Here is a 72,089-nt window from a genome sequence, read left to right on the forward strand (position 1 = left end):
ATTTACTACTTAAAATAATTGCATAGTTATTTATGTATCTTAAGTATTCCCTCCCTGGACACCTCAGCAGAAGTATTGCTATACAACCAATAGTTTAAATTCATTATACAAATTGCCATTTTCATTTCTTTTTATTCTCAGTATTTGGGTGGAAATGTTTTCCACAATGCTATTACACTTTACATTCCCACCAACAATATCCAAGGATACTATTTCTTATATCCACTCAGAGATTTTGAAGTTATATCTCATTGTGATAATTTATTTGTTTTTCTGTAATGGCTGTTTGTTTATTGGATGTTTAGGAACATGATTTTTTTTAAATCTTGAGTACCTTCTTTTTAGGCTCCTTTATTGTTTTGCTTTCTGTGACTCTGACCCAAAGACTCACACCTGCATAACATGTCCTCTACTGCTGAGCCAGGTCCCTGACCCAGAGTTGCTGATTATGAGCAGGTATTTTGTTTAATTGATGGCCAGACAAGACAGTGCTTGGTTTCATGCTCAGGGTTGCTCCTGACATGATCTGATCAGGGAACTATGTGGTACCAGGAATCTATAACGCAAAGAATGCACTCGGCTTATTGAGCTGTTTCTCCAGCCCCTTTAGTAGTTCTTTCATCAGAAAGTTAAGACTTTATCGATGAGTGATCTAAAAATGTATTTCTTTATTCTATATATATTTTATCTTTATATTCTCATTAACCCTGGAGCAATAGCATAGCAGGTAAGGCATTTGCCTTGCACGCTGCCAACCCAGGTTCAATTCCTCCGTCCCTCTCGGAGAGCCCGGTAGATCCCACCCACATAAGCAGAGCCTGGCAAACTACCTGTGACGTATTCGATATGCCAAAAATAGTAACAACAAGTCTCACAATAGAGACATTATTGGTGCCTGCTCGAACAAATTTATGAACAATGGGACGACAGTGCTACAGTGCTATTCTTATTAATATGCTCTTATGCACAAAGGCATTTAGTTTTCATAAAACTCACATGATAGCCTACATTTTTGTTGTTGTGAGGAATACCTAGAACACTGGGGACTATCAGAGGGCTTTCTGGAAGTGTTGGGGAAGGAAGGAGAGCATATGGTTCTGGGAGATTTACCCCTCAGCTTGGCACATGGCAAGACATATATGCATTTACATTTGATCTACATTCCAAGATTTATTATTTGCATCTGACTCACCTTAAACTGAATCTATTGCCATTTAAATTCAACTATGAAAATATACCCTTATATTTAATTCTGAGTGTTATTTTTCTGATTGCATTTTCTAATGCACATTGTTTAATTTATGTATATGTAAATGAAGATATAACTTATTTGCATACAGCTACCCAATTGTTTAGCATCACTATATTAAAGAAAACATTTTTTTAATAGGATGGCTTTGGTATCCTAGTCAAATATTAATTAACCATATACATATGGAATTATTTTTTCACTCTCAATTATATTCCATTTTCCTTTAAACTATATTGCCAGTTCTGGGGCTGGAGCGATAGCATAGCAGGTAGGGCATTTGCCTTTCATGCGGCCAACCCGGGTTCAAATCCCAGCATCCCATATGGTCCCCTGAGCACTGCCAGGAGTAATTCCTGAGTGCAAAGCCAGGAGTAACCCCTGTGCAACGCCGGGTGTGAGCCAAAATGCAAAAAAAAAAAAGAAAGAAAGAAAGAAAACTATATTGCCAGTTCCACAGTATTGATTAATTTAGTTTTTTACTGTGCTTTTTAAAATTGGGAGGTATGAGTCCTTTCCTTTTTCCCCTTTTATTTTGTAATTATCTTATCTATCCAGAATCACTTTAAATTTCATATAAATATGATTTTAAAATGAATTTGCAGTGCTAACCTATAAAAATGGCAGGTTTTGAGGGATTTGAACATACTCTTTTAAAATGTATATGTAATAGGTATAATCCTCTGAAGATCCAGAGAAATTCTGAGAAAAATAGAAGATGGCATGCATTGCATTTCCTTATTTTAAATTATACTATAAAGTTATAGTAATAAAAACTGTGTGGTACTGGATAAAGCTAGGCTCACAAGCCATTGGAACATATATGAACCCATAGATAAACCCTAATATAGTTGGACAGTTAATCTATGGAAAAAAAAAAAGAAGGTACATGAAAAAGAGAAACCAAAACCATTTCAACAAATGGTGAAGAGCTGTAGAGCCCTTGCAAAAAACCATGTCTCACACCATACAAAAATAAATTCAAAGTAAATTTTGGGGCCTAGATATTAGGCCAGAATCCAAAAAATGCATTAACAAAACATAGGTAGAAATCTGCATGATATGTACCTGAGAGTTGTCTTCAGTGATTTAACTTCACTGGCAAAGAACAAAAATAATCAAATAAAACAATACCAAATTAAAAGTTTTTGCATAGCAAAACAACCAGGTTAAAATAAATTTACTTTACTGAATGGGAGAAAATATTTGCAGACAATATTTCAGATCAATAGAAATATATAGCAGTCACAAATCTCAAAAACAAATGGGCAAAACACAAGCCTTATGTATCCTTATTGATCCTCTGTTTAGTTCCTTGAAACATTATTTACAATGAGATATTGGAGAACTCTCATTTTCTTACTTACATGTGTTTTGGGATTCTGCTGTTAAGTATATGTATTTAATCATTCTATGAACCATTATGAATAATCATTTCATAAATATTGATATTTTTTCCCTTTTAACTATTTTAGACCTAATGCTTATTTTGTCCAATTTCATCATGTTCATCCCAGCTCTCGTGATTGGCTTCAAAAACAAAAATTTTCTGTACTTGAACTTTTTTATTTTTAGTTATTTTTATTTATTTTTAGTTAAAGTAGACCAACACATAATTGAAACACTTATTTTTGTCGATTTATTAATTAGTATCCATTTTGTCAATCTCTTATTATTAATTTTTTTATTTTTATATAAAGTGTATTACTGATATGAAATACTTTTGCCATTTTCCCAGTTTTTAATGCATTTTCCATCTTCTCCCCAGCTTATTTTATCATATCTAGCTTTGTATTTAACTGCTTGCAGTTTGACATTTTGATCTTTTCCTTATTTTCATTTGTTTGCTTCATGGTTGCCTTTGACCCCTCATACATTATGTAGGCAGGCAGGCAGATAGGGAAGGTCCTCTCCCCAGGCACTGTATACTACTGTAGCACTGTCGTCCCACCCTATTGTTCAACAATTTGCTCGAGTGGGCACCAGTAACATCTCCATTGTGAGACTTGTTGCTACTGTTTTTGGCATATCAAATACGCCACGGGTAGCTTGCCAGGCTCTTCTGTGCGGGCAAGAGACTCTCCGTAGCTTGCCGGGCTCTCTGAGAGGGATGGAGGAATTGAACCTGGGGCTGCCACATGCAAGGCAAACACCCTACCAACTGTGCTATAGCTCCAGTCCTAAGCATAAGCCCTCATACATAAGACAATCTATTTTAAATTAATACCATATTGGTTCCAATAGTAAAATCAATTTCTCTACCTTGGGGCTAGAGCAACAGCACAGCAGATAGGGCGTTTGCCTTGCACGCAGCCAACCCGGGTTCATTTCCCAGCATCCCATATGGTCCCCTGAATTACTACCTGAATTACTACCGCCAGTAGTAATTCCTGAGTGCAGAGCCAGGAATAACCCCTGTGCATCACCGGGTGTGACTTAAAAAGAAAAAATCAATTTCTCTACCCTTTACTTATCCATTTTATATTTTACAGGCATGCACATTGATGTAGTTTTGTGATTTATATGTACTTGTGTTTGGAATTTATGGGAAAAGTGGAAATGAAAACCATAATTACTCTAATAGCTGTTATTTATTTACTTGTCAACTATGGTCATTACCAGGAAAAGTTTTATAACTAGTAAATGTTTGCTCTAGATACAAAAAGAATCATACTAACAATCTGGAGTTCAAAAGTTGGTTTTCTATCTCTAAGTCAAGGAACACATGGACACTGAAAAAAATCAGCTCAGGCATTTTCTCTGGGGTTTCTAAAATGGTTTCCTGTCATCCAGTCTAATATCACTTCTAGCTCAAGTTGGGGCCAGCAGTAACATAAGACCTCACTCTATTTGTCATATGTAATATGTTGAAGGAGACAGCAAAAATCACCAGGGTTTCAAATTTTCCACTTCATTTTTCTACCTTCATCCACAGTGTAGAAAAAAGTAGTGATAAAGAATTTTCAAAGGGCACCTCTTGTTTTTGCATGAGGGAAGAAGCTACATGATAGTAACATGATAGTAACAGAGATAGTGAAAGCAGGGCTTCATGTTGCAAAGTCCAGGTGCAGGGGGAATACTCTCGGTAACTCGCCAGGCTCCCGGAGAGGGATGGAGGAATCAAACCACTTTGGCCACGTGCAAGGCAAACGCCCTACCCACTAGTCATGTAATTACGGTCACTGTCACTGTCATCCCATTGCTCATCGATTCGCTCTAGCGGGCACCAGTAACGTCTCTCATTGAGAGACTTATTGTTACTGTTTTTGGCATATCCAACACATCACAGGTAGCTTGCCAGGCTCTGCCGTGAGGGCTCCATACTCTCAGTAGCTTGCCCGGCTCTCCAAGAGGGGCGGAGGAATCGAATACGGGTTGGCCGCGTGAAAGGCGAAAGCCCAACCGCTGTGCTGTCGCTCCAGCCCGTAGTTACAGTGGTTAGAACAAACATGTGTTTCATTTCAGTCTATAGATAGGGTTACATTATTTCATTATAATTCTAGAGATAGGCTTATATTCTTCCTTTGATCATAATGGATAGGCTATCACCCGCATATCTGCCAGACACATCCTGTCCTAGGGTCCTGTACCATGGCAGCATTGACCTGTGGTCGTAAATATACATTGTAACAGGTTCTGAATGCTGTGGGAACATCCACCCAGGCCAGCCCAAGGACTAGTATGGCACTTCAATGCGACCAAAAGCGGCTTTTCTCCCAACATCTTACAGATTTTCCAGTTTTGTGTTAACACCATATTGGTTTAAGTCTCTAGACAGTCTTCCCTTACACATGTGGTTCTGGAGATAAATTCTGTGTAGAAAATATAAGTGAAATCAATCTAATTTTGTTTCAATGTCACAAACAAAAAGTGTTTCCTGGGACTGAAGAGACAGTGCAGTCGATAAAAATTATGCCTTGCAAAAGGCCAGCCCTGATTCTATTCCCACCACCACCTATAGCTACCTTCTGAGTATCACCAGGAGTGATGCCTGAGCACAGAGCCAAGAGTAAAACCTGAGCACTTCAGGCTGTCATTGACAGTTCATCCCATTGCTCATCAATTTGCTCTAGTGGGCACCAGTAACATCTCCATTGTGAGACTTGTTTGTTACTGTTTTTTGGCCTGTTGAATATGCCACAAATAGCTTGCCAGGCTCTGTCATAGGGGCGAAATACTCTCAGTAGCTTGCTGGGCTCTCCGAGAGGGGCGGAGGAATCGAACCCGGGTTGACTGCATGCAAGGCGAATGCCCTGCCGCTGTGCTATCATGACAGTGAGTCTGTCACTTCAGGCTATGATCCCCAAAAGAAATTGGAAAAAAAAATTACCAGTCAACCGTTCTTGTCTACTACTATTACTTGTCATAATGCAGGTAGGATGGCAATGATTTGGAACCAAGAATAGGAGTAATTACAGGATGAATGCCAAATATAAACAGAACACACATCCCTGTAGTATGGAGATCCTGGCAGCTTAGAACCATAGAGACTTCAAGAAAGAATCTCAGCAAACTGACTTGTATATTTAAATAAATCACTTACTAATTTTATATAAAGGAAAACTTTTAATAGCTGTCCTTTTCTTACTCTACCAATCTGTATTATTATCACTGTCATCCCGTTGCTCATCGATTTGTTCGAGGGGGCACCAATAACGTCTCTTACTGTGAGACTTATTGTTACTGTTTTTGGCACATCCAACACGCCATGAGCCTGTGTGGATGTGATACTCTCGATAGCTTGCTGGGCTCTCCAAGAGGGGCCAAGGAATCGAACACGGGTTGGCCCCGTGAAAGGCGAACGCCCTACCGCCTTGCTATCGCTCCAGCCCTTGTATTATTATCAAGAGATAAAAATGTCTGAACTTTAGTTCTTTATCTGTCACTATCGCATAGATTCTACCTAAGTGACAGAGAACTTTGAATAACTCATTAACGAAGAAAGAGAAAGACCTTTGCATTCTTATCAATCCGTTTCCCATGAATCTGGTGGGAAAGAAGGTTAGTTACTAAATTTGGCTTTTAACCATATCTGTAACTGATGTTTAACCTAGGTTTTGCTAATACCCAGCTTTTACCAAGAGCAGATGCTTGAATCTTACTCAACAGAAGACAGTATTTTTATATGTGGGGTCAGGAAAACAATCTGCCAAGACGATTTGTTCTAAACTGCTCCTCATATGACAGAGCAAAGAACAGCATATATTAATACTAACCCACACCTATATAGATGCTAAATATTTGCATATATGTCTACCTGTGTTCACATTTAATAAAGAGTTCACTTAATATATTAATTTTTAGCCTATTACCAGGCAGATCATTCTAGGGTTGCTTTTTCTTTATAGGTTTTTCTTTTTTTCTTTTTTCTTTTTAATGTATTTTTTCTCTAACATTCAAACTGTGGAGCAGGAAAAACCCCGCATTGCAAATCGCCCTGAAGTAAAACCTCACAAGGGGGAGAGCCTGGACAGAGAATAGCAAAACAGGGCGCCGGCATCTTGGGGCTGGTCTTGAGCCTCACGAGACCCCCTGGTTTACATATGTCTTAAGCAAGACATTCTAACCACATCGTGGAGCCTTGAAGGGCCTTGCACTGGTTCCAAAGCAAAGAGGAAAAGGTGATGTGCCAATCGTGTTAAACTCTAGTGTGATTCGACCTCCTGTAATCCCAGACTCTATAAGAATATATATATTTGGCAATAAAGTTGAGCTGTGATCACTGAATCAGCTCCTGGAGGTTGTTTCTCCAAACCCGCCCTCCTTCAGCCCAGGAACAAGTTCCCGTCCCGACAGTGAACAGCGTGTCTGGGTGTTTTGGGGATAACAGTTCCCCAACATGAAACACTATCTCCACTCTGCCTGTGATTTAATGATTCATTTTCACTATGTGTGGTGACAAACATGTATACAACAAAAAGTAACTTTATTAGGTTGGAGGGATACTATAGTGGATCAGGTGCTTTCTTTTGACACAGAGTGATTCCTGAGTGCGGAGTGAGGAGGCAACTCCTGAACAGTCAGTTGTGGCTCCCAAACAAATATTCAAAAAAAAAAACAACAAAGAAGTAACTTTATTAACTTGATTTTTTGAGCTACATCTATTATGTATCTAATAACAATGCCTACTTGAGCTAGAACTTTGTTCAAAATTGAATGGGCTGCAGTGATAGTATAGTGGGTAGAGCATTGGTCTTGTATAAAGTAGATCCAAATTCAATCCTTGGCATTCCATATGGTTCCCTGAGCACTACCTTGAGTAAATCCTGAGTGCAAAGTCAGAGTAAATCCAAAACACACACACACACTCGCACGCGCGCGCGCGCGCGCACACACACACACACACACACACACACACACACATTGAATGAGTCAGTTGAATAAAATTGAATGTGTAATTTTATCGCATGTAATATATACAAATTGCACATGTATTAACGTAGACATCCTGTATCCTCAACACTTTGGTAACTAGAAATAGGAGTAGTTAAGTTCTTTGATTCCTCCGTGTATTATAATTATCTCTACATAGCATTATGAAAATCTTTAATGAATGTTTGTTATTGATAATGAAGCCAAGAACGTTTTTTGCCTCAGGAGAATATGTGTGTTTTTCATTCTGAAGATTTCATGCCATTTAGTTAAATGGTTGCTTATAAAATTCTTTACCACACATTCATCTTCATTTAGATTGACTAGGAGATTTACTTAAATTATTTTAAGGAGTCATTGTTAACTCAAAGTGTCAAACACATGGCCGGAAGCTTGTCATTAAAGTGTATGAAAGTTTTTCTTTTAATTATCATAGGAAGAAGTAAATTATACTTTTGGATTTATATATTACTTAAGAAGCAACAAACCACATAGAAGACATTGTCCCATCAGAAAAAAAAAATCCCATTTCAATGGTATGTTTTTCTCTTCATCAACTTTTTATGTTAACATCTCTTATTCTGTCTTTTATATTACTTTTATTCTGTCCTTTATTGTCAATGTATCTTTGACCACTTATTAGCTTCTCTTTGCATTTCACTTTATTTTTTACAATTTCTCAGAATCATAAACAGAAAAACCATCGAATCTATTTTGTTCTATTTACCAAGTTTACTATGATTCAGGTAACTCTATATCAATGTAGGAGATTATAAATGAGGAAAAAAAATAACAGCAGATAACAAAGTAGGGAAAGAACTGACTTTATACTCTTTAATATACTTGGTTTTAAAAAGAAGAGAGATGAGACAGTTTTTATAAGCTGAGTAAATGTGATGTCAGAAAAGACCAACATGAAAGAGCTATAGTAATAATACAATAACTTATGTGTAATATTTGTTAAACCTAAAGTTGTATTTCCATTTTAATCATTATAAAAATTTATATCGGGGCCAGAGCGATAGCACAACGGGTAGGGCATTTGCCTTGCACGCGGCCGACCCGGGTTCAATCCCCGGCATCCCATATGGTCCCCCAAGCACCGGCAGGAGTAATTCCTGAGTGCAAAGCCAGGAGTAACCCCTGAGCATTGCTGGGTGTGACCCAAAAAGCAAAAAAAAAAATTATATCATATTGCTGCCCTACATTCATTCAGCTCTTTAAGACAATGGCATTCATGTGGCTATCAATAAGAATAAGTGGAAGTGGGGCTGGAGAGATAGCACAGCAGGTAGGGCGTCTGCCTTGTACACAGCCAACCCAGGTTCGATTCACAGCATCCCATACGGTCCCATGAACACCTCCAGGGGGTAATTCCTGAGTGCAGAGCCAGGAGTGACCCCTGTGCATTGCCAGATGTGACCCAAAAAAGCAAAAAAAAAAAAAAAAGAATAAGTGGAAGCAATATGACCTTTGGCACTTATATACTGAGAAAATAAAAAATAAAATTACTCATTAATGGTATATTTCATATGCCAAAAACAGTAGAAACAATGTGTTCTTCGTGTTCCTGGAGCGAGCAGATGCCGTTGGACTATACTAGCATGGGACAGGGGCAAAGAAGAGATGTTACTGGTACCCGCTCAAGCAAATCGATGAACAATGGGATGACAGTGATACAGTGATTAATGGCATTGCCTTATATGTAAATCAGAATATATATTATAGGAAGCTTTCATATTTGTAAATTAATTCACAAAGTAATATATTTACAATGATTTGTCTTTCATTATTTCAGGGATACAATTATTATGTAAAATAATTGAGATATGACTTCAGATATTTACCAATAGAACTTTTACATAATTTTTCTCTCCATGATTCTTTAACCAGAATGGTAGCAGATCTGGTGGCAGCAATGGAAAACCACACAACAGTAACAGTGTTTATCTTAGTGGGATTGACAGAGGACCCCAAATGGAAGATTGTGCTATTTATCTTCCTTCTGATCACCTATCTGCTCAGTGTCACGGGTAATTTAATTATCATAACTCTCACATTGTTGGATTCTCAGCTCAAGACGCCTATGTATTTCTTTCTTCGAAATTTTTCCTTCTTAGAAATTTCTTACACAACTACCTGCATCCCCAAACTGCTTGCTACCATGGCCACCGGTGACAGAACAATCACCTATAACTGTTGTTTAGCTCAGTTATTTTTTGCCTTCCTCCTGGGTGCGTCTGAATTTTTCCTCCTGTCTGCTATGTCCTATGACCGATACGTTGCCATCTGCAAGCCTCTGCACTATACAACCATCATGAATAGCAAAGTCTGTATCCGGTTGGTGCTAAGCTCTTGGACTGCTGGTTTCCTCATAATTTTTCCAGGGCTCATTATAGGTTTAGGATTGGATTTCTGCGATTCCAATATCATTGATCACTTCTACTGTGATGTTGCTCCTCTCCTACAACTCTCCTGCACAGATACTAGTTTTTTAGAGATGATGAGTTTCATCTTGGCTTTGGTAACTCTCCTGATTACTTTGGTGTTGGTCAGTGTGTCATACACGTATATTGCTCTGACCATTTTAAAATTTCCTTCTGTCAGTCAGAGAAAAAAGGCATTTTCTACGTGTTCTTCTCACATGATTGTCCTTTCTATCTCCTATGGAAGTTGTATCTTCATGTACATTAAAACCTCAGCCAAAGATAGAATAACCTTAATGAAGGGAGTGTCAGTACTCAATACCTCAGTTGCTCCACTTTTGAATCCTTTTATTTACACTCTAAGGAATCAACAGGTGAAGCAAGCGTTTAAGAATGTACTGCAAAGATTTCTGTCTTTATCAAAATAGACTAGCAGTGCAGTATGGAAGGGAAATCAATTATTAAGGACTATTGCAGGTAAGCTTTTTCAATTATAAAATCGTACCAAATTTTCCTTGTACCATGAGAGATATATATGATATATCTTATACACCCTTTCCTTTCCTTTCATTTCTCTGAATGTCACAGTGTCCATATTTTCTCTTTTTCTCTAAAATACCACCATTCAATAAAAATTTAAAACAAATTTTGATTCCCAATTTTGTACTTGGAGCGATAGTACAGCAGGTAGGGTGTTTGCCTTGCATGTGACCAACCCGGGTCGGATTCCTCCATTTCTCTAGGAGAGCCCAGCAAGCTACCAAGAGTATCCCGCCCGTATGGCAAAGCCTGGCAAGCTATCCACGGTGTATTTAATATGCCAAAAACAGTAACAACAAGTCTCATAATGGAGACGTTACTGGTGCCCGCTCGAGCAAATCGATGAACAACAGGACAACAGCAAGGCAGTGCGACTTTTGTACCTGGTGAGAGTGATTGTACAGTGGGTAGAATGCTTGCCTTGAATGTGTCTGTCAATTAAATGAGACATATAAATGTTTCTATATACATGCCATATATTCTGTTCTTGTATTTGATCTTTGTTTCTAATCTTAAATTTATAATTATTTCCTATATGACTTTGGAATTTTTCTTCCCAGTGCTTTGTATAATTTATTCATTTTATGCTGTTTTACTTTCTAAGATATTTTTACAATGTGAAGCTGAGATTTAAATACCACTGTTATTTTTACTCTTGAGTATTTTTTAAAATGGCTCAGCCATGCTGATGTAATACAAATTATAGGACATATTATACTTAATATTTTGCTGTATACAAGTAAATAAAATTTGAATCATATATACACTGCCAACTTTAAGATTAAATGCATCCCACAGAGATCACATTCAGTAATTTACCTGGCATTATTTATTTGTCTATAAATTTTACTTGTTAGATTCCACAACTATAATATTATTGTAGCTAATAATTTTATACCGAGGTCCTTAAAGTTAATTTAAATTATACACTAACTATTGGAGGAAAACAGTAATAGTTATTATTAATCCATTTATATTAGTATATATTCAGCATATTTTATTAGGAAAACATTTTGCCTGAATCCTTTTCTTTAGAAACATGCAAACATCTTATTTATCCATTATTTTATTGAGGCATCAGAGTTTCCAGTAGTAATGGAGTCATTGCTTTACAGTTTTTGTGCTGCTATTTCACCAATCCCTCCACTGGTATTTCCAGATTTTTCCATATTATATAAAGAGCCCTTCTTCTTCCCACCCCTTTAGTGGTCTCAGTTCCCAGGGTTGTGCCCACTGAGATTGTCTCATTTCTTTTTTATTCTTGTATACCCTGCATATAAAACTGGAATTTTTTAAACTAGCATTAGAGACCAGGAAGGGGAAACATACACTCCACTGAGTAGATGACCCCAGATCTGACCATAGTACAGCATGCCCTGCTCCTACAGACATCCGTGTGTACCCAGCAGTCCCTTACCCATCACCAGCGGGCTGGCACAAAGGCAGCTTGGGCCTTTCTTGAATCATTTATTCCAGTTTGCTTAATATCACAGAGAGAGGCTCTGAGCACTGCCAGGGAGCATCTCCTCTCCTGCCCCTTCCTCATGCTCCTTTCAAAAAAGTAATTAAAAGAGAAATAGTAATTAACAGCAATCTGTAGGATAACATAGCCTGGGGTAGTTTAGTTTTATTGGGTTACTCTCATCACAGTGCTCCCATTCCTCTGTATTTATTTGTAACTTCTTCCTTTGTGTTCTGTTGACTTGTAATATTGTTTTCCTCTTCTCCTTGAGTTCTTTGCCTAGTTTATTCAGAGCCATGTCCTTTTGTATGGGTACAGGAAGACTGTAGCGAATGCTATGCTTTGTAATCTGGGAGTCATTTGACTCTACACGATATTTTCCTCCTGAGCATCTGTTCTCTTGATCTAAGCTTCAGCTGCTCTTATTTCCTAGCACCCCCAAAAGCAGGGTCCGAACTAGGGACAGGACGGACCCAGGGCAAGTAGTGAGTTATGTAATACAAGATGGCCAAAGTACCTAATGCTTAACTATAAGTTAAGAGCTTGGTCATGGACAAATGCTGTCAGGATCCAAGAAGTAATAACTAGATTTGGACCCTGCTAGGGTTAGGAATGATTAATCTGGCCTGAGTGCTGTAGTCTGAGTCTGTGGCAAGACCCAGGAGAACTGCCCTACAAGCCTCAAGTATCTCTTACTAAGGGCCCATACAACAATAACTAATATTGAGATGTTAACTAAGATGCTAGGAGGAAGGGAATGCCTCTAGGTGGTGTTTCCTTTGAACCTGGTGAAACCTCAGGAAGGGCTTTCTTGTGTTGATGTTGCTACCAGACTGTGTGTAGCCTAGAGGGCAAGGTGAAGAGAGACAAGTAGGCGGAGTATCCAGAGAGAGGAGGAGAATCTAGAGGGTGGGGATGGAGGAGTGAGGAGCTAGGAAGGATAAATGGGGAGTTCAGAGACTGGAACAGGTGTGTGGAGAGAATGGAATAAAAGGCATCTGATAAATCAACTGGTTTGACCCTAGTTTCCTCTTTTATCTGCCCCATGGCCTGGGCCTCCCCTGCTGGGCCTAGACCAACAACACCACCACCCCCACACACACAAACCCAGTGTTGGCCTACAGGGAGAGCAGCCCCAGGGCTCTCCCCCAGTTTGTCCCCTGGCAGAGGTTTTTTACAGTAATTAAATTTAAAAAAACAGTTCATTTAATTGACTAAGTACAATGAAAAAGAGAATTATCAGAAGTTAATATTTGCTTTTTCAGAGGTGTGTACTGGGCCGGGCCGATAGCACAAGTGCTGGAGCAAGTCTTGCATGTGGGGGACCCATCTAGTTTCCCACTATTGCATGATACTCCTGCACCTCTAAGGTAGGTCTCTTCCCTGAGCTCTGTGCTTGATAGGATCCCAATAATCAGATTAAATTAAAAGTCTGTGGAAAAGATAAACTTGTATATTTTAAAGCAATTTGCAAATTATATGTTTATATGTAATTCAATTTAATCAAAGAGCCAGAAGCATATAAACTATGCCCATGATATTATTCTAGAGTAAAAGAAAATTAAGCGACATGGTCTTGAACAAACCATGTAGAATTCATCACTTGTATCACTTGTTATTTGTCATCCCATTGATCTTCGATTTGCTATGAAGATGAGGGCAGGTTAAGGGTTAAATTTGCCTTTGTAACTGTTTGGCTGCTTTGAAAGATGTTTTCGAGACCTACCGCTGGGCAGGAAACTGTCACCAAATGAGTCAACAAACTGCCCTAGGAACTGTAAGCAAACATTTGCAGGGAAACAGTTAACAGTCAACAAATGATGAGATAAGCAAATTAAGTGACCTATGTGATCCAATATGTGTGATTCCCTTTGATGCTATAATATGTGTGATTTTTCCCTTTTCTCCCCCAAAAGGGTATAAAAACAGCTTGCTTTTTGAGTTTGGGGCCTTAGGCTATGCCGTGTTATTCAGCTGGCACAGTTGAAGGTCCCAATATAGCTATATTGGCTTGAATAAACCCCCGTGCATTTGCAGAAAGAGTTGTCTTGGTTTTGTTCTTTTGTTTCTCCGAGCCTCCCCCAGGCAGATATCTGCCACCCCTAACAGCTAGAGCGGGCACCAGTAATGTCTCCCTTTGTCCCTGTCATGTGCTAATGTAGCCCAAAAATATCTGCTCGCTCCAGGATTAGGAAGAGCCTCAAATCGTTCATTCAGGGTTTTGATCAAGAAGTCTAACCATCTCATTGGTGGGCGGCTATGCAGTCTTCTGATGCCCCATGGAATCTAGTCAGTAACAGCTTTAGTCCAGCGGTCATCTCTGAATTGAGTTACGTGTCCAGCCCATCTGATTTTTGATGCTTTGGCATAGAATTCATATTGATACTAATTCAACTGAAGAATCAGAAAAGTAGTAATTTTACATAATCGAATAAATTATAAATGTGTAGTGTTATAATTTTGTTATAGTTATTTTTAAATTTCTGAGAAGTTATTTAGGGAATTGAGTATTAGTAGGTGAAATGACACTGTTGTTTAAAATTATTCTTCATAATATCTATAAAATTGGAGCTGAAATAAAATATATATTAGTAGTGTTTTTATTATTCTCTATAGGAAATTATTATTTATAAAATAGATATTTTAACTAAAACTAGATTATAAAAGCTATATATGTGTGAATACATGATAATTATAATTCACATGATTTTCCTCTCATTTACATATGACATATTTTATTAAGTTATTCATGCCTTTTTCCTATATTACTAATTATTGTGGTAATAAATAGATTGTCACTTTAGAATATGAGAAGCAGAGGAAAATCAAAAATTTTATTAATGTCATGAAAGTGTTCAATTTTATTATTTGATGTTAGTTGGAGCCAGAATTATGAATTCTAAGCCTTGGTCATACCAACTCCTACTATTAAATGTGATATACCAAGGAAAATTATACAGGAATAATAATCATAAAAAACTTAATTTTCGGAGCTAGAGCGATAGTACAGTGGGTAGGGTACTTGCCTTACATGCGACTGACTCCTGTTTGACCCTGGCATCCCATATGGTCCCCTGAGGCTGGCAGGAGTGATCACGAGTGCAGAACCAGGGTGAATCCCCAAGCACCATTGGGTGTAGCCCAAACAAACCAAAACAGAATCTTAACTTTCATGAGTGTTTTTTATTTAAAATCTGTAACTCCAGCCTGTAATATTGAGTTAACTCAAATAACATTAAATAATACTGGTATTCAGAGTTATCAATAAGACATTAATTAAAGCTAATGAAATTTTCCCTTATAGAGCAAGTAGAGAAGCATTGAAATTTTTGCATTTTTGTTCTTTGTGGTCAATATTGTTTGTCTCTCAAGTACTTCGCAATCCCAAGTATGTTTTATGATTTTTGTTCTATTACTATAAAGCATGTCATTGAACTATTAATAGGAGTTGAATTGAATCTGTATAGACAGAATATGGCCTTTAGGTGGGATGGCCATTTTAACAACACTAATTCTTCTATTAATGCGACTGGTATAGCTTTTCCTCTATTGTATGTTTTTCAGTGTCTATTTTAGCAGTACCTAACAGCTTTAAATGCATAGATACCTCATCTCCTTGGTTAGATTTATTCCTAAGTATTTTGGTATAATTGTTACATATATTTTTTCTAGAGTTAATTTTTTAGAATTTTTTATTAAGGAACCTTTAAAATAACATTTACAAAGTTATTAACAGATGAGTTTCAGGCACACAACGTCCCAATGACAATCACAACAACAGTATCCACTTCCCTCTACCCAGTGTTCCCAATTTTTATCCTACTGCACTGCCAGAATCCTAAACTGGTATTTTTAAGTTTAGTTGTTATAGTTTGTAATGTGTATGTTTTTAAGGTCCCTTAATAATGGTTCATTGTGTGCATATAGAAACAACTTACTTTAGTGTGTTAGCATTATAGCCTATAACTTTGCTGTATTTATTATTTTAGTTTTAAATTGGAGTAATAGCACAGCAGGTAGGGTGTTTGCCTTGCACACAGCCAACATGGGTTCGATTCCTCCATCCTTCTCGTAAAGTCCTGCAAGCTACCGAGAATATCCCTCCCGCATGGTAGAGCCTGGCAAGCTACCCGTGGTGTATTCAATGTGCCAAAAACAATAACAAGTCTCAAATTGGAGACATTACTGGTGCCTGTAACTCATAAAATCGAGCAAATCGATGAACAATGGGATGACAGTGCTACAACAGTGCTACAGTGCTACAGAATCTTTGGTAGGGTTTTATATCTAAAAGCATATAATTTAAAATAGCTAAGCTTTATTCTTTATTTTCTATTTAGTTGTCTTTAATGTTGTTTCTTGCTCTAACTAGGTCACATAATAAAGGACATTTAAAAATTTTTCATTATTATCACTTTAGGCCTGAGAAACGCAACATGGACAAGCAGAGCAGAAATACCTCTGATTTATTACGTGTTTGATTTTAAATTAATTCAGAAAACTAACTTTTTTTTTTAGTTTGGAGGTCACAGTTGGCTGCTCAAGGTTTACTGTTGATTCTGTGCTCAAGTATCACTTCTGGTTTTGCTTAAGAGATCATATGTGATATTGATGAATGAACATGGGTTTGCCATGTACAAGAAAACTATCTTAAATGTATGATCTATTTAGTCGTAGAAAACTTGTACTTTTGCCTGGTTTTGCCAAGTGGAAGACAAGTGCCCTACCCACTGTACAATCTCTCAGGTTCCCACTAAAAGTAATCTTAAAAACACCAATCCCCATGATCTTGGGTTCTAGACAATAAATTCTATATATTATGGAAACCATACCATACCTTATTTAATGGTCATTGGTTTGAGTATTTTCACCATTGCTTTCAGTAGTCATTGCACTTTACTGGATTAGCTCACTTGCTTGTGGATCACTACGTACAAAGAAAAAGCATGTTCTTTGGTCAAATATCTCATAACATATTCCTGATCATTTTTCTCCAGTCCAAAACAGAATTTCTTTTATTTCTATGTGACTAGATAAGGCTCTCAATAAGACTTGAAATAATGGTGATAGTCATGATAGTTTGATGAGATAGACTAAGAAGGCAAACTAATGTTTAGAATATTTGATATAAACTTAATAAAGTTTTTTGTGGTTAATTTAAGCTAGAAACAGCCTATTAGCAATTGATTGAGTGAATACTTAGTTTCATAAGGATTAAGCTATCTTAGGGAGTAGAGCATTTGTCATTCAGGATTATTCTTTGTTTCTTCTTTATCAGAAACCTGGACAATAGCAATATCTATGATAATGTTGATGAGTGAGTTCTACTCTATTAGGGTCTCACATAATCATCAGAAGGCCAAAATAAATAGTTCCTACATGGGGAAATTATTTCAGATATCATGTGCCATGGAATCAGAGCTGTGAGTCAGAGTCATCAGTGCAACAACAATGTGTAACAGCAGGTGGTCCAGGCCACCTATTTGTCCTCCCAAGTAAATGTGCCTTCTCACATAGCTCATTCTTATCACAATGTATAATATTTACATTTTTGATAATTCCTAGACCAGAATTATTCTTCCTGCTGCTGATCAAGTGCTACTATGCACAACAAATAACTCTTTTTTGGTTTAGAAAACATCTCTATGCTGTGAGACTAAAGTTAGCCACCTTACTTAGTTATGCATTCACTCTTTATCCAACCACTGTAAGACAAAAGTTTTATTTATTCATTTACTCTACCATATTTTTAATAGGGAAAAAGTGGTTTATACCTCATATTTTTAAGAGCAAATCGCTTTTATAGAAAGAGAGTACTATTTAAGATGACAAGATTCTTCTCAAAATCCTACATTTCTTCACTATTAGTCATCTTAAAGAGATTGGCAAAGTCTATCTCTATCTACCAAAGAGACTGCAACTGTACTGGGACAAATGAGCAACTTGTAAATTTTCATAATAGACTAATCCAGCTGTTGTCTTCTATGGACACCACTGAAAATCATCCTAGACCTCACTGAAAATTTGCATTTTAATGAATAAAAGAAGCATCAGGTATATAATGTATCAAAAATAAAAGAAACTTTTATCACTGCTAGCCTAGGATAGAGAGGAAGAGTTCAGAGTATAAGTGAACATAACACTCCTTAGCTCAGAGAGACCTAGATGAAGCTTCAAGGACCTGTGCATTGCCACTGGCCAAAGGCAGAGAAAAGGAGCCATTAGAGTGAGTGCCCCCTCACAGCGGCCTCCTCATCCAAAGAGAACCAGAGAGATCCTCTACAACATCTGCAACATTATTGCTGGCCCTGCATCTAGAACAGGAATATGGAGAATAATTGAGCATCTTCTAGCACAACTGTCTCCTGCAGAGACCCTGAGAAGTGAAGTCTAAATATTAGGGAACAGTGGTACCTGTTCGCTCAGGTATCTGTTCACTAAGGTAGCTCAGACAACAGAGTTCTAGAAACAGTGAATAATTGATGGAATTCAGCTATGTGACCAGAGAGTGACAGAAGTTTAGAGAGAAGTCCCTCAAAATAGGCCTTTCTATAATCCACCAGTATAATAATAATCATATATTTATGGATCTAAAAGAGAGATTTGAACAGAAAATCAGATAACTTCAAGAGAGTCTGACAGTAAAACTGAAAGATCCCTTTCAAATATAAATGAAGGAGCTAAATAATATAGTAGAAAGTTTTAAAAACTTTTAAAACATTTAAAACTTTTTCAACATTTTAAAAACTGAAATTTGAATCTGTAAACTTTGAAATATGATAGTCAGCCTCCAATATAGCAGAAGCAATAGGAGAGAGAATGAGAAAAGAAAAAAATCTACAACATAGAGAACGTGAGAAATATTATTGGCAATACCTGGAGAAACAACCTCAAAATGACAGGAATTCTGGAGGAAGAGAAATGAGGAGAGGGGAAAAGGCTGTTGAAGTAATAATGTGTGAGAACTTTCTCAATATGAAGAGAGATATGGGAGCACTGATACGGGAGGCTCAATGAATGCCAATCAAAGTAAACTCAAATAGAATAACAAGTTACATTGCAATCAAAATGAAAAGAATCAATGACAAAGATTCCAGAAAGCTGTAAAAGAGAGGCAAAATCTCATATACAAGTAAAACACATAAGACTTACAGAAGATTCATCATATGAAGCTCTATAAGCAAAAAAAAAAAAAAAAGTAATGAAAAGCACACTATTGAATGAGAACTCCCAATTATAAATCCTCTATCCAGCAAGGTTATGAAAATTTTAAGGAGTGATATAAATATTCTCAGACAAAGAGAATCTGAAGACATGTATACTCTTCACCGGCTTTGATAGGGATAATGAATGGTCTCAAAAGCAAGGATCAGGTAACATATATAACCAAACTCTCCTAAATACATTTCAACAAAGTCCATTGAAACAATCATTTACCCAAACTCAATGGACTAAATTCTCCCATAAAATAGTAGAGTAGCTGAATGGATCTGGAAATCATTTATCACTGTCATCCCATTGCTCATCAATTTGCTTGAGCGGGCACCAGTAACATTTCCATTGTAAGAATTGTTGTTACTGCTTTTAGCATATTGAATATGCCACGGGTAACTTGCCAGGATCTGCCATGCGGGCTAGATACTCTTGGTAGCTTGCTGGGCTCTCTGAGAGGGGCAGAGGAATCAAACCCCGGTCGGCCCCATGCAAGGCCCTACCCATTGTGCTATTGCTCCATCCCAGATGGAAGTAGGATACAGCAATCTATTATTATAAATGTTACTCTTAAAATCTTACAGTAACTAAAGGCCTAGAGAAAAAGGAAAGAACCAATATTTTGAGACTAACCAACATACTGTTACAGAATAATTGAATCGAAGAGAAAATCAAAGAAGAAAATTTCAAAATTTACAAAGCAAAAAGTTAAGGGCCGGGGGCTGGAGCCATAGCACAGTGGGTAGGGCTTTTGCCTTGCACGCGGCCGACCTGGGTTCAATTCCCAGCATCCCATATGGTCCCCTGAGCACCGCCAGGGGGATTCCTGAGTGCAGAGCCAGAAGCAACCCCTGTGCATCGATCGCCAGTTGAGACCCTAAAAGCAAAAAAAAAAAAAAAAAAAAATTAAGGGCCGGAGTGTTAGTAAAGCCAAAAGGGTGCTGACATTGTGCATAGTGAGTGATAGAGGTTCAATCAGGCATCATATAGAGGTCCCTGAGCACTCCAGGAGCGATCTCTGAGCTCATAGCAAGCAACAAGACAAGAGCAAGACTGGGTGTGGCAGAGAGAGAGGGAAAGGAAGAGAGAAAGAGAAAGAGAGAGAGAGAATATAAGGTTTCAAACTCTCATAACCAATAGGACACAGCAAAAGTAGTCCTAAGATGGAAATTCATAACAATACAGGCTTATTGATTATGTGTTCCTTTATATTTGCCACCTCCCCTCCCGTATTTATTTTATCTGGAATTTTCATATAGAACATTCTCCCTAGTGTAATATGATATCTACTACTCAATATATATTCTTCTCAAGTGTTCATTGATCATTCTTAAGGATAAAACACATGCTGAGACATAAAACCCTATAAAGTGTGTAAAATTGCATTTTTATAAAGTTTCTCTCATTGTACTATATTCAACTTCTGTTGGAAATAAATCATAAAGATATTCAGAAATACTCACACACTTGGAAGCTGAACAATACAGTACTAAATGACCATCGAGTCAAGTTAAGCAGATAATATGGGTGAAATATTCCTGTATAGAAACAAGAATGAAGATGCAAGTTACCAGAATTTCATAGGGCATAGCAAAATCTGTATTAAGGGGGTAAATCATCTACTAGAGGAATTCATCAAAAAATAAGAACAAGTGGAGAAAAACTACCTAACCTCACAGGCCAAGAAACCAGAAGATAAACAACAAAGAGAACTTTATCAAAGAACTTACACAACATAAGTTCAAGGAACGAAATAATAAAACTTTATGCAGAAATCAATAACATGGAAGTGAGAAACACAATACAAAATGATCAATTAAAAAAATAGTTATTTCTTAAAGAATCAACGATATACAAGCTACTAGATAGACTCACAAAGAAAAGAAAAAAATCCTAATAAGTAGAATCATAAATGAAAGGCAAGAAACTACAATAGATAGATCAGAAATACAAAAGGTAATGGACAACTTATAGCTCAGAAATACAAAAAGTAAACCAAGACAAGTATGGATGGAAAATTTATAATCTCTAAAGATTGAGTCTCTTGCCCCCGAGCCTGGCTGTCTTCACCGGGGCCCCTCAAGCAGGTGGGTTGAGTTTCCTTCCCTGCCCCAAGCAGAACCCCAGCAGCTGAAGACCTCTGGAACCCAGCCACAGTCATGCTCAAGGCCACCCTCCACATGTTCGGATGGGCCTCACGCATGAAGAAACCGGCAGAGGAACCCAGGTGTGTGGGACCCGGGGCTGAGATCTCCAAGTCTGCTCAGATCGGGACTGGGCCTCTTCCACCCAGATCCCCCATTTTCCAGTAACTAGGTGGTCACACTCAGGGACTACCCCCGGCGCTATGTAATCCTATTAACGGCCAACATCCAGAGACTATAAAACCAAGCTCCCAGAGTACGACATCCTATAGACTAGTTTTCCCTCTTGGAAAACCTGGCAAGCTACCAAGAGTTTTCCTGCCCGCACGGGAGAGTCTGGCAAGCTCTCCGTGGCGTATTCATATGCCAAATACAGTAACAAATGATGTGTCTCATCTCCTGACCCTTAAAGAGCCTCTAATGTGACACCACTGAGAAGGACGAGTAAAGAGAAGCTGCTAAAATCTCAGGGCTAAGATGAATGGAGACATTACTGAGCCTGCTCGAGCAAATCGAGGATCAACGGGGGATGATAGTGATAATGATAATGAAAGATTGAGTCAAGAGGAAGAAGAAATTTGCATAGACATATCATTATCAAGGAAATCAAGACAGTTACCGAAAACTTTCTCAATAATAAAAGTCACAGGGGTGTATAGGCTGTCCTAGTCCATGTGCTGCTTGTGCCCACAATGACCAAGCACATGTGTCACCTGAACACATCACTCGCATCTCCCCTCTTGAAATGTGTACTTTCCTATCTAATGCTGGGGTGTGTGTTGGGGCTTTCTCTATTCTTGGAGAAGCCTGTAGTCTCTCTTGAGCATGTTACTCTCTCTCCCTTTCCCTGCCTCCTCATCTTCAAAACCTCCAAATAAAATCTGCTCTACTTAAAAAAAAAAAAATGAAAAAAAAAATGTCACAGAGGTATGGATATATAATAAAGCAGGAATTTGCCTTGCATGTGACTAACCCTGGATTCAATAACTTGCTATAAGACAACATATAAGGCACCTGAATCTCACCAGTCGTGAGCCTGAGCACAGAGCCAGGAGTATGTCCTGAACAAAGTTGGTATAGCCACTCTCTCTCAATTAAAATGTAACAAAATACAGAACATTCATAAAATTTCACCAGTAAATGACTGGATAAAGAATCTGTAATATACCAACAGAATACTTTCATAATGTGTCATTAAAAATAAGAAATAGAGGACTAAGAGAGATAATTTAGTGGGTATCTCACTTGTCTTCCACACTGCAAATTTGGATTCAAGTCCAGGCATAATGTTTCATTTTTAAAACAAAATGTATACAAGCTGAGGTGATTAATTCATGTAAAATAATTAAGGAAGTAAAAGACAAAATAAGATTATTTGCTTTGTGAACAAAGCAAACCAGCAAGCAAAAATCTCTTAGACTCCATGAAAACGAAAGTAATTACTAGAAATTAAGAAAAGACGGGGTGGGGGAGCCGGTGGTAATGACTCTAAGAGTTGTTTTGGTGATAAGATGGAACTTTTATGGTGGAATTAGTTTGTATAGTTGTGTTAAGTTATGCTTACATCAGTATATAAACAAATAATAAATTGTTTACAGTGTGCTTCAGGGAGTGAATCCAAAATCTAATGAGTAGATAATGTATTCTTTTTTTCTAAGTAAAGGATAAAAGATCCATATAGTATAAATCCATGCATTTAAAAGAAAGCATTTCAGAATTAAAATATGTAGTTTTAAATAAAATTAAGGCCTCATTTAAAACAGCATTAAATGGTGCCGCCTGCACACCTTCTCCAGATGGAACCCTGGCGACACTGAGCAACTAACACGGCTCCAGGATTCGGGAGTGGGACAGATCCGAGCCGCGGGGGCCACTGGAGTGGGGCAGCGCCAGCCCAAAACTCTGAGTGGTCCCGTCCACCGGAAGTCACGCCCTCGACCCACCCTCGGCACCATCTTGATGCCACAATCCACAGAAGTGGCAGGCATTCTGGTGAGCAACGCGTCCCGGACAATGCTCCGGACCCGAATCGGGGCCAGCAACACTGGGGGGCCGGAGGGAGGAGGTGCCGCCTGCACACCTTCTCCAGATGGAACCCTGGTGACACTGAGCAACTAACACGGCTCCAGGATTCGGGAGTGGGACAGATCCGAGCCGCACGACCTTTCCTAAAACCTGAAAACATACAATCTTTGAATGGAAAACTAATTATCAAATGCCTCCTTATTAGGGTTATCTTGTTTGGGGATATAACTCCCACAACAATAGTGAGTTTTGTGTTGAAATATGGAACGTAATCAAGGTGAAGAGAAAATAAAGTGAGGTTCATCAGTTATACAGTTGGGGTGGGGGGCAGGGGGTATACCGGGGATTTTGGTGGTGGAATATGGGCACTGGTGAAGGGATGGTGTTTGAATACAGTATAACTGAGACATAAACCTGAAAACTCTGTAACTTTCCACTTGGTGATAAAATATTTTAAAAAATTAAAAAAATAAAAGATACAAAAAAACAGCATTAAATGGGTAAATTTATGAATTGTTCATATAGAGATATAACTCCCAATACAGTCCTTAAATTTTAGAAAGTAAAAGAACAACAAATTATTCTTGCTTATCAAGCCTTATGTATCCTTATTGATCCTCTGTTTAGTTCCTTGAAACATTATTTACAATGAGATATTGGAGAACTCTCATTTTCTTACTTACATGTGTTTTGGGATTCTGCTGTTAAGTATATGTATTTAATCATTCTATGAATCATTATGAATCATCATTTCATAAATATTGATATTTTTTCCCTTTTAACTATTTTAGACCTAATGCTTATTTTGTCCAATTTCATCATGTTCATCCCAGCTCTCGTGATTGGCTTCAAAAACAAAAATTTTCTGTACTTGAACTTTTTTATTTTTAGTTATTTTTATTTATTTTTAGTTAAAGTAGACCAACACATAACTGAAACACTTATTTTTGTCGATTTATTAATTAGTATCCATTTTGTCAATCTCTTATTATTAATTTTTTTATTTTTATATAGAGTATTACTGATATGAAATACTTTTGCCATTTTTCCACTTTTTAATGCATTTTCCGTCTTCTCCCCAGCTTATTTTATCATATCTACTTTTGTATTTAACTGCTTGCAGTTTGACATTTTGATCTTTTCCTGATTTTCATTTGTTTGCTTCATGGTTGCCTTTGACCCCGCATACATTATGTAGGCAGGCAGGCAGATAGGGAAGGTCCTCTCCCCAGGCACTGTACTACTGTAGCACTGTCGTCCCACCCTATTGTTCAACAATTTGCTCGAGTGGGCACCAGTAACATCTCCATTGTGAGACTTGTTGCTACTGTTTTTGGCATATCAAATACGCCACGGGTAGCTTGCCAGGCTCTTCTGTGTGGGCAAGAGACTCTCCGTAGCTTGCCGGGCTCTCCGAGAGGGATGGAGAAATTGAACCTGGGTCTGCCACATGCAGGGCAAACGCCCTACCCACTGTGCTATAGCTCCAGTCCTAAGCATAAGCCCTCATACATAAGACAATCTATTTTAAATTAATACCATATTGGTTCCAATAGTAAAATCAATTTCTCTACCTTGGGGCTGGAGCAATAGCACAGCAGGTAGGGCGTTTGCCTTGCATGCAGCCAACCCGGGTTCGATTCCCAGCATCCCATATGGTCCCCTGAATTACTACCTGAATTACTACCGCCAGTAGTGATTCCTGAGTGCAGAGCCAGGAATAACCCCTGTGCATCACCAGGTGTGACTTAAAAAGAAAAAATCAATTTCTCTACCCTTTACTTATCCATTTTATATTTTACAGGCATGCACATTGATGTAGTTTTGTGATTTATATGTACTTGTGTTTGGAATTTATGGGAAAAGTGGAAATGAAAACCATAATTACTCTAATAGCTGTTATTTATTTGCTTGTCAACTATGGTCATTACCAGGAAAAGTTTTATAACTAGTAAATGTTTGCTCTAGATACAAAAAGAATCATACTAACAATCTGGAGTTCAAAAGTTGGTTTTCTATCTCTAAGTCAAGGAACACATGGACACTGAAAAAAATAAGCTCAGGCATTTTCTCTGGGGTTTCTAAAAAGGTTTCCTGTCATCCAGTCTAATATCACTTCTAGCTCAAGTTGGGGCCAGCAGTAACATAAGACCTCACTCTATTTGTCATGTAATATGTTGAAGGAGACAGCAAAAATCACCAGGGTTTCGAAAGATCAATGAAACAAAGAGCTGGTTCTTCGAGAAAATAAACAAGATTGATAAACCGCTAGCAAGACTTACAAAGAAAGAAAGAGAAAGAACCCTAATAAATCGAATCAGAAATGAAAAGGGGGACATCATAACAGAAACCAGTGAGATTCAAAAGATCATTAGAGACTACTTCGAAAGTCTATATGCCACAAAACAGGAGAACCTAAAAGAAATGGATAGATTCCTCGATTCTTACAATCTCCCAAGACTGAACAAAGAAGACTTGGAATACCTGAATAGACCCATCAATGTTAAGGAAATTGAAGCTGTGATCAAAAACCTCCCCAAAAACAAAAGCCCAGGCCCAGATGGCTTCACTGGCGAATTCTTCCGAACATTTAAAGAAGACCTGCTGCCTGTTTTCCTCAAACTTTTCCAGGAAATTGAAAAAACAGGAAATCTCCCAAACAGTTTCTATGAAGCACACATCTCCCTAATACCAAAAGCAAACAAAGACATCACTAAGAAAGAAAATTACAGACCAATATTCCTGATGAACACCGATGCGAAGTTCCTCAACAAAATACTGGCAAATAGGATCCAACAACTCATCAAAAAGATTATACATCACGACCAAGTGGGATTCATCCCAGGGATGCAAGGATGGTTTAACATTCGGAAATCAATCAACATAATCCAGCATATCAACAAAAGTAAAGATAAAAACCATATGATCATATCAATAGATGCAGAGAAAGCATTTGACAAGATCCAACATCCTTTCATGATGAAAACCCTCGCCAAAATGGGGTTTGGAGGAACTTTCCTCAAGATAGTCGAAGCCATTTATCACAAGCCTACGGCAAGCATTATCCTCAACGGGGAAAAACTAAGGGCCTTTCCTCTGAGATCAGGCACAAGACAAGGATGCCCACTCTCACCACTCCTCTTCAATATAGTACTGGAAGTACTTGCGATAGCTATTAGACAAGAAAAAGAGATTAAGGGCATCCAGATAGGAAGGGAAGAAATCAAACTCTCACTATTTGCAGACGACATGATACTATATCTAGAGAAGCCTAAAACCTCTACTAAGAAACTCTTAGAAACAATAGACTTATACAGTAAAGTTGCAGGCTACAAAATCAATACCCAAAAATCCATGGCCTTCATATATGCAAACAATGAGGCAGAGGAAAGGGACATGAAAAAAGCAATCCCATTCACAATCGTGCCCCAGAAAATCAGGTACCTCGGAATCAGCTTAACCAAGGAAGTAAAAGACCTTTACAAAGAAAACTACATAACGCTACTCCATGAAATCAAAGAGGACATGAGGAAATGTAAACATATACCCTGCTCGTGGATAGGGAGAATCAATGTTGTCAAAATGGCAATACTCCCTAAAGCATTATACAGATTCAATGCGATCCCTATAAATATACCCATGACACTCTTCAAAGAAATGGATCAAGCAATCCTAAAATTCATATGGAATAACAAACGTCCAAGGATAGCTAAAACAATTCTTGGGAAAAAGATGATGGGAGGCATCACCATCCCCAACCTCAAACTTTACTACAAAGCAGTAACAATTAAAACAGCATGGTACTGGAACAAAGGCAGAGCCGTAGACCAATGGAACAGGGTGGAATATCCCTACACACAACCCCAAATGTATGACCATCTAATCTTTGATAAGGGAGCAAGAGATGTGAAGTGGAGCAAGGAAAGCCTCTTTAACAAATGGTGCTGGCACAACTGGACAACCACATGCAAAAAAATGGGTTTAGACCTTGACCTGACACCATGCACAAAAGTCAGATCAAAATGGATTAAAGACCTCAACATTAGACCACAAACCATAAGGTACATTGAAGACAAGGTCGGCGAAACCCTCCACGATATTGAAGATAAACGTATCTTCAAAGGTGACACGGAACTAAGCAATCTAGTAAAAACAGAGATCAACAAATGGGACTACATTAAACTAAAAAGCTTCTGCACCGCAAGAGATACATTGACCAGAATCCAAAGACTATCCACAGAATGGGAAAGGATATTTACACAATAACCATCAGATAAGGGGTTGATATCAAGGGTATATAAAGCACTGGTTGAACTCTACAAGAAGAAAACATCCAACCCCATCAAAAAATGGGGCAAAGAAATGAACAGAAACTTTACCAAGGAAGAAATACGAATGGCCAAAAGGCACATGAAAAAGTGCTCTGCATCACTAATCATCAGAGAGATGCAGATCAAAACAACCATGAGATACCACCTCACACCACAGAGACTAGCACACATCCAAAAGAACAAAAGCAACCGCTGTTGGAGAGGATGTGGGGAGAAAGGGACCCTTCTTCACTGCTGGTGGGAATGCCGACTGGTTCAGCCCTTCTGGAAAACAATTTGGACGATTCTCAAAAAATTAGATATTGAATTCCCATTTGACCCAGCAATACCACTGCTGGGAATATATCCCAGAGAGGCAAAAAAGTATAATCGAAACAACATCTACACATGTATGTTTATCGCAGCACTGTTTACAATAGCCAGAATCTGGAAAAAACCCGAATGCCCCAGAACGGATGACTGGTTGAGGAAACTTTGGTACATCTATACAATGGAATACTATGCAGCTGTTAGAAAAAAGGAGGTCAAGTATTTTGTAGTTAAGTGGATGGGCATGAAAAGTTTCATGCTGAGTGAAATGAGTCAGGAAGAGAGAGACAGACATAGAAAGATTGCACTCATCTATGGTATATAGAATAACAGAGTGGGAGACTATCACCCAAGAACTGTAGAAATAAGTACCAGGAGGTTGACTCCATGGCTTCGAGGCTGGCCTCACGTTCCGGGGAAAGGTCAACTCAGAGAAGCGATCACCAACTACATTGTAGTTGAAGGCCATGTGGGGGAAGGGAGTTGCGGGCTGAATGAGGGCTAGAGACTGAGCACAGCGGCCACTGAACACCTTTATTGCAAACCACAACAGCTAATTAGAGAGAGAGAACAGAAGGGAATGCCTTGCCACAGTGGCAGGGTGGGGTGGGGGGGAGATGGGATTGGGGAGGGTGGGAGGGACGCTGGGTTTACGGGTGGTGGAGAATGGGCACTGGTGAAGGGATGGGTTCCCGAACTTTGTATGAGGGAAGTATAAGCACAAAAGTGTATAAATCTGTAACTGTACCCTCACGGTGATTCTCTAATTAAAAATAAATAAAATTAAAAAAAAAATCACCAGGGTTTCAAATTTTCCACTTCATTTTTCTACCTTCATCCACAGTGTAGAAAGAAGTAGTGATAAAGAATTTTCAAAGGGCACCTCTTATTTTTGCATGAGGGAAGCAGCTACATGATAGTAACATGATAGTAACAGAGATAGTGAAAGCAGGGCTTCATGTTGCAAAGTCTAGGTGCTAACCATCGATAAACGATATGGGAAATTAAAAATATATTAGCAACTTTAAAATAAATAATATGATAAACTTTTAATAACAGTAACATGCTGAGAATATTGCATACCACCTGTGAGTGCATTCCATTTGCATACTAAACACAAAACTCTTAAAAATACCCATGTCATAACAACATCTTCAGATAACATTTGTACAGATTTTATTTCAGTGAGTTTAAATGAGATGCAAATAACAAACTTGAAAAAAAATTTTGTCACAATTTCAGGTAGATTTTTTTCAGAGAGCACTGAAACTTCTTGGTAGCCATTTTATCTTTGAAGGCTCATGGAAACTTAAATGTAAAGTTAAGTGCTACAAATCATCTGAACATTTGCAAAAGAGATATACAATAGATGATAGATGATAGATAGATAGATAGATAGATAGATAGATAGATAGATACATAGATACATAGATACATAGATACATAGATAGATACATAGATAGATACATAGATACATAGATACATAGATAGATACATAGATACATAGATGGATTAGATACTTTGGGGCGACTGGAGCAATAGCACAGCAGGTATAGAGTCTGCCTTGCACGTGGTCCACCCAGGTTCAATTCCTCTGTCCCTCTCAGAGAACCCAGCAAGCTACCGAGAGTATCCCGCCCGCATGGCAGAGCCTAGCAAGCTACCTATGGCGTATTCAATATGCCAAAATCAGTAACAAGTCTCGCAGTGAAGACGTTACTGGTTCCTGCTCAAGCTAATCGATGAACAAACGAATGACAGTGATATAGATACCATGATACAGATACTTTGGGGCAACACCCATTGATAATCAGAACTTACTCCTGGCTCTGTGCTCAGGAATCATTCCTGGCATGCTCAGAAGACCATATGGAGAGCGGGAGACTGAACCTGGATTAGCAGTGTGCAAAGAAAATGCCATACAATTTGTGCTATCTTTCTTGTCCCAGAATATATAGTTCGTTGATATATAGAGTTGGTTATATTTAAAAAATTATGTTTTATATTTATATTTATATATTTATATAAATATTTAATATATTTATATTTGTGTTTATGTTCTTATAATTATATTTATATAGAGAGAATATATATGCATATGCATATATATATATTCTTGTCCCAGAATATATAGTTGGTTGATCTGGGGCATTACATATGGTCACATAGCTGAGATACTTTGGGAAACAATATGAAGCCATCTCAAAAAAAATTAAAGAAGAACCTCCATATGACCAAGTATTTCTATTCCTTGGCACATATACCAAAAATACAAAAAAATGAATCTAAACAAGATATGTTTCTTTCTGTTTTTTTTTTCATTTTCTTATAATGATTATCCAGGAATTGGGAGAGGAAACAAAGTAAATATCATTTGAAAAACATCTGACTTAGGAGACAAGAAGTTTGTTTTTAAAATGTCACTGTCACTGTCATCCCGTTGCTCATCAATTTGTTCGAGTGGGCACCAGTAGCATCTCTCATTGTGAGACTTGTTACTGGTTTTGGCATATCAAATAGACCACGGGTAGCTTGCCAGGCTCTGCCATTTGGGTGCGATACTCTCGGTAGCTTGCCGGGCTTTCTGAGGGGGTCAGAGGAATCGAACACGGGTTGGCTGTGTGAAAGGCAAACGCCCTACCGCTGTGCTCAAAACACAATAAAATGTAGTCTATGACTTTAATAATGTAATTAGTTTCCTCAAAAATAATCTCAAATGTACTTATCCTAGAAAGATGTTTGGGAAAAATAAGCTATAATATTCACAGCCTTAAATATTCAGTAGCAAAAACCTTTTAAAAAATTAATTTGACTTCTAACTTAAGAAAAAAGAACTCATTCCTAGCTTTTTTTCCCACACTTTATCCTACCAAAATATCACTATTTGCAATATTTCTCTTATACCTTGGGGATGAACCAGCCACTCATAAAATCTCTTACAAATTTTCCCCAACTGACACAATCTCTAGAGAATAATTTCTCCTAGTCTCTTATGCTACAAAACAAAAACAAGCCCCTTAACTTTATAGCTATTGCATTCACAGAACTTTATTTATTCCTGCATCCTGTGTCCTCATTAAAAGTGAAAATTGAACTTTTATTTTTCTTCAATTCCTTGGTGCTTTATAAACAGTTCTATATCCGCCCATAAAAACTATTTAATGATGCTTGTTGTTGGTAGTAAGGCATAGAAGGAGTATATATGATAATGAACCCATTGAAAGAAGAAAATTCCCCTCAGGAACAAGTAGTTTACTCCCAAGATTTTCGTGCCATTTGGTTCAAGGACAGTCTGTGATTCTTTTTCATTACACGGCTGAACTATGTCTTTGACCTTGAAGTTCTAAAATTCTTAACCACAAAATCACTTCATTTAGAAAAGGGGCTTCACTATTTTTTTTTCCAATTCTCAAAAGAAGGAGCATGTTACAGTTCTGCTATAAATAGGCTTGTATATGTTAAGAGGTAACAAATCAAATAGTAGATACTGTATCATCTGAAAAAACATCTGAAAAATGGTATGTTTTTCTTTTCATCGACTTCTCTATGACCTGTGCTTTTCATTCCATTGTACTCCTCTGTTTTTTCTCTCTCATTTGTCTTCTCTTTGACCTCTTCTCCATTTTATTATTTTCTGGTTTCGAGAATCCTATTAGCAGAAACACTGATCTATTGAATTCTTTCAATTTTCCTATGTAAGCACAGCATGATACTGGAATAGATTATAAATGTGGAAAAAAAACAGAGAAATAACATAGAAGTAGGGGGAAAAATATTGAACTAATTTACAGAGACATTAAAAGAGCTTTGCTTATGAAAAAATACATTACTCCTATATCTTGTTTTTGTTACATTTAGACTCATTTATTTATTGAGATAGTAGTGACTATTTAGTCATAAAAAGTAAATAAAACAAGTAAACATAAGTAAAAAGTATGTATTTTAGACATTGCATACTAATAAAAGAAGAAAGAAAAAAATCAAATGCATATCCATTGTTAATGGCACAAGTGTATATATAACTGAACCATAATATAATGTGATTTATAAGATCAGATTTTTTAACTATATTTATATTGCATAATATAAAATATTTCTAGATGTGCATATACAAAATGACATTTACTAGTTTGGCTTTAATTAATAATTTCAGAAGTCCACTTCAATGTATAAAAGAGCAATCATAAAAATGTTACAATCACATATTATCACTATAAAATTTAAATAATTTTCTTCCATATTTTTCCCACAGCAGAAACAGATCAAGGCGGCAATGGAAAACCGCACAACAGTAACAGTGTTTATCTTAGTGGGATTGACAGAGGACCCCAAATGGAAGATTGTGCTATTTATCTTCCTGCTTATGACCTATTTGCTCAGTATCTCAGGTAATTTTATTATCATAATTCTCACATTGTTGGATTCTCAGCTCAAGACGCCTATGTATTTCTTTCTTCGAAATTTTTCCTTCTTAGAAATTTCTTACACAACTACCTGCATCCCCAAACTGCTTGCTACCATGGCCACCGGTGACAGAACAATCACCTATAACTGTTGTGCAGCTCAACTATTTTTTGCCTTCCTCCTGGGTGTGTCTGAATTTTTCCTCCTGTCTGCTATGTCCTATGACCGATACGTTGCCATCTGCAAGCCTCTGCACTATACAACCATCATGAATAGCAAAGTCTGTATCCGGTTGGTGCTAAGCTCTTGGACTGCTGGTTTCCTCATAATTTTTCCAGGACTCATTATAGGTTTAGGATTGGATTTCTGCGATTCCAATATCATTGATCACTTTTTCTGTGATGTTGCTCCTCTCCTACAAATCTCCTGCACAGATACAAGTCTTTTAGAGATGATGAGTTTCATCTTGGCTTTGGTGACTCTCCTGATTACTTTGGTGTTGGTCATTATATCTTACACATATATTGTTCTGACCATTTTAAAATTTCCTTCTGTCAATCAGAGAAAAAAGGCATTTTCTACGTGTTCTTCTCACATGATTGTCCTTTCTATCTCCTATGGAAGTTGTATCTTCATGTACATTAAAACTTCAGCCAAACAGAGAATATCCTTAATGAAGGGAGTGGCAGTACTCAATACCTCAGTTGCTCCACTTTTGAATCCTTTTATTTATACTCTGAGAAATCAACAGGTGAAGCAAGCGTTTAAGAACTTACTACAAAGAATTCGGTCTTTATCCATATAGATTACCTGTGCAGTTGGAAGGGAAATTACTTATTAAGGAAAATGAGAAATTAGTCTCTTATTTGTAATTTCCTATTGCTATTTTTTTTGTTATACTATGTGAGATACAGAGTATCTGATCTCTAACTTACACATCTTTAATTTTCTTCTCTCTTAACTATCATGGTCTCTGTGGTGCTATTTCTTTCTAAAATACCCCCATTTTAAGTATCAAAATTAATTATTTTCATTCTAAAGTTTGATCTCTCACTTTGATCTTTCTTCAAAGATCTAGTGGTAAAGGATTGTTTTAATCCACATTATGCATAAATTAAATTATACTGCTGATTATTTTTGTATATATGCCATATATTTTGTTCTTGTATTTGTTTTCTCTATTCCTAATGTTATACTGATTCCATTATGTGACTATTTGAGATCTTATTTTCACTTGCTTTTTAATACATACTATTTTTTATTCTGTGTTGTTTTTATTTCTGAGATATTTTAAAATATGAACATGGGTTTAGATGCTGATAGAAAAAGCTCAATCATGATGATGCAATAAACATTATATAGTATTTGGTTGCATAGATAATACAGTTAACAATGTATTTTCCTTGTGTGTAGCCTAACTAGGTCAGATCTGTCACCTCACATAGGGTCCCTACCAGTCACTGGGCCCTGCCAGGAGAGAGCACTGCACACAGACCCAGATCTGAGCATTGAACATCATAGAATGTAGCCCCCCCATACAAAAAGTTACATGCCATTTATGTAATATATTTTTGTACACAAATAAAATTTGAATCCTGTGTGCACTGAATCTAAGTAAGTTTGACCAAGAACAAAATGCATCCTTGAAGAGATTACATTTGATAATTTTTTGAGCTTTTTTTTTACTTGCTTACTTGTATTTAAACTGTAAAATTATAATATCTATTCTCTTCTGTGCCAGTTAAAGCTACTTTTGAAAGTATAGAATGACTATTGGATAAAAGTAGTAGTACCAATTATTAAGTCACTTCTATTATTATATAGTGATCATATCTTATTAGGAAATCAACATACTTCATGAGTCTTTTTTTATAAGCTAGCAAATTAATTATCTTGTTCAAGATTTTTTTGGTTTGGGGGCCACATTCACCCATGCTCCAAATTACTCCTGGATCTATGATCAGGGTCTAAATCTGGCAGAACTCAGGGGACTATAGTGGTACCAGGATCTAAGGATCAAACCTGGGTTGGCTGTTAACAATGCAATCACCATGTCTCTCTGGTGTCTCGATAATTTTTATTGAGTCATCATAGTTTACATAGTACTGAAGTCATGGTTTAAAAGTCACAGTGCTGTTTTCTACACCAACTTATCCACCAGTATTTCAAAATCCCTAAACCATTGTACCATGATTACTATCCCTCTCACTCTCTTAGCCTCAATCCGAAGGTCTACTGATTAAGTCTCTGGTTTGTTTCCATTGAGGTTTGTCTAATCTCAGTTCTTTACATTCTATTTGTCAAACTCTTCCTAAAAAGTAATCACAGGGGCCGATAGCTAAGACGATACTCTACTAGGTATCACTGTATCACTGTCATCCCATTGATCATCAATTTGCTCTAGTGGCCCAGTAACATCTCAAGTCATCCTAGCCCTGAGATTTTAGCAGCATCTCTCTACTCATCCTTCCCAATAGTGCTACATTAGAGGCTCTTCAGAGTCAGGGGAATGAGACCCATCATTGTTACTGTATTTGGCATATGAATATATCCTGGGGAGCTTGCCAGGCTCTCCCCCGTGCCGGCAGTAAACTCTGGGTAGCTTGCCAGGTATCTTACTCTACTAGGTAGATGGCACCAAATCAAACCCCAGTAGCTTATGACACTTCCCATCTTTGCCCTTGATCCCAGGCCCTCCCAAATTCCTCTTGCAGTAGTCTGGAGGCCCCTGAGTTCTGTAAAATGTTGCTGGCTGTCTCTGCACAGAAGACAGCTCAGACCTGTCCATTGAATTATCTAGTCCTAGAGCCCCTGAACTCTGCTGGGGAGCATTGCACAACCCTCACTTTCTCCCACTCTCCAGGAAAGGAGTCAATAGCAACAACAAAATTAAATCCATTAATTTAGTTGACTAAGTACTAAGAGGATGATCAGAAGTTATTCAACATTTACTTTTATAAAAGTACTCTCATAGGCCAGGAAGATAACTCAGAAGGGTAGAGGATGTTTTTCACGTGGAAAATAAAGTTAGTTTCCAAGCACTACAGGGTAGAACTGTTTTATTGAGGTATGTCAGGTATGTCATGCTCTATGACAGGTCTGGCCCCAATAATAAAGTTAAATAGATGAGCTTGTGTATCCCAAAACAATTTAAAAATAGATATTTTATATGAATTAGTTTATTCAATAAACCAGGAGCACAAAAGCAATATGCTAAGAGCATTATTCTATATTTTTTAAAAAGGAAATTAAAGATTTATTCTTTAATCAGACATGTGGAGTTCAAACCAATACCAACTGAAGCAGAGGATCTTCAATAGCATTTTTATATGACTCAGTAAGTCATATAAAAATAAATATTAGTGTTATAGTGTCCTTGAAGTGCTTTGGGTTTTAACATTTTTCCCACACCATTGATGTAAGAAAAATAAATTGAAGTAATAACAATTAGAAAAGAAAAATTGAAACTGTGAATACTTACAGATGACATGATAATATACATAGAATCCCTAAAAATTACTCTTAAAAAAACCTTTGAAGGAATAAGGCAATACAATAAGGAAGCAGTCTACAACACATTAAAAATCATCACTAGATGACCTGCTACATTTCTGTATGCAAGTAGTGCACTAGAAGGAAAAGAATGGAAAAGATAACCCTATTTATTTTTTCTTTCTTTATTTATTTTTTTTGCTTTTTGTGTCATAAACCAGCGATACTCAGGAGTTACTCCTGGCTTTACACTCAGGAATTACTCCTGGCGGTGCTTGGGGGACCATATGGGATGCCGGGGATCAAACCCGGGTTGGCCGCGTGCAAGGCAAACGCCCTACCCGCTATGCTATCACTCCGGCCCAGATAACCCTATTCAAAAGTGTCCCAAAACATCAAACACCTAGGTATCAACTTAGCAAATTTTGTGAAATGTTTATGTAGTTTGAAATATAATTCAGTAAGAAAGAAATAGAACAGGACAACAAGAAATGAAAAAATATTTCAGGTTTACAGATGAGATAAAATCGTTAAAATGATGCTGTATTGCAAGTGTTATTCATAGTTTATACAAATAATGATGTCATTCTTCAAAGAAATAGAATTAACTCTACCAAAATTTCTGTGGAATCATAAAATTCCCAAAATGACCAAAACACTTAGAAATAAATAAGTATTATAGTTTCTGGCTTTAAATGACACTATAAAACTATAGTAATCAAAACTGCATGGTATTGGAATCAAGAGAGACTCACAGACCAATGAAACATCTACCAAGATCTAAATACATCTACCAAGATCCAATCTTTAAGTTAGAAGCATACTGATTGTTCTCAAATTTGAGTCCTGTGTCCATATACAAAACACTGAAAAACTCAGACTGAACAAGAAGATAAAGTGCATGGTGATTTACTCAAAAAGTTTTCAAGTTGAATGATAACACTCTGTCAACACCATGGTGATCTTGGCAAGATGAATATCTATTCTTCTCTAAATGGATAGCACAGTCCCCAAAATTTAATTATTTTTATCTATAAAGGAAAAATGTTATAAGTTATTTTACTCATTATTTGCAGGATTTTTACAAGTATGTTAAAATTTTTCATTACTATAATTTACATATTTATATGTTTAACATTTTATAAATACTACCACACTAACACTTGATCCCATGAACTTAAGTTAAAAAGTGCCATTCCCAAGAGATCACAAATTTGTACTATGGACAAATTTTCCCCATATACTATATAATTGAACAATTATAGATTTTTAAAAAACACTTTTAATAAGGTCTCTGGAGAGTTTAGTACAGATCTCTATAATATGTTTTTTTCCTCCAAACACTCTAGTTCAAAATCCCATTTATATGGGTAACGATTTAAAAGCAGGCCAAGAAAATACTATTGTAATTGACAGAAACAGTGGCAGTATAAGGTAGCTAACCTTGTCATAGTATACCTTGCATCTTAGTGGGGCTGGAGCGATAGCACAGTGAATAGGGCGTTTGCCTTGCACATGGCCGACCTGGGTTTGATTCCCAGCATCCCATATGGTCCTCTGAGCACCACGAAGAGTGATTTCTGAGTGCAGAGCCAGGAGTAACCCCTGTGCATCGCCAGGTGTGACGCAGAAAGAAAAAAAAAACTTGCATCTTACTGTTGGGGTCTTCTCCTGGGCTCTATTCAGCATGTTCCCTTGTCCAGCAAAGGGCTGCCCCTCAGAGTCCTGAGGACAGGACTTATCTTTCCTGCAGCTAAGGGAAGGGGTCTGAGAGAAAAGAGCAAACCCATGCCACCACCTCCACAACAACCGAGAAATGAGCACATGAGCACGATGGGGGTCCAGTCAAGAGGTTCCAATTTATTGAGCAAACAACAAAGTTTATATAGCACAGTTGCACTATCGTCCCGTTGTTCATCGATTTGCTTGAGTGGGCACCAGTAATGTCTCCATTGTGAGACTTGTTGTTACTGTTTTTGGCGTATCAAATAAGCCACAGGTAGCTTGCCAGGCTCTGCCCTGCAGGAGGGATACTCTCGGTAACTTGCCAGGCTCCCGGAGAGGGATGGAGGAATCGAACCCCGTTGGCCATGTGCAAGGCAAAAGCCCTACCCACTAGTCATGTAATTACGGTCACTGTCACTGTCATCCCATTGCTCATCGATTCGCTCTAGCGGGCACCAGTAACGTCTCTCATTGAGAGACTTATTGTTACTGTTTTTGGCATATCCAACACATCACAGGTAGCTTGCCAGGCTCTGCCGTGGGGCTCCATACTCTCAATAGCTTGCCCGGCTCTCCAAGAGGGGCGGAGGAATCGAATACGGGTTGGCCGCGTGAAAGGCGAAAGCCCAACCGCTGTGCTGTCGCTCCAGCCCGTAGTTACAGTGGTTAGAACAAACATGTGTTTCATTTCAGTCTATAGATAGGGTTACATTATTTCATTATAATTCTAGAGATAGGCTTATATTCTTCCTTTGATCATAATGGATAGGCTATCACCCGCATATCTGCCAGACACATCCTGTCCTCGGGTCCTGTACCATGGCAGCATTGACCTGTGGTCGTAAATATACATTGTAACAGGTTCTGAATGCTGTGGGAACATCCACCCAGGCCAGCCCAAGGACTAGTATGGCACTTCAATGCGACCAAAAGGGGCTTTTCTCCCAACATCTTACAGATTTTTCAGTTTTGTGTTAACACCATATTGGTTTAAGTCTCTAGACAGTCTTCCCTTACACATGTGGTTCTGGAGGTAAATTCTTTGTAGAAAATATAAGTGAAATCAATCTAATTTTCTTTCAATGTCACAAACAAAAAGTATTTCCTGGGACTGAAGAGACAGTGCAGTCGATAAAAATTATGCCTTGCAAAAGGCCAGCCCTGATTCTATTCCCACCACCACCTGTAGTTATCTTCTGAGTATCACCAGGAGTGATGCCTGAGCACAGAGCCAAGAGTAAAACCTGAGCACTTCAGGCTGTCATTGACAGTTCATCCCATTGCTCATCAATTTGCTCTAGTGGGCACCAGTAACATCTCCATTGTGAGACTTGTTTGTTACTGTTTTTTGGCCTGTTGAATATGCCACAAATAGCTTGCCAGGCTCTGCCATAGGGGCGAAATACTCTCAGTAGCTTGCCGGGCTCTCCGAGAGGGGCGGAGGAATCGAACCCGGGTTGACTGCATGCAAGGCGAATGCCCTGCCGCTGTGCTATCATGACAGTGAGTCTGTCACTTCAGGCTATGATCCCCAAAAGAAATTGGAAAAAAAAATTACCAGTCAACCGTTCTTGTCTACTACTATTACTTGTCATAATGCAGGTAGGATGGCAATGATTTGGAACCAAGAATAGGAGTAATTACAGGATGAATGCCAAATGTAAACAGAACACACATCCCTGTAGTATGGAGATCCTGGCAGCTTAGAACCATAGAGACTTCAAGAATCTCAGCAAACTGACTTGTATATTTAAATAAATCACTTACTAATTTTACATGAAGGAAAACTTTTAATAGCTGTCCTTTTCTTACTCTACCAATCTGTATTATTATCACTGTCATCCCGTTGCTCATCAATTTGTTCGAGGGGGCACCAATAATGTCTCTCATTGTGAGACTTATTGTTACTGTTTTTGGCACATCCAACACGCCATGAGCCTGTGTGGATGTGATACTCTCGATAGCTTGCGGGGCTCTCCAAGAGGGGCCAAGGAATCGAACACGGGTCGGCCGCGTGAAAGGCGAATGCCCTACCGCTTTGCTATCGCTCCAGCCCTTGTATTATTATCAAGAGATAAAAATGTCTGAACTTTAGTTCTTTATCTGTCACTATCGCATAGATTCTACCTAAGTGACAGAGAACTTTGAATAACTCATTAACGAAGAAAGAGAAAGACCTTTGCATTCTTATCAATCCGTTTCCCATGAATCTGGTGGGAAAGAAGGTTAGTTACTAAATTTGGTTTTTAACCATATCTGTAACTGATGTTTAACCTAGGTTTTGCTAATACCCAGCTTTTACCAAGAGCAGATGCTTGAATCTTACTCAACAGAAGACAGTATTTTTATATGTGGGGTCAGGAAAACAATCTGCCAAGACGATTTGTTCTAAACTGCTCCTCATATGACAGAGCAAAGAACAGCATATATTAATACTAACCCACACCTATATAGATGCTAAATATTTGCATATATGTCTACCTGTGTTCACATTTAATAAAGAGTTCGCTTAATGTATTAATTTTTAGCCTATTACCAGGCAGATCATTCTAGGGTTGCTTTTTCTTTATAGGTTTTTCTTTTTTTCTTTTTTCTTTTTAATGTATTTTTTCTCTAACATTCAAACTGTAGAGCAAGAAAAACCCCGCATTGCAAATCGCCCTGAAGTGAAACCTCACAAGGGGGAGTGACTGGACAGAGTCACTAGCAAAACAGGGCGCCGGCATCTTGGGGCTGGTCTTGAGCCTCTCGAGACCCCCTGGTTTACATATGTCTTAAGCAAGTCATTCTAACCACAACATGGAGCCTTGAAGGGCCTTGCACTGGTTCCAAAGCAAAGAGGAAAAGGTGATGTGCCAATCGTGTTAAACTCCAGTGTGATTCGACCTCCTGTAATCCCAGACTCTATAAGAATGCGTATATTTGGCAATCAAGTTGAGCTGTGATCACTGAATCAGCTCCTGGAGGTTGTTTCTCCAAACCCACCCTCCTTCAGCCCAGGAACAAGTTCCTGTCCCGACAGTGAACAGCGTGTCTGGGTGTTTTGGGGATAACAGTTCCCCAACATGAAACACTATCTCCACTCTGCCTGTGATTTAATGATTCATTTTCACTATGTGTGGTGACAAACATGTATACAACAAAAAGTAACTTTATTGGGTTGGAGGGATACTATAGTGGATTGGGTGCTTTCTTTTGACACAGAGTGATTCCTGAGTGCGGAGTGAGGAGGCAACCCCTGAACAGTCAGTTGTGGCTCCCAAACAAATATTCAAAAAAAAGAAGTAACTTTATTAACTTGATTTTTTGAGCTACATCTATTATGTAGCTAATAACAATGCCTACTTGAGCTAGAACTTTGTTCAAAATTGAATGGGCTGCAGTGATAGTATAGTGGGTAGAGCATTGGTCTTGTATAAAGTAGATCCATATTGAATCCTTGGCATTCCATATGGTTTCCTGAGCACTACCTTGAGTAAATCCTGAGTGCAAAGTCAGAGTAAATCCAAAACACACACACACACACGCGCGCGCGCGCGCACACACACACACACACACACACACACGCGCGTTGAATGAGTCAGTTGAATAAAATTGAATGTGTAATTTTATCGCATGTAATATATACAAATTACACATGTATTAACTTAGACATCCTGTATCCTCAACACATTGGTAACTAGAAATAGGAGTAGTTAAGTTCTTTGATTCCTCTGTGTATTATAATTATCTCTACATAGCATTATGAAAATCTTTAATGAATGTTTGTTATTGATAATGAAGCCATGAACTTTTTTTCCTCAGGAGAATATGTGTGTTTTTCATTCTGAAGATTTCATGCCATTTAGTTAAATGGTTGCTTATAAAATTCTTTACCACACATTCATCTTCATTTAGATTGACTAGGAGATTTACTTAAATTATTTTAAGGAGTCATTGTTAACACAAAGTGTCAAACACATGGCCGGAAGCTTGTCATTAAAGTGTATGACAGTTTTTCTTTTAATTCTCATAGGAAGAAGTAAATTACACTTTTTGATTTACATATTACTTAAGAAGCAACAAACCACGTAGAAGACATTGTCCCATCTGAAAAAAAATCCCATTTCAATGGTATGTTTTTCTCTTCATCAACTTTTCTTATGTTAACATCTCTTAATCTGTCTTTTATATTACTTTTATTCTGTCCTTTATTGTCAATGTATCTTTGACCCCTTATTAGCTTCTCTTTGCATTTCACTTTATTTTTTTCAATTTCTCAGAATCATAAACAGAAAAATCATCAAATCTATTTTGTTCTATTTACCAAGTGTACATAGTGTACTATGATTCAGGTAACTCTATATTAATGTAGGAGATTATAAATGAGGAAAAAAATAACAGCAGATAACAAAAGAGGGAAAGAACTGACTTTATACTCTCTAATATACTTGGTTTTAAAAAGAAGAGAGATGAGACAGTTTTTATAAGCTGAGTAAATGTGATGTCAGAAAAGACCAAAACGTAAGAGCTATAGTAATAATACAATAACTTATGTCCAATATTTGTTAAACTTAAAGTTGTATTTCCATTTTAATCATTATAAAAATTTATATCGGGGCCAGAGCGATAGCACAGCGGGTAGGGCGTTTGCCTTGCACGCGGCCGACCCGGGTTCAATCCCTGGCATCCCATATGGTCCCCCAAGCACCGCCAGGAGTAATTCCTGAGTGCAAAGCCAGGAGTAACCCCTCAGCATTGCTGGGTGTGACCCAAAAAGCAAAAAACAAAAATTATATCATATTGCTGCCCTACATTCATTCAGCTCTTTAAGACAATGGCATTCATGTGGCTATCAATTAGAATTAAGTGGAAGTGGGGCTGGAGAGATAGCACATCGGGTAGGGGATCTGCCTTGCACACAGCCAACCCAGGTTAGATTCACAGCATCCCATACGGTCCCGTGAACACCTCCAGGGGGTAATTCCTGAGTGCAGAGCCAGGATTGACCCCTGTGCATTGCCAGATGTGACCCAAAAAAGCAAAAAAAAAAAAAAAAAAAGAATAAGTAGAAGCAATATGACCTTTGGCACTTATATACTGAGAAGATAAAAAATAAAATTATTCATTAATGGTATATTTATATGCCAAAAACTGTAAAAACAATGTGTTCTTCGTGTTCCTGGAGCCAGCAGATGCCGTTGGACTATACTAGCATGGGACAGGGGCAAAGAAGAGATGTTGCTGGTACCCGCTCAAGCAAATCGATGAACAATGGGATGACAGTGATACAGTGATTAATGGCATTGCCTTATATGTAAATCAGAATATATATTATAGGAAGCTTTCATATTTGCAAATTAATTCACAAAGTAATGTATTTACAATGATTTGTCTTTCATTATTTCAGGGATACAATTATTATGTAAAATAATTGAGATATGACTTCAGATATTTACCAATAGAACTTTTACATAATTTTTCTCTCCATGATTCTTTAACCAGAATGGTAGCAGATCTGGTGGCAGCAATGGAAAACCACACAACGGTAACAGTGTTTATCTTAATGGGATTGACAGAGGACCCCAAATGGAAGATTGTGCTATTTATATTCCTTCTGATCACCTATCTGCTCAGTGTCACGGGTAATTTAATTATCATAACTCTCACATTGTTGGATTCTCAGCTCAAGACGCCTATGTATTTCTTTCTTCGAAATTTTTCCTTCTTAGAAATTTCTTACACAACTACTTGCATCCCCAAACTGCTTGCTACCATGGCCACTGGTGACAGAACAATCACCTATAGCTGTTGTTTAACTCAGTTATTTTTTGCCTTCCTCCTGGGTGCGTCTGAATTTTTCCTCCTGTCTGCTATGTCCTATGACCGATACGTTGCCATCTGCAAGCCTCTGCACTATACAACCATCATGAATAGCAAAGTCTGTATCCGGTTGGTGCTAAGTTCTTGGACTGCTAGTTTCCTCATAATTTTTCCAGGGCTCATTATAGGTTTAGGATTGGATTTCTGCGATTCCAATATCATTGATCACTTCTACTGTGATATTGCTCCTGTCCTACAACTCTCCTGCACAGATACAAGTCTTTTAGAGATGTTGAGTTTCATCTTGGCTTTGGTGACTCTCCTGATTACTTTGGTGTTGGTCAGTGTGTCATACACGTATATTGCTCTGACCATTTTAAAATTTCCTTCTGTCAGTCAGAGAAAAAAGGCATTTTCTACTTGTTCTTCTCACATGATTGTCCTTTCTATCTCCTATGGAAGTTGTATCTTTATGTACATTAAAACCTCAGCCAAAGATAGAATAACCTTAATGAAGGGAGTGTCAGTACTCAATACCTCAGTTGCTCCACTTTTGAATCCTTTTATTTACACTCTAAGGAATCAACAGGTGAAGCAAGCGTTTAAGAATGTACTGCAAAGATTTCTGTCTTTGTCCAAATAGACTAGCAGTGCAGTATGGAAGGGAAATCAGTTATTAAGGACAATTGCAGATAAGCTTTTTCTATTATAAAATCGTACCAAATTTTCCTTGTACCATGAGAGATATAGTATATATGATATATATTATACACCCTTTCTTTTCCTTTCATTTCTCTGAATGTCACAGTGTCTATATTTGCTCCCTTTCTCTAAAATAACACCTTTCAATAAAAATTTAAAACTGATTTTGATTCCTAATTTTGTACTTGGAGCGATAGCACAGCAGGTAGAACATTTGCCTTGCATGTGGCCGACCCGGGTTCGAATCCTCCATTCCTCTAGGAGAGCCCAGCAAGCTACCAAGAGTATCCGGCCCATATGGCAGAGCCTGGCAAGCTATCCGTGGCGTATTCAATATGCCAAAAACAATAACAACAAATCTCAGAATAGAGACATTACTGGTGACTGCTCGAGCAAATCGATGAACAATGGGACAACAGCAGAGCAGTGCAAATTTTGTACTTGGGTGAGAGCGATTGTACAGTGGGTAGAATGCTTGCCTTGCATGTGGTGAATCCCCATTCAATCTCCTAATCCTTATGGTCTCTTGACCCTGCCCGGACTGACCCCTAAGTGCGGAGTCAAGCGTAAACCCTGAGTACCACTGGGTGTGTCCCCTAAGTCAAAATATTAATAATAAAATAACATTACGTCACCTCTTTCACTCTTCTTTCACTTAAACACAGCTAATGTTGAAAGAATTTATTAATCCAGGTTCTGTCAATTAAATGAGATTTTAAATGTTTCTATATACATGCCATATATTCTGTTCTTGTATTTGATCTTTGTTTCTAATCTCAAATTTATAACTATTCCCTATGTGACTTTGGAATTTTGCTTCCTACTGCTTTGTATAGTTTATTTATTTTATATTGTTTTACTTTCTAAAATATTTTTACAATCTGAAGCTGAGATTTAAGTACCACTGTTATTTTTACTCTTGAGTATTTTTTAAATGGCTCAGCCATGCTGATGTAATTCAAATTATAGGGCATATTATGTTTAATATTTTGCCGTATACAAGTAAAAAAAATTTGAGTCATATGTACACTACCAACTTTAAGATTAAATGCATCCCACAGAGATCACATTCAGTAATTTACCTGGCATTATTTATTTGTCTATAAATTTTACTTGTTAGATTCCACAACTATAATATTCTTGTAGCTAATAATTCTATTCCGAGGTGCTCAAAGTTAATTTAAATTATACACTAACTATTGGAGGAAAACAGTAATAGTTATTATTAATCCATTTATATTAGTATATATTCAGCATATTTTATTAGGAAAACATTTTGCCTGAATCCTTTTCTTTAGAAACATGCAAACATCTTATTTATCCATTATTTTATTGAAGCATCAGAGTTTCCAATACAATGGAGTCATTGCTTTACAGTTTTTGTGCTCTATTTCACCAATCCCTCCACTGGTATTTCCAGATTTTTCCATATTATATAAAGAGCCCTTCTTCTTCCCACCCCTTTAGTGTTCTCAGTTCCCAGGGTTGTGCCCACTGGGATTGTCTCATTTCTTTTTTATTCTTGTATACCCTGCATATAAAACTGGAATTTTTTAAACTAGCATTAGAGACCAGGAAGGGGAAACATACACTCCACTGAGTAGATGACCCCAGATCTGACCATAGTACAGCATGCCCTGCTCCTACAGACATCCGTGTGTACCCAGCAGGCCCTTACCCATCACCAGCGGGCTGGCACAAAGGCAGCTTGGGCCTTTCTTGAATCATTTATCCCAGTTTGCTTAATATCACAGAGAGAGGCTCTGAGCACTGCCAGGGAGCATCACCTCTCCTGCCCCTTCCTCATGCTCCTTTCAAAAAAGTAATTAAAACAGAAATAGTAATTAACAGCAATCTGTAGGATAACATAGCCTCGGGTAGTTTAGTTTTATTGGGTTACTCTTATCACAGTGCTCCCATTCCTCTGTATTTATTTGTAACTTCTTCCTTTGTGTTCTGTTGACTTGTAATATTGTTTTCCTCTTCTCCTTGAGTCCTTTGCATGGTTTATTCAGAGCCATGTCCTTTTTATGGGCACAGGAAGACTGTAGCAAATGCTATGCTTTGTAATCTGGGAGTCATTTGACTCTACATGATATTTTCCTCCTGAGCATCTGTTCTCTTGATCTAAGCCTCAGCTGCTCTTATTTCCTAGCACCCCCAAAAGCAGGGTCCCAACTAGGGACTGGACGGACCCAGGGCAAGCAGTGAGTTGTGTAATACAAGATGGCCAAAGTACCTAATGCTTAACTATAAGTTAAGAGCTTGGTCATGGACAAATGCTGTCCGGATCCAAGAAGTAATAACTAGATTTGGACCCTGCTAGGGTTAGGAATGATTAATCTGGCCTGAGTGCTGTAGTCTGAGTCTGTGGCAAGACCCAGGAGAACTGCCCTACAAGCCTCAAGTATCTCTTACTACAGGCCCATACAACAATAACTAATATTGAGATGATAATTAAGATGCTAGGAGGAAGGGAATGCCTCTAGGTGGTGTTTCCTTTGAACCTGGTGAAACCTCAGGAAGGGCTTTCTTGTGTTGATGTTGCTACTAGACTGTGTGTAGCCTAGAGGGCAAGGTGAAGAGAGACAAGTAGGGGGAGTATCCAGAGAGAGGAGGAGAATCTAGAGGGTGGGGCTGGAGGAGTAAGGAGCTAGGAAGGAGAAATGGGGAGTTCAGAGACTGGAACAGGTGTGTGGAGAGAATGGAATAAACGGCATCTGATAAATCAACTGGTTTGGCCCTAGTTTCCTCTTTTTTCTGCCCCATGGCCTGGGCCTCCCCCGCTGGGCCTAGACCAACAACACCACCACTCCCCCACACACAAACCCAGTGTTGGCCTACAGGGAGAGCAGCCCCAGGGCTCTCCCCCAGTTTGCCCCCTGGCAGAGGTTTTTTACAGTAATTGAATTTAAAAAAACAGTTCATTTAATTGACTAAGTACAATGAAAAAGAGAATTATCAGAAGTTAATATTTGCTTTTTCAGAGGTGTGTACTGGGCCGGGGAGATAGCACAAGTGCTGGAGCAAGTCTTGCATGTGAGGGACCCATCTAGTTTCCCACTATTGCATGATACTCCTGCCCCTCTAAGGTAGGTCTCTTCCCTGAGCTCTGTGCTTGATAGGATCCCAATAATCAGATTAAATTAAAAGTCTGTGGAAAAGATAAACTTGTATATTTTAAAGAAATTTGCAAATTTTATGTTTATATGTAATTCAATTTAATCAATGAGCCAGAAGCATATAAACTATGCCCATGATATTATTCTAGAGTAAAAGAAAATTAAGCGACATAGCCTTGAATAAACCATGTAGAATCCATCACTTGTATCACTTGTTACTTGTCATCCCATGGATCTTCAATTTTCTCGAGCGGGCACCAGTAATGCCTCCATTTGTCCCTGTCACATGCTAGTATAGCCCAATGATATCTGCTCGCTCCAGGAATAGGAAGAGTCTCAAATCGTTCATTCAGGGTTTTGATGAAGAAGTCTGACCATCTCATTGGTGGGCGGCCACGCAGTCTTTTGACGTCTCATGGAATCCAGTTGGTAACAGCTCTAGTCCAGTGGTCATCTCTGAATCGAGTTACGTGTCCAGCCCATCTGATTTTTGATGCTTTGGCATAGAATTCATATTGATACTAATTCAACTGAAGAATCAGAAAAGTAATATTTTTACATAATTGAATAAATTATAAATGTGTAATGTTATAATTTTGTTATATTTTAAAATTTCTGAGAAGTTATTTAGTGAATTGAGTATCAATAGGTGAAATGACACTGTTGTTTAAAATTATTCTTCATAATATCTATAAAATTGGAGCTGAAATAAAATATATATTAGTAGTGTTTTTATTATTCTCTATAGGAAATTATTATTTATAAAATAGATATTATAACTAAAAACTAGATTATAAAAGCTATATATGTGTGAATACATGATAATTATAATTCACATGATTTTCCTCTCATTTACATATGACATATTTTATTAAGTTATTCATGCCTTTTTCCTATATTACTAATTATTGTGGTAATAAATAGATTGTCACTTTAGAATATGAGAAGCAGAGGAAAATCAAAAATTTTATTAATGTCATGAAAGTGTTCAATTTTATTATTTGATGTTAGTTGGAGCCAGAATTATGAATTCTAAGCCTTGGTCATACCAACTCCTACTATTAAATGTGATATACCAAGGAAAATTATACAGGAATAATAATCATATAAAACTTAATTTTCGGAGCTAGAGCGATAGTACAGTGGGTAGGGTACTTGCCTTACATGCGACTGACTCCCATTTGACCCTGGCATCCCATATGGTCCCCTGAGGCTGGCAGGAGTGATCACGAGTGCAGAACCGGGGTGAATCCCCAAGCACCATTGGGTGTAGCCCAAACAAACCAAAACAGAATCTTAACTTTCATGAGTGTTTTTTATTTAAAATCTGTAACTCCAGCCTGTAATATGAGTTAACTCAAATAACATTAAATAATACTGGTATTCAGAGTTATCAATAAGACATTAATTAAAGCTAATGAAATTTTCCCTTATAGAGCAAGTAGAGAAGCATTGAAACTTTTGCATTTTTGTTCTTTGTGGTCAATATTGTTTGTCTCTCAAGTACTTCGCAATCCCAAGTATGTTTTATGATTTTTGTTCTATTACTATAAAGCATGTCATTGAACTATTAATAGGAGTTGAATTGAATCTGTATAGATAGAATATGGCCTTTAGGTGGGATGGCCATTTTAACAACACTAATTCTTCTATTAATGCGACTGGTATAGCTTTTCCTCTTTTGTATGTTTTTCAGTGTCTATTTTAGCAGTACCTTTTAGCAGTACCTAACAGCTTTAAATACATAGATACCTCATCTCCTTGGTTAGATTTATTCCTAAGTATTTTGGTATAATTGTTACATATATTTTTTCTAGAGTTAATTTTTTAGAATTTTTTATTAAGGAACCTTTAAAAGAACATTTACAAAGTTATTAACAGATGAGATTCAGGCACACAACGTCCTAATGACAATGACAACAACAGTATCCACTTCCCTCTACCCAGTGTTCCCAATTTTTATCCTACTGCACTGCCAGAATCCTAAACGGGTATTTTTAAGTTTAGTTGTTATAGTTTGTAATGTGTATGTTTTTAAGGTCCCTTAATAATGGTTCATTGTGTCTATATAGAAACAACTTACTTTAGTGTGTTAGCAATATAGACTATAACTTTGCTGTATTTATTATTTTAGTTTTAAACTATAGTGATAGCACAGCAGGTAGGGTGTTTACCTTGCACACAGACAACATGGGTTGGATTCCTCCATCCTTCTCGTAAAGTCCGGCAAGCTACCGAGAATATTCCTCCCACATGATAGAGCCTGGCAAGCTACCCGTAGCATATTCAATGTGTCAAAAACAATAACAACAAGTCTCACAATGGAGACGTTACTGGTGCCTGTAACTCATAAAATCGAGCAAATCGATGAACAATGGAATGACAGTGCTACGCCAGTGCTACAGTGCTACAGAATTTTTAGTAGGGTTTTATATCTAAAAGCATATAATTGAAAATAGCTAAGTTTTATTCTTCATTTTCTATTTAGTTGTCTTTAATGTTGTTTCTTGCTCTAACTAGGTCACATAATAAAGGACATTTAAAAATTTTTTCATTATTATCCCTTTAGGCCTGAGAAATGCAACATGGACAAGCAAAGCCAGAAATACCTCTGATTTATTACGTGTTTGATTTTAAATTAATTCAGAAAACTTTAACTTTGTTTTTTTAGTTTGGAGCAGTTGGCTGCTCAAGGTTTACTACTGGTTCTGTGCTCAAGCATCACTTCTGGTTTTGCTTAAGAGATCATATGTAATATTGATGAACTATCTTACCTCTATTATCTATCTAGTCCTAGAAAACTTGTACTTTTGCCTGGTTTTGCCAAGTGGAAGACAAGTGCCCTACACACTGTACAATCTCTCTGGTTCCCACTAAGAGTAATCTTAAACAACACCAATCTCCATGATCTGAGGTTCTAGACAGTAAATTCTATCTATTATGGAAACTATACCATACCTTATTTAATGGTCATTGGCTTGAGTATTTTCACCATTGCCATCAGTAGTCATTGCACTTTACTGGATTAGCTCACTTGCTTGTGGATGACTATGTACAAAGAAAAAGCATGTTCTTTGGTCAAATATCTCATAACACACATTCTTGATGACTTTTTTTCCAGTCCAAAACAAAGTTACTTTTATTTCTATGTGACTAGATAAGGCTCTCAGGAAGGTTTGAAATAATGGTGATGGTCATGATAGAATGAGATAGACTAAGAAGGCAAACTAATGCTTAGAATATTTGAAATGAACTTAACAAAATTGTTTGTGGTTAATTTGAGCTAGAAACAGTCTGTTAGCAATTTATTGAGTGAATAATTAGTTTTTTAAGGATTAAACTATATTAGGGAGTAAAGTATTTGTCATTCAGGATTATTCTGTTTCTTCTTTATCAGAAACTTCACAATAGCGGTGTCTATGATAATATTGATGAGTGAGTTCTATTTTATTGGGGCCTCACATAATCATCAGAAGGCCAAAATAAATAATTCCTACATGGGGAAATTATTATAGACATCATGTGCCATGGAACCAGAGCTGTGAGTCAGAGTCATCAGTGTAACAACAATGCATAACAGCAAGTTGTCCAGGCCACCTGCTTGTCCTTCGAAATAAATGTGTCTTCTCACATAGCTCATTATTTATCACAATGTATAATATTTACATTTTTTGATAATTACTAGACCATAATTATTCTTTCTGCTGCTGATCAAGTGCTACTATGCACAACAAATAACTCTTTTTTGGTTTAGAAAACATCTCTATGCTGAGAGACTAAAGTCAGCCACCTTACTTAGTTATGCATTCACTCTTTATTTAATCACTGTAAGACAAAAAGTTTTATTTATTCATTTACTCTACCTTATTTTGAATAGGGAAAAAGTGGTTTATACCACATATTTTTTAGTATCAAATCTGTTTTTTAGAAAGAGAGTACTATTTAAGATGACAAGATTCTTCTCAAAATCCTACATTTCTTCACTATTAGTCATCTTAAAGAGATTGGAAAAGTCTATCTCTATCTACCAAAGAGACTGCAACTGTACTTGGACAAATGACCAACTTGTAAATTTTCATAATAGACTAATCCAGCTATTGTCTTCTATGGACACCACTGAAAATCATCATGGACCTCACTGAAAATTTGCATTTTAATGAATAAAAGAAGCATCAGGTATATAATGTATCAAAAATAAAAGAAACTTTTATCACTGCTAGCCTAGGATAGAGAGGAAGAGATCAGAGTATAAGTGAACATAACACTCCTTAGCTCAGAGAGACCTAGATGAAGCCCCAAGGACCTGTGCATTGCCACTGGCCAAAGGCAGAGAAAAGGAGCCATTAGAGTGAGTGCCCCCTCACAGCGGCCTCCTCATCCAAAGAGAACCAGAGAGATCCTCTACAACATCTGCAACATTATTGCTGGCCCTGCATCTAGAACAGGAATATGGAGAATAATTGAGCATCTTCTAGCACAACTGTCTCCTGCAGAGACCCTGAGAAGTGAAGTCTAAATATTAGTGAACAGTGGTACCTGTTCACTCAGGTATCTATTCACTAAGGTAGCTCAGACAACAGAGTTCTAGAAACAGTGAATAAATGATGGAATTCAGCTATGTGACCAGAGAGTGACAGAAGTTTAGAGAGATGTCCCTCAAAATAGGCCTTTCTATAATCCACCAGTATAATAATAATCATATATTTATGGATCTAAAAGAGAGATTTGAACAGAAAATCAGATAACTTCAAGAGAGTCTGACAGTAAAAGTGAAAGATCCCTTTCAAATATAAATGAAGGAGCTAAATAATATGGTAGAAAGTTTTAAAAACTTTTAAAACATTTAAAACTTTTTCAACATTTTAAAAACTGAAATTTGAATCTGTAAACTTTGAAATATGATAGTCAGCCTCCAATATAGCAGAAGCAATAGGAGAGAGAATGAGAAAAGAAAAAAATCTACAACATAGAGAACGTGAGAAATATTATTGACAATACCAGGAGAAACAACCTCAAAATGACAGGAATTCTGGAAGAAGAGAAATCAGGAGAGGGGAAAGGCTGTTGAAGTAATAATATGTGAGAACTTTCTCAATATGAAGAGAGATATGGGAGCACTGATAAGGGAGGCTCAATGAATGCCAATCAAAGTAAACTCAAATAGAATAACAAGTTACATTGCAATCAAAATGAAAAGAATCAATGACAAAGTTTCCTGGAAGCTGTAAAAGAGATGGGTTTACTGGTGGTGGAGAATGGGCACTGGTGACGGGATTGGTTCCCGAACTTTGTATGAAGGAAGCATAAGCACAAAAGTGTATACATCTGTAACTGTACCCTCACGGTGATTCACTAATTAAAAATAAATAAATTTAAATTAAAAAAATAAAATAAAAATATAATAAAAAATTTTAAATACCTAAAAAAAAAGAAAGAGAGAGAGGGAAAATCTCACATACAAGTAAAAAACATAAGACTTACAGAAGATGCATCATATGAAGCTCTATAAGCAAAAAAAAAAAAAGTAATGACAAGCAAACTATTGAATGAGAACTCCCAATTATAAATCTTCTATCCAGCATGGTTATGGAAATTTTAAGGAGGGATATAAATATTCTCAGACAAAGAGTATCTGAAGACATGTATACTCTTCACCGGCTTTGATAGGGATAATGAATGGTCTCAAAAGCAAGGATCAGGTAACGTATATAACCAAACTCTCCTAAATACATTTCAACAAAGTCCATTGAAACAATCATTTACCCAAACTCAATGGACTAAATTCTCCCATAAAATAGTAGAGTAGCTGAATGGATCTGGAAATCATTTATCACTGTCATCCCATTGCTCATCAATTTGCTTGAGCGGGCACCAGTAACATTTCCATTGTAAGAATTGTTGTTACTGTTTTTAGCATATTGAATATGCCACGGGAAACTTGCCAGGCTCTGCCATGCGGGCTAGATACTCTTGGTAGCTTGCTGGGCTCTCTGAGAGGGGCGGAGGAATCAAACCCCGGTCAGCCCCATGCAAGGCCCTACCCATTGTGCTATTGCTCCACCCCAGATGGAAGTAGGATACAGCAATCTATTATTATAAATGTTACTCTTAAAATCTTAGAGTAACTAAAAGCCTAGAGAAAAAGGAAAGAACCAATATTTTGAGACTAACCAATATACTGTTACAGAATAATTGAATCGAAGAGAAAATCAAAGAAGAAAATTTCAAAATTTACAAAGCAAAAAGTTAAGGGCCGGGGGCTGGAGCCATAGCACAGCGGGTAGGGCTTTTGCTTTGCACGCGGCCGACCTGGGTTCAATTCCCAGCATCCCATATGGTCCCCTGAGCACCGCCAGGGGGATTCCTGAGTGCAGAGCCAGAAGCAACCCCTGTGCATCGCCAGTTGTGACCCTAAAAGCAAAAAAAAAAAAAAGAAAAAAGAAAAAGAAAAAAATTAAGGGCCGGAGTGATAGTAAAGCCAAAAGGGTGCTGACATTGTGCATAGTGAGTGATAGAGGTTCAATCAGGCATCACATAGAGGTCCCTGAGCACTCCAGGAGCGATCTCTGAGCTCATAGCAAGCAGAAAGACAAGAGCAAGACTGGGTGTGGCAGAGAGAGAGGGAAAGGAAGAGAGAAAGAGAAAGATAGAGAGAGAATATAAGGTTTCAAACTCTCATAACCAATAGGACACAGCAAAAGTAGTCCTAAGATGGAAATTCATAACAATACAGGCTTATTGATTATGTGTTCCTTTATATTTGCCACCTCCCCTCCAGTACTTATTTTATCTGGAATTTTGATATAGAACATTCTCCCTAGTGTAATATGATATCTACTACTCAATATATATTCTTCTCAAGTGTTCATTGATCATTCTTAAGGATAAAACACATGCTGAGACATAAAACCCTATAAAATGAGTAAAATTGCATTTTTATAAAGTTTCTCTCGTTGTACTATATCCAACTTCTGTTGGAAATAAATCATAAACATATTCAGAAATACTCACACACTTGGAAGCTGAACAATACAGTACTAAATGACCATCGAGTCAAGTTAAGCAGATAATATGGGTGAAATATTCCTGTATAGAAACAAGAATGAAGATGCAAGTTATCAGAATTTCATAGGGCATAGCAAAATCTGTATTAAGGGGGTAAATCATCTACTAGAGGAATTCATCAAAAATAAGAACAAGTGGAGAGAAACTACCTAACCTCACAGGCCAAGAAACCAGAAGATAAACAACAAAGAGAACTTTATCAAAGAACTTACACAACATAAGTTCAAGGAACGAAATAATAAAACTTTATGCAGAAATCAATAACATGGAAGTGAGAAACACAATACAAAGTGATCAATTAAAAAATACTTATTTCTTAAAGAATCAACAATATATACAAGCTACTGGATAGACTCACAAAGAAAAGAAAAAAATCCTAAGAAGTAGGATCATAAATGAAAGGTAAGAAACTACAATAGATAGATCAGAAATACAAAAGGACAACTTTATAGCTCAGAAATACAAAAAGTAAACCAAGACAAGTATGGATGGAAAATTTATGATCTCTAAAGATTGAGTCTCTTGCCCCCGAGCCTGGCTGTCTTCACTGGGGCCCCTCAAGCAGGTGGGTTGAGTTTCTTTCCCTGCCCCAAGCAGAAGCCCGGCAGCTGAAGACCTCTGGAATCCAGCCACAGTCATGCTCAAGGCCACCCTCCACATGTTCGGATGGGCCTCACGCATGAAGAAACCGGCAGAGGAACCTAGGTGTGCGGGACCCAGGGCTGAGATCTCCAAGTCTGCTCAGATCGGGACTGGGCCTCTTCCACCCAGATGCCCCATTTTCCAGTAGCTAGGTGGTCACACTCAGGGACTGCCCCTGGCGCTACATAATCCTATTAACGGCCAACATCCAGAGACTATAAAACCAAGCTCCCAGAAGTACAACATCCTATAGATTAGTTTTCCCTCTTGGAGAACCTGGCAAGCTACCAAGAGTTTTACAGCCCGCACAGGAGAGTCTGGTAAGCTCTCCGTGGCGTATTCATATGCCAAATACAGTAACAAATGTCTCATTCTCCTGACCCTTAAAGAGCTTCTAATGTGACACCATTGAGAAGGACGAGTAAAGAGAAGCTGCTAAAATCTCAGGGCTAAGATGAATGGAGACATTACTGGGCCTGCTCGAGCAAATCGAGGATCAATGGGGGATGATAGTGATAATGATAATGAAAGATTGAGTCAAGAGGAAGAAGAAATTTGCATAGACATATCGTTATCAAGGAAATCAAGACAGTTACCGAAAACTTTCTCAATAATAAAAGTCACAGGGGTGTATAGGCTGTCCTAGTCCATGTGCTGCTTGTGCCCACAATGACCAAGCACATGTGTCACCTGAACACATCACTGGCATCTCCCCTCTTGAAATGTGTACTTTCCTATCTAATGCTGGGGTGTGTGTTGGGGCTTTCTCTATTCTTGGAGAAGCCTATAGTCTCTCTTGAGCATGTTACTCTCTCTCCCTTTCCCTGCCTCCTCATCTTCAAAACCTCCAAATAAAATCTGCTCTACTTAAAAAAAAAAATGAAAAAAAAAGTCACAGAGGTATGGATATATAATAAAGCAGGAATTTGCCTTGCATGTGACTAACCCTGGATTCAGTTACTTGCTATAAGACAACATATAAGGCACCGGAGTCTCACCAGTCGTGAGCCTGAGCACAGAGCCAGGAGTATGTCCTAAACAAAGTTGGTATAGCCACTCTCTCTCAATTAAAATGTAACAAAATACAGAACATTCATAAAATTTCACCAATAAATGACTGGATAAAGAATCTGTAATATACCAACAGAATACTTTTATAATGTGTCATTAAAAATAAGAAATAGAGGACTAAGAGAGATAATTCAGTGGGTATCTCACTTGTCTTTCACACTGCAAATTTGGATTCAAGTCCAGGCATAATGTTTCATTTTTAAAACAAAATGTATACAAGCTGAGGTGATTAATTCATGTAAAATAATTAAGGAAGTAAAAGACAAAATAAGATTATTTGCTTTGTGAACAAAGCAAACCAGCAAGCAAAAATCTCTTAGACTCCATGAAAACGAAAGTAATTACTAGAAATTAAGAAAAGACGGGGTGGGGGAGCCGGTGGTAATGACTCTAAGAGTTGTTTTGGTGATAAGATGGCACTGGAACTTTTATGGTGGAATTAGTTTGTATAGTTGTGTTAAGTTATGCTTACATCAGTATATAAACAAATAATAAATGGTTTACAGTGTGCTTCAGGGAGTGAATCCAAAAACTAATGAGTAGATAATGTATTCTTTTTTTCTAAGTAAAGGATAAAAGATCCATATAGTATCAATCCATGCATTTAAAAGAAAGCATTTCAGAATTAAAATATGTAGTTTTAAATAAAATTAAGGCCTCATTTAAAACAGCATTAAATGGGTAAATTTATGAATTGTTCATATAGAGATATAACTCCCAATACAGTCCTTAAATTTTAGAAAGTAAAGAACAACAAATTATTCTTGCTTATCATAAGACAGTTTTTCCCAAATAAAGAGACAACTGAATTATTTACTAAATTATTTACAAAGATTAAACAATATTAATCAAGTAACTAATTTAATTGAGGAAGCCCTTACCTGAAAAAAATTTATTCTTGATGATATTTGCATGAATGTGAATAAAATATAATATATAGTAACTGTAAGTTTCTTATAAAACCATTCCCAGTTAACAGTTATTAAAAATAAAACCATCAGGAAAGGGTAATTTTTTGGAATATATTTTCTTAATTTACAACCTTGAAAAAGCTCATTTTAGCCTATTCAGTTTGCTATAAAAAGTGCCACCGATTTTGCAGCTAATGAAAAATAGAAATCTATTTTTTCAATTATAGAGTCTAGAAATCCAAGATCATTTTTGGGTACTATCCTCTACCAATTTGTAGCTTTCTTTCCACTCTAGTGAACTAATTATTAATATCTTGGGTGTAAGAGTACTAACATGAGAATTTTGAAGGAAAATTTATACCATTGATATAATCTATTCCCACCAAACTCCACCACTTGAATCTATCCTTATTTTATTTGTAGAGGTAGAGTTGTTCATATAATTCTTAGAACATTCTCAGAATTGAGAATATTTGTCCAGTCTTCGGAATGACAAGATTAGGCACTTCATATTAAAATGTTATTTTCAAAGAATCAAAAATGAAATGTGGAGTATTAAATTTCAAATCAATAATTTATATATATTCTTGTATAATTTGAAACATAATATGCTTATAATTTTTAAATTGTATTTAGGTATCAAGATTTATAATGGAGCTAATAAGAGATTATTTTACAATTTTCAATACCAAACCCACCTCCAGTATCAGTGTTCCTCCACCAATGACCCAAGGTTTCCCCCAGCCAGCACCCTGCCTCCTTATTAAATTCTTTTCAGTGGAGATAATTATAATTTGAAACATATGTCTAGAGTTTTTTAGGTTTTGGTAAATACAATTTCCTTATGTCTAATCCACTAAATTGTCTAAGTATCTGATCTTTGTTCCTAATTTATTCCCAGTCTGCCTCCTCTTTTTTTCCTCCCCATGGCTTTATTTCTTAGACATCCTCATTTCTATAGCACTGCACTGTCGTCCCGTTGTTCACCAATTTACTCAAGCGGGCACCAGTAATGTCTCCATTGTGAGACTTGTTACTGTTTTTGGCATATCAAATACGTCACGGTTACCTTGCCAGGCTCTGCCGTGTGGGTGGGATACTCTTGGTAGCTTGCTGGGCTCTCTGAGAGGGACAGAGGAATCGAATCCAGTAGGCCATGTGCTGCTGTGCTATTGCTCCAGTCCCCTCATTTCTATAACCCACAGTTATGGGTGTTTTCACACTGATACCTCCCATACTCTTGTTGTACAACAAATAAGTGAGAAAATACAGTGTTTCCTTTCTCTCTCAGACTTAACTTCGCTTAACATTGAGATCTTCCAGTTCTACCCCATTGCAGTGAACTGCATGATTTCATCCTTCCTGTAGTTGCACAATACCCCATTTGGTATATATACCACAACTGCCATCATCATTCATCTTTTGTTAAACATCTGGATTTTTTCCATGCCCTGGTTGTTATGATAAACAATGTAATGTCTGTAAAAATACATAAACATTTCTGAATTAGTGGTTTTTGTGGAGCTGGAGCGATAGCACAGCGGGTAGGGTGTTTGCCTTGCACACGACTGACCCAGGTTCGATTTTCTGCCCCTCTCGGAGAGCCCATCAAGCTACCAAGAGTATCCCACCTGCACGGCAGAGCCTGGCAAGCTAACTGTGGTGTTTTCGATATGCCAAAAACAATAGCAAGTCTCACAATGGAGACGTTACTGGTGCCTGCTCGAGCAAATCAATGAACAACAGGACGACAGTGCAACAGTGCTACAGTGCTTTTTGTATTTCATGAATAAATACTAAAGGAATGGGCTGGAGAGATAGCACAGCAGGTAGGGCGTTTGCCTTGCACACGGCAGACCCGAGTTCGATTCCCAGCATCCCATATGGTCACCCAAATACCGCCAGGAGTAATTCTTGAGTGCATGAGCCAGAAGTAACCCCTGTGCATCAATGGGTGTGACCCACCCAAAAAGAAAAAAAAAAGAAAGATCACTGTTAGGGTTAGAGCAATAGCACAGTGGGCAGGGTGTTTGCCTTGCATGCAGCTGACCCAGGTTCGATTCGCAGCATCCCATATGGTCCCCCGAGCACCACCAGCAGTAATACCTGAGTGCACAAGTCAGGAGTAACCCCTGTGCATCACCAGGTGTGACCCCCCCAAAAAAGCAAATAAATAAATAAATAAATAATAAAGGAATATAGCTTAGTCAAATGAACACTATTTTGTCTTTTTGGAGAAATCTTCCTATTTCCATAGGTGCTGAAACAGACTACATTCTTACAAGTAGTGAATGAGAGTTCCCTTTCACCACATACCCATTATCACTGGTTGTTTCTATACTTTTGTATATGTCATTTCCATTTGTGTGACATGATAACTATTGCCATTTTGATTTTGATTTTGATTTCCCTAAAAAGGGATGCCCTTTAAGAGCTCCAGTGGTTGCCATTTTCTAGAAACCAACAAGAAGCACCAGCTCCCACATGGCCACAATCCAAATGTACTTTAATGTACTTGTTGGCCATCTCTATGCTTTGTTTGTAAAAGTATATGTTTACCTCCAATTCCCGTTTTTATAGAGTTATTGGTACACTGTAATTGATTTTCGTAAGAGCTTTAGATATGTTGGATAGCAGTCCTTTATCTGATGCATTGTGTTCAAATGTATTTTCCCATTCAGTAGTATCTTTTAACTTTAGCTCAAGTTTCTTTGGCTTTTTAATTTGATATAGTACCACTTACTTGTTTTTATTTCTGTTATGTTTTTACAATGGAATCAAATTGAAAATGCTTTTGATATCTAGTTCCTGGACTCTTCTGCCTATATTTTCTTCCATGCATTTTATGGATTCTGGTCTAATGTTGAAGTTTTTGACCCATGTTGAATTAATTTTAGTATATATGGATCCAGTTTCATTATTGAGGGAGAGGGGAAATATAGTTATTCAGTTTTCAGAGCACTATTTGATGAGTAGACTTTCCTTGCTCCATTTCATGTGCCCAGCTCCTTTGTCATTGATAATAATTTATATTTCTGAGAATTTATCACAAGACTCTCAATTCTAATTTATAGTTCACTTATCATTGTTTTGTAGACTCACAGAATCTCTGAATATTTGATATTTACATTGATAATATTTTATGCTTATTTATTTTTCTGCATTTTCAATAGTTATCAGTTTTCTTCTAGAAGAAATTTGGGTGGTTTGGGCAAAGGGTCAATAGACCACTCTGAAACACTTTTTAAAGTTGTGTGTGTGTGTCTTAAAAATATGTTTATCAATAAAATGGCTGAATTCAGATATTCTTTAATGCGTTCTGTAGTTCAATAATATCAAGTGAGATTATGTTAGGATTATCATGATTAATTTATGTTAAAGAATATAAACATTAGAGACACACTGAAAACTTGGACCCGAGCAACTTGCAGCAGAGATGGCCCAGGACTTTGCAATAGGCCTTCTCTGCCAGGCCGCTCCAGACAGGGGCAGGTGCCGTCCCACCACCTGCCCTTTAAGAGCTCCAGTGGTCGCCATTTTCTAGAAACCAACAAGAAGCACCAGCTCCCACGTGGCCACAATCCAAAGACATACACAGGAATCTCGAACCAGAGCAAGTTGTGGCAGCGATTTCTTCAGACCAAAATTATTAAAATCTTAGAATTTCTAGATCACGCGGCCATTCTTGAAGCCATGCAACATTATATTATACCCATAACAAGTGATACAAAGCACATTGTCTAGCAATTGTATTTTCTGCAGGTATGAGGGGGTTTCCTGCCCGCATGGGAGACCCTGGCAAGCTCCTCATGGCGTATTCATATGCCAAATACAGTAATAACGATGGGTCTCATTCTCCTCACCCTGAAAGAGCCTCTTATGTGGCACCATTAGGCAGGATGAGTAAAGAGAGGCTCCTAAAATCTCAGGGCTAGGACGAATAGAGACGTTACTGGGCCCGTTCAAGCAAATTGACGATCAATGGGATGTTAATGATAGTGATGAGGGGTGTAGGACTGGTCTCAAACTATCGAAGGTAACCAAAGTATAGTAAGAATATTTTGCAAATTATCTGCCACACAGGCAGGGGGAGGTGTAGATTGGGGGGTTCAGGGAATACTGGGGATTTGGGTGGTGGAAGATGTGCACTGGTGAAGGAGGAATGGGTATTTGATGACCGTATGATTGAAGTTCACACATGAAATTTTTGTTATTGTATGAATAAATAAAAAAAAATTAAAGAATATAAACATTAGACAATCAGATTTCTTCGTCAAATCTCTGAATGAACGATTTGAGGCTCTTTCTGTTCCTGGAGCGAGCAGGTATCATTGGGCTACACTAGCTCACAACAGGGACAAATGGAGATGTTACTAGCGCCCGCTCGAGCAAATCGAAGATCAACAGGACTACAAGTGATACAAGTGATAAACATTAGAAGTGTTTGGTCAAAATGATTGAAAGGGGAAAGGCCTGAGAAAGTTTCTGCAGCAGCAAAGCAAAGAGCTTCTAAACATCTTTATTAAACCTAGATACCATATGGGGTCTCACTGAGAAAATGCACTGATAACACAGGCATTATCTCCAAGAGAGTCAGCATGAATGAAAAGTTCCAGCTGAAATCTGAGCTAAGCAGTGCTTTTCAAGGGTGGGAGCGGGTGGTGGAGCACAGACCGAAAGTGGGGGTTTCCAAGGGCACCAAAGTTAAATCTAGACGCTGTATCATGGAATGCTGAGCTCACAGATTTTATAAAAGTTCAGATTTGTGCTTGAACCAGCTGAGTAGGAAGAGATTGGGAGACAGCATGAGTTCACACAAGGTGAACTATTGTTCTCCAGGGAGGAGTAACCGTCCTGGAAGATATCCACGTCTGACCAGTTTGCCAGCTGTCCAGCTTGACTCTTGTTCCCACCTATGGTGGACTGTCAAACATATTAGACCCCTAGGAACATTGTGAGATAGTGTGAGGGTGATCGAAAACACTCAGAGAAAGTTTGAAAGGATGTGAAAACTCATTCAAAGAATACTAAAGAATCTAAAGAGTACCTGATGCAAAGACCAGTCCCCTCAAAAAGACTAGGACTCAGTAGTAGAACAAAAACTAAAACTCAAATTTGTGATCTTGAGAACAATGTACGTACCATCAATCAAGAAAAAGAAAAAAGAATAATTTATTCTATTTTGGTTTGGGGGCCATACCTGCTGTGCTTAAGGCTTACTCTTGTCTCTGTGCTCAGGGATCACTTGGTGACCTTGGGAACTCTTTAGGGTGCCAAGGATCAAACCCAGGTTGCCTACCTACTATACTAACTCTCGAGCTCCAGAGGGGAAAAAATAATTAAGAAAATATTAAAAATGCATGAGATTTCATTAAGATAAATGACTTCTACATCATAGGAATTTCAGGAGAGAAAAGAAAGCAAAAGAATTTCTGGTGGAAAAAATTGACAGCAGAGAACTCCCCCAGAGAAGAAGGAAACATTTCCCTTGACTGAGGAAGTTTGAGCTCCATCCAAAAATATATCCATCAGAATAATACCAGGACAAATAGTAAAAAAAAAATACTAAGAAATTAACAGAGAGATAGATTTCCTAAAAAGCACCAAGAGAAGAGCCGTGGCTTACATTTAAAAGAATGCCCCCCCATAAAACTTACAGTGAATTTTTAAATGAAACATTTCACATCATAAAATATTGGTATGATATATTCAAAGTACTTAATGAAAATAACCTCCAAACAAGATTCTACTAATACTGCAAATTATCACTTAGATTTTAAGGAGTAACAAAAACATCTTCAAAAAACAACTAAGGCTTTTATTGCCTCTAAATAAGCTCTGCCCTCAAAATAAAACAAAACAAAAAAATCTATTAGTATTCTGCAAAGTAAAGAAAATGCTAACTAGTTTTCTACAGAGTAAAGAAGCATCGACTGTCGGCAGGGATATGGTGAGAAAGAAACTCTCATTCACTTTGGTGTGAAAGTTATCTGATTCAGCCTCTATGGAAAACAAAAAGAGAGTTATCAAAAATTAAAAATAAAAGTAGATGCAGCAATTTCACTTCTTGGTTCCTACCTCAAGAACACAAAAACATTAATTTAAAAATATTTGTATATACATAAGTTCATGCAGCACTATTTGCAATAACCAAGATCTGAAACAACTCAAATGCCCAATGACATATGAGTGAGTGAAGAAAAGTAGCATCTATTGTGGTATAAAAACTATGGATAATACTCAGCTATATTAAATGATTGAGTATGTCTATTGGGTATGTCTCTACAACAATGACAAAAAATTATAAAAGTTAATTAATTTTAAAAATAGCCAGTTACAAATATTCAACAGTTGTTAGTATATCTAAGATTGTTTTCTTCTTCTGTATATTTAAGAGATTGGAATAGAAACAACTGTACTACCTGTATGGCAAACCACAATACTAAAAAGAAAGAGAGAGAAAGAGAGAGAGACAAACAGACAGACAGAGACAGAGACAGGGAGACAGAGACAGAGAAGAAAAGCACCTACCATACAGAAGTTGGCTGGAGGTGGAGGGTGAGGGTGTGATGGGACGGAAACTGGGGACACTGGTGCTGGGAAATGTACACTGGTGGAGGGATGGGTGTTGGACCACTGCATGACTGACCCCTAATCATGAAAGTTTTATGAGAGTCCATTTCACAGTGACTCAAAAGAAACATTTTTAATAAAATAAAATAAGGAGAAAAGCAAAAAAGGAAATACTACACTTCCTTTCATTTTTAATGTTGCCTATAATATTTATCTGATGAATTCATTCTGAAATCTATCAGCTACACAGGTGGGGTGGGGGGCTAGGGGGTGGGGGGAGGTTTACTGAATGGGTTGGAGTGATAGCACAGTGGTAGAGTGTTCGCCTTTCACGAGGCCGACCTGTGTTCGATTCCTCAGTCCCTCTTGGAGAGCCCGGCAAGCTACCGAGAGTATCGCGCCCACACAGCAGAGCCTGGCAAGCTACCCGTGGTGTATTCGATATGCCAAAAACCAGTAACAATAAGCCTCACAATGAGAGATGTTACTGGTGCCCACTCGAACAAATCGATGAGCAACGGGGATGACAGTGACAGTGACAGTGACAGTGACTTGGTGGTGGAATATGTGCATGCACTAGTGAAGGGATGGGTGTTCTAACATTGTGTAACTGAGACTTAAGCCTGAAAGCTTTGTAACTTTCCACATGGTGATTCAATAAGAAAAAAAAAAGTCATTATGAATGGAAAATGTTCAGAAAGTGTAGCTTTTGCTTGCAATAGAGTCCCTCCCAAAGAATAGAAGGTATTTCTTCAGTTTAGTATGACACCTGAAAATATTAATATCATTTAACTCTATAACAAGTTAAAATATGGGGCTGGAGTGATAGCACAGTGGGTAGGACATTTGCCTTGCACACAGCCAACCTGGGTTCGATTCCCAGCATCCCATATGGTCCCCTGAGCACCACCAAGAGTAATTCCCAAGTGCAGAGCCAGGAGTAACCCTTGAGCATCGCCACGTGTAACCCAAAAAGCAAAAAATAAATAAATAAATAATTTTTTTAAAGTTAAAATAAAGATAATTTTATTTTACATTCTCAGGGATGATACCTAAAACAATGACTTGGCACAACACTAAATTTCATAAAATCTTTTATAATGGTATATTCAACTATATTAAACCTGAATCCTAACTCTTTTGTGCATGAATTTAAAATGTGTAATGTGTATAGAATTCATTATTTTATAATTATCTTGAAGAACAATTTTGAGCTAATACATAAGAGCAGCAAATATTAAATATTATACATACAGTAGTAAGCACTAATTATTTAAAATTATACTATCAAACATTGTTCATTTTAATACATATTTTTCTCTTCTTTGAGTACTCGTACCTCAGATATTTAATTGGTTTAGATTGTTGGTAAGTAATTGTGTAGAAAATGATAAGTTTTGTTTTTTTTTTCTTTTTGGGTCACACCCAGCGATGCTCAGGGGTTACTCCTGGCTTTGCACTCAGGAATTACTCCTGGCAGTGCTTGGGAGACCATATGGGATGCCGGGGATTGAACCACGGGTCGCCCGCGTGCAAGGCAAACGCCCTACCCGCTGTGCTATCGCTCCGGCCCTGAAAATGATAAGTTTAAATACAAATTTTATGACTTGGAAGTAACAAAATTAATGTTAATAGACAAAAATATTATCAAACTAATATTGTTAACAGGCTAAGAAAAATGTCCTCAAAATGTGACTTTATTCACTTGCAAGTCTAGATATTTAACACTATATGGCAATGTTTAAGATTTTTATAAAAAGCAAAAAATTTTCTGGTGAATCTTCCATAGCACATACATTTGTCAAGGTGAGCAGATGTAATCGTGAAACATTTATAATTTATATTGTAAAGAGGACTGGAGTAAGAGCACAGCGGGTAGGGCATTTGCCTTGCACACAGCCGACCCGGGTTCGATTCCTCCGTTCCTCTCGGAGAGCCCAGCAAGTTACTGAGAGTACCCGCCCACACAGCATAGCCTGGCAAGCTCCCCGTGGCATATTTGATATGCCAAAAACAGTAGCAACAAATCTCACAATGGAGACATTACTGGTGCCCACTTGAGCAAATCAATGAACAACGGGACAACAGTGACAGTGACAGTGATTGTAAAACAATTATTCATTAATCTTTAAAGAATAGTCTTCAAAATAGATCCAGTGGGGAAACAAATGTTCAGGAGTCATACTGCTAAGTCAAACTTTTCCCAAGTCTTTTTTTTAAATAAAGAAAAATTGAAGAAAAATAACAGTGAAGTGTTAGAGACTGTACATGCACATATACACAGATTTGTACATTTTTAAAAGTGGTGAAGTGATTAAATTATTGTTGTTGTTATTATTATTATTATTATTATGAGGAGTTTGGAGGAGTGTCTGACTGAGCTAAAGACTTACTTCTGACTGCTCAAGGATCTCTCCTGCCATGCTCCAGAGACCATATAAGGTGGAGGGCAGATGGGTGAGGGAGGGAATCAATCTAGAGTGGGTCAAACAATTTGAGTGTCTTACCCCTATATTACCTCTCTGCCTGACAGCATTAAATTATTGACTATCACTTCAGATCTTTTTGTTTAGGAGCTGCACCAGGCTACACTCAGGAATTACCCCTGGCTTTGCACTCAGAGGTCACTCCTGTTAGCCTGAGGAACATCGTGGGATGCCAGGGATTGAACCTGGGTCAGCCCCATGCAAGGCAAGAGACTTATTGGCAATACCAATAAGTATCTCTCTGGCTCCATTTGAGTGTTCAGATAGAAATATTTGTGGACAACAGGATACAATGTATGAAGTGCTTTATGTTAAAGCAATGTATATCTAGTCATTGAAACATTTAATATATATTTTCACGATGGACCTCTCATCCCATTACTTTCTTGAAAAAAACTTCATCTTACTGAACATGTCTTTGAAGGCTGTTTTCACTTGCTTGTTTCTTAGAGTGTAGATGAAGGGATTCAATAAAGGAGCAACCGAGGTATTTAAAACAGCTACTCCCTTATTAAAAGTTGCTGCATCCTTAACAGAGGGATTTATATACATGAAAATACAACTTCCGTAAGAAAGTGAGACCACAACCATGTGAGAAGAACATGTGGAAAATGCCTTTTTCCTTTGTTGTGCAGAGGGGATTCTCAGAATTGTCCTGATAATGTATGTGTAGGAAAGAATCACTAATACCAAGGTGAAGATGAGGGTGATCACAGCCACAACAAATTCTATCACTTCTATTAAATGTGTGTCTGCACAGGCCAAATGCAACAAGATAGTGTAGTCACAACAATAATGATTAATGATGTTGGATGCACAGAAAGGTAACTGCAGAGTCATTATGTGTGGAACAATGACGACTAAAAACCCAGAGAACCAGGAGCATAAGACAAGTTGAAGGCAGAGTTGTTTGCTCATTATTGTAGTGTAATGGAGGGGTTTACAAATTGCGACATAGCGGTCATAAGACATGGCAGCTAAAAGGTAAAATTCAGTCGCTCCGAGAAGGATAGCAAAGAAATACTGAGTGAAACAACCAGCAAAAGAGATAGTTCTGTTCCCAGTTCCAATATTAACTAGCATTTTGGGAACAAAGACGGAGGTAAATGATATTTCCAAAACAGAAAAATTCCGAAGGAAGAAATACATTGGCGTCTGGAGACGATAATCCAGCAGAGTCAAAACGATGATGGTCAAATTTCCCATGATACTCAAGATATAAGTTAGCAGCAGAAAAAGGAAAATCACCGGTTGGAGCCTGACATCATTTGTCAAACCCAGAAGAATGAACTCTATCACTGATGTCTGGTTTCCCATTGTTAACTTTAGACAAATTAAAATAGAGAATAATCATTATGACATGGATTTGGAGCAAAGTAAAAGGTTTCAAAATTTTATTAATATTAAATTCACAGTTAATAATTGCAAGTCAAATTTTCACTCTTAATGATCACTACACTTGAATTTTTAAATAGCACATCTTTAGTAAGACAATGTACCTTCTCTTTTACTTCGTAAAATAAAGTACTGTTCATTAGAGACACTTATGTTTTCTCAATTACATTAATATTAGGCTCTTATATCCCTTTTAATCATCTAATTAAATTTTCTTAAGTATCAGATAATAGTGACAGGTGCGCAAGAAAAAAATTCTAAAAAGTTGTAAACATAGTAAGTTTTATTGAGGTTTGTTGTTATCCTTTTAACTCTGAAATTTTTATTTAAGACTTGTTATTAGCCAGTTAAATAAATACAATCCAAGATGTGAACCAATGGAGTACACCTAAGCATGGTTGTTTTTAATAAGTAACTGTGCTTTGTCTTACTTCAATTTCTCATTTTCAATAAGGCTTTTTAGCTGTTAAATTAATGACTTATAAAATAATAATAAAAATTATTGCTAATTCTTATTTCTTGATATACCAAATAATTTTTCTAATTGCTTCTCACTACACACAAGGCAGTATTTTCCCACTAGCATATTATTGGGACTGGAGCAATAGCATAGTGGGTAGGGCACTTGCCTTGCACGCGGCCGACCAGGGTTCGATTCCTCTGTCCCTCTCGGAGAGCCCAGCAAGCTACTGAGAGTATCTCGCCTGCATGGCAGAGCCTGGCAAGCTCCTCGTGGCATATTCAATATGCCAAAAACAGTAACAATAAGTCTCACAATGGAGACGTTACTAGTGTCCCATCAAGAAAATCGATTAGCAATGGGATGCCAGTGACAGTGACATATAATAGATCCTTAAAAAGTCAATTCAAAGGCCAGTGGTATAGTCCAGTAGTAGAGCTCTTGCCTTGCATGTGTGAGGCATCAGCACCTCAAAGAAACAAAAGTCAGATCAAATTTAACTTTTCTTACAATTTACTCTAACCATCTTAGTCAGTAGTTATTTTCCTCCATTTATTTGTAAAACTCATGACAGTCTGACTCTAGATCATAAATTCTCATTGAATTCTCTTATTATGTCAGGTATGTTGATTTTATCTGCAAAACTTGAAAATAATTGCCCACAAGAACATGCCCATGTTTCTTATATATCTTATAAGAAAACCAGAAAATTGTATGTTTATGATCAAAATTTTAGTAAAAATTCATGTTTAACTTTTTTAGATGCATAGCTTGATTTTTTTAATGCTATAAAGATTTTATGGAAATAAGAAGCTCCAATTAACTTGTGCATGCAGTTCTTCAGGATTTTATTTTAATGTTTTCAATAATTGGTAATGAGGAATATCACTGAGCATATTTTAACCTAATAAAAATTCTGGCAGTTATCTTCCTTTAATAAAATGAATGTATTAAATATAAAATTTTATTTTGTATTATTTATATTATATGTAAAATTAGTAACATTCATTTATCATATGCTTATAAGGTTAAAATTTCAAGATATCTGTAATAAAAAAAGGTAAGTTTTTCCCAAGATATGTTAACTTTGTTGAGTTTTATCTGTAAAATTTTAGTTATTTTAATAAGACTTTGATCAAGTTGAAATTTTTGTAGGGATTTGTTAAATACTTCATATTAACACATTTAAGAGCTGCATTTGATTATGTTTAATGTTATTCAAAAATAATTTTATCATTAGACTAATATTTTTAGTATTAATTGAAATTATGGCTACCATAACTTATCATTGATTATTTTATAATTAGTATGGGAAAATAGTAAAATAAATTTAAACTATGCATAAATAATAAACTTTTTACACCTTAAAATTTTTACACCTGTGATTAGTGGCTCATTAAACTAATATTACCAAGAACAGTTGAAATAAATATTAATTTTATAATTTAGTAATTTCTTTTTATTACAATATGAATAAAACTAGAATTCAGGTAATTGGAAGACAGCAATATTTGCTCATATTTTGAGGTTCTAAATATTAATATTTGAAATTCTTAAATTTGCTTGAAAATAAACAAGAAATTACATTTACTAAGGAACATTCACAGATGAAATTTAAACTACTGACTAACTTTTTACATAGTGATAGCTGAATAGAATAAAAGTACTGAGTGAAAAATAAATGATAAAAAATAAATAAATGACAAATAAGTAAAATCATTTTAAATGTGTTCTAATTTTTAAGTAAAATTGAACTAAATTATAATATCTATATAAAGAAATATTTAAAGAATAACATTAACTCAAAAAATGATAACCTTTCAGGGAAAGATTATTAGTGATATTCCCTGTAAAAGTACTTTTTACATACACAAATTTTATATAAATAATTTTAGTAATAGATACACACCAAATCACTTACAACATATAAAAGTAAACAGTTAATCTTATATAAATGGAAAGAAAATACAGCATCTTCAAAAGCTTTATTCTAGAAACCAGTTTGAAAGTGTAATCTTACTGGTAGATAAAATAAGACAACAATTTTTCTAAACTTTTCTAGAATTGTTTTTTTATGAATTATTTCTTATAGTCATTTCAACAATATGACTATATAATAAGTCATTCATAAAAATTTTATATTCAAAACTTTAAGAATTCTTTTAGAGTATTGTTCTAGATTATATTGAGAAAGGAAGTTAAAAAATTTTCATGCATGACAAATTGGAAGATCATAGTAGAAAAAACAAAATTTGTAAAAAAATTAAAATTTAACTTCAATAAAATATAAATTTAGTTTTTACTGCTTTCAAGTTTAACATTGTAAATGTGGAATAATATTTTCTACTTTAAATATTAAAATATTATGCTTTGAATTTTAAATTGTATTTATTTTTTAAATTTTAATAACAAGGATGTGTGTTCATTATATTAAGAGCAAACCTGAAAGTTTTTTTCAAATTTAAAATCCACAGAACAAGAAGATTTGAAGCTTCAGTTAAATTCAGTCATTCCTCATCCTCTCTTACCTCAAGCAGTGGGGTGAATCAATTTTTAGTTCCAAATTCTCTTCTTTGATTGGCTAATATAAATGTTTAGAACCCATCGGGATTTATTCCCTGGGTTATCAGAAGATAAAGATGAAAGCAAGTTATTTATGTGAAGATGAAGATAGGTTTATTAATAGATATCTATTAATTACACTATCTATAAATCATTCTTTAACAGGAAATTGCACATTATCCTTGTCAATGCTTAACTTTGGATCAATAATTTTCGTATTAACAATACTCAAAATAAGCTCTATGAAAATACAGCTTTTCCTGACAATTAAAAAATTATTATTGCAATATGAAACCATTTTGGTTTCAAGGAATATCTAACTCTCCAGAAGTAAAATAAAAATCAGAAGTTACAGTGTTAGACCACTATCCTTTTTTTTTAATAAATTTATTTATTTTTAATTAATGAATCACCATGAGGGTACAGTTACGGATTTATACACATCTGTGCTTATGCTTCCCCCATACAAAGTTCGGGAACCCATCCCTTCACCAGTGCCCATACTCCACCACCAGTAAACCCAGCATCCCTCCCATCCTCCCCAATCCCATCTCCCCCCACCCCACCCTGTCACTGTGGCAGGGCATTCCCTTCTGTTCTCTCCCTCTAATTAGCTATTGTGGTTTGCAATAAAGGTGTTGAGTGGCCACTGTGCTCAGTCTCTAGCCCTCATTCAGCCCGCAACTCCCTTCTCCCACATGGCCTTCGACTACATTATAGTTGGTGATCCCTTCTCTGAGTTGCCCTTTCCCCAGAATGTGAGGCCAGCCTCCTAGCCATGGAGTCAACCTCCTGGTAGTTATTTCTACAGTTCTTGGGTGTTAGTCTCCCACTCTGTTATTCTATATGTCATAGATGAGTGCAATCTTTCTATGTCTGTCTCTCTCTTTCTGACTCATTTCACTTAGCATGAAACTTTTCATGCCGATCCACTTAAATAAAAAATTTGTGACCTCCTTTTTTCTAACAGCTGCATAGTATTCCATTGTGTAGATGTACCAAAGTTTCCTCAACCAGTCATCCGTTCTAGGGCATTCGGGTTTTTTCCAGATTCTGGCTATTGTAAACAGTGCTGCGATGAACATACATGTGCATATGCCATTTCGATTATACTTTTTTGCCTCTCTGGGATATATTCCCAGCAGTGGTATTGCTGGGTCAAATGGGAGCTCAATTTCTAATTTTTTGAGAATCGTCCATATTGTTTTCCAGAAGGGCTGAACCAGTCGGCATTCCCACCAGCAGTGTAGAAGGGTCCCTTTCTCCCCACATCCTCTCCAACAGCGGTTGTTTTTGTTCTTTTGGATGTGCGCTAGTCTCTGTGGTGTGAGGTGGTATCTTGTGGTTGTTTTGATCTGCATCTCTCTGATGATTAGTGATGTAGAGCACTTTTTCATGTGCCTTTTGGCCATTCGTATTTCTTCTTTGGTAAAGTTTCTGTTCATTTCTTCGCCCCATTTTTTGATGGGGTTGGATGTTTTCTTCTTGTAAAGTTCAACCAGTGCTTTATATACCATTGATATCAAACCCTTATCTGATGGGTATTGTGTAAATATCCTTTCCCATTCTGTGGATAGTCTTTGTATTCTGGTCACTGTATCTTTTGT

At 37.2% G+C, this 72,089-nt stretch overlaps 4 protein-coding genes across 4 annotated transcripts; 3 read left to right on the top strand and 1 right to left on the bottom strand.

Moving 5' to 3' along the window:
* The first annotated feature begins 9,539 nt into the window (after positions 1–9,539).
* Positions 9,540–10,475, top strand: LOC129402321 (olfactory receptor 6C75-like). The gene has a single exon (XM_055128368.1). The coding sequence runs from the start codon at positions 9,540–9,542 to the stop codon at positions 10,473–10,475; it is 936 nt and encodes a 311-aa protein (XP_054984343.1).
* Positions 10,476–32,343: 21,868 nt separating this feature from the next.
* On the top strand, positions 32,344–33,279 carry LOC101550733 (olfactory receptor 6C76-like). The gene has a single exon (XM_004601855.2). It carries the CDS (start codon positions 32,344–32,346, stop codon positions 33,277–33,279), a length of 936 nt encoding a protein of 311 aa, XP_004601912.2.
* A 9,921-nt stretch (positions 33,280–43,200) lies between these two features.
* Positions 43,201–44,136, top strand: LOC129402374 (olfactory receptor 6C75-like). Its single transcript, XM_055128732.1, has one exon. It carries the CDS (start codon positions 43,201–43,203, stop codon positions 44,134–44,136), a length of 936 nt encoding a protein of 311 aa, XP_054984707.1.
* A 22,307-nt stretch (positions 44,137–66,443) lies between these two features.
* LOC101550471 (olfactory receptor 6C4-like) lies at positions 66,444–67,382 on the bottom strand. The gene has a single exon (XM_004601854.2). The coding sequence runs from the start codon at positions 67,380–67,382 to the stop codon at positions 66,444–66,446; it is 939 nt and encodes a 312-aa protein (XP_004601911.1).
* Between the last annotated feature and the right edge of the window lie 4,707 nt (positions 67,383–72,089).

Source organism: Sorex araneus, chromosome 2 (genome assembly GCF_027595985.1).
Source record: "Sorex araneus isolate mSorAra2 chromosome 2, mSorAra2.pri, whole genome shotgun sequence".
NCBI classification, from domain to species: domain Eukaryota; kingdom Metazoa; phylum Chordata; class Mammalia; order Eulipotyphla; family Soricidae; genus Sorex; species Sorex araneus.

What these genes read in the sequence shown, in the direction of transcription:
- LOC129402321 (XM_055128368.1), top strand. Translation starts at nt 9,540, where the DNA reads ATGGAAAACCACACAACAGTAACAGTGTTTATCTTAGTGGGATTGACA.
- LOC101550733 (XM_004601855.2), top strand. Translation starts at nt 32,344, where the DNA reads ATGGAAAACCGCACAACAGTAACAGTGTTTATCTTAGTGGGATTGACA.
- LOC129402374 (XM_055128732.1), top strand. Translation starts at nt 43,201, where the DNA reads ATGGAAAACCACACAACGGTAACAGTGTTTATCTTAATGGGATTGACA.
- LOC101550471 (XM_004601854.2), bottom strand. Translation starts at nt 67,382, where the DNA reads ATGGGAAACCAGACATCAGTGATAGAGTTCATTCTTCTGGGTTTGACA.